At 39.5% G+C, this 61001-nt stretch overlaps 1 protein-coding gene across 1 annotated transcript; it reads right to left on the bottom strand.

Annotated features, from left to right (window-relative positions):
- Window positions 1-1280: 1280 nt before the first annotated feature.
- LOC145983255 (uncharacterized) lies at window positions 1281-51881 on the bottom strand (the record flags this gene model as incomplete). The annotated part of the gene is made up of 4 exons (XM_083116422.1): window positions 50550-51881; window positions 7993-8118; window positions 4475-4593; window positions 1281-1376 (listed from the first exon to the last, which is right to left on the bottom strand). Coding segments are annotated over exons 1-4 (679 nt in total), but the record flags the coding sequence as incomplete, so codon positions are not given.
- Between the last annotated feature and the right edge of the window lie 9120 nt (window positions 51882-61001).

Below are 61001 nucleotides of genomic sequence, written 5' to 3'. Positions count from 1 at the left end.
TTTGAGTGTGCTATTGATGTATAATAATAGCACTTACTAAACAATCTCACCAAATGTTTGGGAATATACAATGAGGTATTACTGTTTTGTGTTCTTCCTTGACATATACCAGTATTAAGAATTTCGTTCTGTTGGGTCTAATAGAACATGCAAAATTATTCGTGTTTCTTGGAAATAAGTACACACGAGGGTGTGTTTGAATATTAGGATTGGGTTCAAGTTTGTAATCTTGGAATTCAAATATCAGCCCAGAGAGATATGGGAATGCAGCGTGGTATTACAGATAGTTGTTCTAAATATCCATAGGGTACTCCTAAGTTTGGTAAACAGAAATAAATTAATCTTTTAGTTAATTGGCTATTTTCTGTTAGCACTTTGTTTCTATATATATATACAGTTGTGTTAAATAGCTTATTCTCTTTGTGGTTGGACTTTCCCTTGCAACAACACACTCCAATCAGCGCTACCAGCGTTTCGTGCGGGACACTCGAGCCATCTTGGAAAGGTTCAAGGTTAATGTAGTGGTAGTTTGAGATATAGTAGATCTGTTGTTGGGGCTCTCGTGACGTGAGTGCGTGCAGGTAACCCTCACCTCTGACGTACCGTCTCATGCCCTGTGGTATGTTTTGACAGTTTAGGTTCTATTTTTATCGAGGAATGAAAATAAAGCTACAGTGAAAGACTAAATAGAACTGTCTCAATCCATATACTTTCTTAATATTCTTTGCGAACAATCTATCTGACAGACGTAGCAATTCATAGTATGGCGCCAAGCCTAAGGCTTTTGGAGCTTGTAAGCAAAGAATTCCTTTATGACCGAAATTCGACTGTGTTAGCGTCAGTTCGTTGGCTGCTTGCTCACGTGCATGTTCTTGCAGACGGAAGTGCTTTAATTTTCTTAAACAGTGGCGGCGAATAGGGGATCGTGGGGGCAGTTGCCCCCCACTTCTTGCTTCTTTTGGCCCCGCACTATGCTAAACCTTATGTACCAAGGGAAAGCCAAAAGTGTTATAAATCTCCCCCTGTTTGTGACGCGCAGAATATGAAAGACTCAATACTGACAAACTGTCACAGTGTACAGTCAAGACGAACTTTTCTCAACAGTTTGATCCTTGAGGTTTCATTTCGATGATCGATCATTTTGGTTAATTATTATATGCACATTAAGGTTTAGAATAAAAGTAACGCTCACAAATGAGTAATCTTTCGTACTTTCTCTATTGACTTGTTTATATTTTGAAGGTACTGAGCTTTAATATCAACAATTAAAATGTACTTACCTTTCTCGCATTGCTTCCCAGTGAACCCTGGTTTACATGAGCACGTTTCCGGTTTCACACAGGAGCCTCCATTCTGGCAGGATTTCGTACACAGCGCTATAAAGAAGGAATAGACTTGTCAATTAACTTTCACTGGTTCCAATTGATCGTTAAATAAAATTAGTACCATCATCTTGTATGTACAGTGGGATTCACAAATATTGCTCGGCTCGGCATAACATTTTCATTATTTTTTTCTTGCATCCAAAGTATTTTTCATATATGAGGACGTGCTTTTTACGTATGCTGGCACTGGCGTACGTATGATTTTTTCGGGAGGGGCTTGAATTGCATAATTGGATCGCATATAGCCGCTTTCAGTGGTGCCAACTTATTTGGGTCCGATGGTCCCGAGCACACCAAATAATTTGTGATATTATTGCTATAGTATATTCACTTATTGAAATCAGCAAAAAAAAAACAAAAAAAAAACAACTTTAAAATAGTAAAGATTAGATTATTTATGTGCATTAATATGATACATGGAAGGAAGGATAAATAAGATTTTTAAAGTTACAAGAACCCAATGTTTTTCAAAGCGCGCCTGGCTGCTTTCTAGAGGCTGACGTACACAACATATTGCGTATATTTACAATTTTCACTCTCAAAAATGGATGGGAAAATTTTTAAAGGGGTTTGCATTTACTATTTTGATTTTTCCCGAGTTTTTCAATTTCTTTTATTTGTAAAAGTTGATTTTCTCAACATTTCGGAGAGGCTGTAGCCCCATCAGCCCCCTCTGCGTACACCAGTATGTACTGGTGCAGGGGTTGTCAGCAGCTTGTTTGGCGTTTTGTATAAATTCTTGAAACTCTCATTAGGCTTTAGTGATGATGTAGTGGTAACGTCTTGCAAACAAGGAGTCCCGGGTTCAATACCCGGTACAGGCGCACAGTGGCTCCCACTTTAACCTGTAGGTCCAGTCCCGGTTAGCCCATATGTGCATAAAGCGGAGTTAAAAACTTAAATTGAAACTCTCATAGCGTGAAAGTAAGAGAATAAACATTGTGATGGACAATTTGCTTAGTAGTACTTATGCATCCTACTCTACAGGTCCAAGTCACAGTTCTTTACCATTGTAGCAGGACTCGCTACTCGGATGGGTGTTTCTTTGTGAGAGTCATCAGTTAATTTATACGCTATTCATCCTTATCGTCGCGATTACTCAAAAGTGAGTGAAAATATGATAAATGCAAACCATACAGATGGCCCTGTCTTATGATGATTGTGTTCGCTTCATTTACCTTTAGGCATCCCAGAATATTGATTTACTATGTTTTCTCTGTTTGCGGAATCATTTGCAAACATATACATTGGCCATTTGCTTTTTCATCCAGTTTCGCATTGTATTAATCTATTTAGTTAACGTCATTAGCTTACGCAGGATTTTTTTTTTGGGGGGGTGGAATTGTAAAAGTTGATATTTCATAGCTGCTTGCTAAGTAGAGTCGTCATAAACAATACAATATTTTGCATTTACCGTTTTTATTCTAACTTACACTTTAAAAGTTGTTGAAATGCCAAAATTGTAATCAGATGTCATTTTAATGGAATTTTAAAGGGAATTTGCATTTAACACTTCGTTCCCATGGTGAAATCCTTGTAATCAATGCATCCTGGGTTCGATATCATGGGGAGGTTATGACCCCACTTTAAACTGTAGGTCCAGTCCCAATTAGCCTATCTGTGCATAAAAGCAGGATTGTTGAAGATTCAGGGATGGTAAATAAATTCATTTCTGATCCGGGAGACAAAATCAGAAAACATAAATGGGTTCTGGACTTTAAAGGACCTTTCTAACTTTAAAGTATTCCAATTCGTTCCCGGAACTTTTTTTTTTTTTTCGGATGAATTTAAATACGGCCAAGTTCGGTATTGAAATGAAACAATACGCAACTTGGACCATATTTAAATTGTACGAGAAAAAAGGTTCCGGTCCTGTTAGGGAACCTTTAACAACTCTGCATAAAAGTGGATTTAAAAAAAACTCATCCAAACCCAATGCGAAACATAGTTGGCAACTCTGTTGCACCACAGACTATTCCTGCCACTTAAGAAACGATTTAGCAAACGAGGGTTTAAGGGATTAGTTATATTTTCCAGTGTCGCCACCTACAGCCGTGGCAGGTCCTTGTATCCACCAGGTGGAGTTCTTGACAAACAGGGGGCGTAGCGAGCAAGTACAATCTTGATTCATGGTTGCCAGACGGAAGGAGCAATAACTGAATCACTTCATTGAAGGCAGTCGTGGCAGCTTAGGTTATCAACGAAATATAGTTGACGGTGACAAATATAAGGATTTACGAGGACGTTTGCAGTGATAAAAAATACGTGATGTCCCGGCATTGCAGATGTACTGAGTTCACACAAGGTCATTCAGATAAAAGACAAAGTAATGCATCTTGTACATAGTGGCGAGTGGGTTAGGCTTGGGAAAAGATTAATTCGACTTCAACCGCATGTGGTTTTATGATTGGTTTTAAAGACGTGATTCAGGCTGGACTGAATATAGATAGGATCGTAAAACTAGGTCTGAACGGAGGGGAAGCTGGAGTATGAAGACATGAGATGGAGGCGCAGATATGGGTTGGGAGTGAGTTGCCTTTGACGAATGTGCCTGTAGATGTCAACCTTGGAAGCTTTATGGACGACAGTGTTACTAACTATGAGTAAATTTTACCAGAATTATTATATTTTAGTTGTTTTGCCAGACGAAGGATGAATTACCTCCCCTTTCCAAAGCTTACGTCATGTTGTAGAGTGCGCTGTAGTAAAACGCCTCTACTTCTAACTACTTCATGGCTAGATCGTAATCTTTGTAATCACAACTTTAGAAGCTCATATGAAATAGAGGGGAAATCCATTTCTATTCTACCAACGCAGTACCAGAACAATCGCTCAAGGTATCTAACTATCATAAAACATACATTTCAGTTGAAAACACTTTCATGCTACGGCATTTATCGTGGGTACAACTTAGCCCTCCACCCACCCCTCCGAAACTATGCACCATATTTTAAAGCTATTATTGCCAAATTGTAATTCTCACGTCATACCTAAAACTCATGAGAGTTCAAAAGTGTATAATTGTTATGGCTTGCCTGCCGCAGTTCTTATTAAAGTCAGCAATGACGACAACAATGGGATGTATATACCTTTGTTGCATCCGTGGGCAGCTTTGTTGCCCTGAGACCAACCTGGGCAGCAGGCGTATGTGGTTTCGCGTGCATTCCTCATTTGGAGCACAGTTCGATAGGCGATCTCGTACACTACCCTGAAAAAATGAAAGGCATATGAATATCGCAAACACACTGGAGAACAGTACTCAATTAGCATATTCTGTTGGTAGCTGTCGAATATTTAGGCTCCGGAATTGATCGTTAAAATTTTATTCAATTGCAGAGTCATACACCAAACTAGTATATGCGATAAACTTTATATAAGATCTAAATTTATGTGTTTTATAGAACTATACAACAAATGAGAGTAGCATTAGTACAATGGGGATTTATTAATTATATTAATTGGATGTCACAAGTTTTGAAACGTAATCTTGTAATCTTGCTGACTCACACGCCCTTTGACTAATAATATCGTCTCCTGATTGATTGATTATTATTAGACCTCTGTTTTTTAGGTTATAAAAAGTGTGCTTCTTAAAATAGGCTCTAAAAATCCTAAAATAGGTTCTAAAAATTCTGAAATAGGTTCTAAAAATATTAAATTAGGCTCGAAAAAATCCTGAAGTAGGTTCCAAAAAACTTAAATGGTACAAAATTCCTGTAAATTACTTATTACATAGAATCGTTAAAAAAAATCACAAGAACCGTAAGAAATTTTAGTAGGCATACATAACAACCAAATGTTAATTTTCTAACCAAATTCTCATTTGTATGCATCATTTTCAAAATTATCCACAAATTATTGTATTACTATACTTGTGCCGTTAGCAAAAGTTACTTGTTGGTATGAAAAATTAATTACGTATGTATAATATGCTGCACAATATCAGGGTAGATAATTTGGAATACCTTGAATTCTGGTCTGGCAATTATGCGTGAAGTTTGGTAAAACATGAAAAAAAGGTACAAGCAGATGCTCTATTTTATCTTTATCTTTTACTTAACTTTCAACTGAAACATAGTCAGTTCTGCAAATTTGAATGCCGAAACGTTACTTCACAAGGCGTGAATGCCACAAAAGGACCGAACTGACGAGAAAGTGAGCAAGACCACACGGATCAGAAGTTTGCACTTGGGACTGTGCAGGCAGTAGACAGGATTGGGTGCCAAAACTGGAAGGGAGGGGGGTAAGGACAGTTTACTTTATCTTAGTAGACAAGGCTTAGCATTAAGGGTCCATGGTGCGGGGTCAAGAAGTAGGGGGAACAGCCCCCCCTAACCGCCGCCACTGTGTGCAGGTAACAGTGACGTCAGACATTTTGTTTTGTTTATAGCTTTGAGAAACAACATAACTTGAAACACGCCAATCATTGAATTGTTTCGTTACCAAAGCAAGTAAAAATACCTCTGAGAAACATAAAAATCCTGTAAAATCTAAAGGACATAAAAAAACACATAATAAAATATGTAATTTAGGCACATAAACCTACAATAGGTTATAAGAAGCAAAATAGGTTATTTTAGGCACTATAAAATTTCGTCGGTTGTTGCGTTTTTTAATGAAACTGTGATATAACTTGTTATTTCTTATTTACCTGCAAAGGAAAAATAGGTTAAAGACCTAAAATCCGACGTCTAATTATTATACTACGGGGACATCAGCACATAGGCTATTTTTGCACCGTAACTCAAGCCCGTTAACGAAAACAAAACTGGTGACATGCCTCTAACAAGAAAATATAATAGGCACATGTCTGCTAAAAACGCTCTTACTCAATTGTTAAAACTAATCCATTCATTACTTCCTTGACAAGAACTAACACTATACTATCTCTGAAGACTAAACATCTTCTTACCTAATTTGAAAGCTGATGCTGTAAAGAGGCACTCAGCACATAGGACAAACATAGGACAACAAAGGATTATCCTGGCCTCGTTGGACTACAAGGAGCAGTTACTGGCAGTGTTCGAATTGAAGAAAATGCAAAGGGACTTACGAGAACTACCGGTAGAGTCCAGCTGACTGCGCGAGTCTAGCCAGCGAGCCTACGAGCAGTGTACAGCGTGAGCAATAGATTTAGCTATAGGCGCAGAGTATAGATGACGTCAGCGGTTCACCTCTTGATTGGAGGAATCGGGAGTTATGACTCGCTCCCAAGGTGCAAGCGCAGAACGGCCAGAGCTGTTACGGAAATAATCTCACTTCTGCGCTTGAGTTACCATTTCGATAGAGGGCCGGGGTGGCAGTAGCCCTCCACTTTTTGCTGCTTTAGAAAAAGTAAAATGTCCTTGCGCCCTCCTTGATTTTTGCTGTCTTGACCGGACATAAAATAAAATGCATCTATAAAAGATTTAAACTGCAATGACTAATATTTTCACAAGTTCGAATTTATTTGATTTGATTTGCTTTATTTTACTTCGCCTTTTCTGCCACTTTCGGCTAATTTCCGAAGATGGGGATGAGTGATATGATGAAATTGATGAATGGACACTCACAAATAGCGATACCCAGGCCAGGATTCGAACTCGGGAGCCCTGGTGTCGTAGCACGATGTGCTAACCACTCTGCCACAGGGGCCGACAATTTCGAATTTATGATTCAAACAATGAATGACTGTCATGCCATCCCAAATAAAAATACGTAGAATACATTCAGAAGGGGAATTTCCTTTCCCTGGTAGGGAATGAAAATATAAATGTAGAGCCGGGAATGAAAAAATTAGAAGGGGGGAGGTAATTCCCTGCCCCCCCTCTTCAATTCGAACACTGGTTACTGGGATGTACTACGTGCAAGTGAGGTTGACTCTTTTCGGTGCCTTATCAGAAAGTCGTCCCTTACACCTCATATATCGTTTCGTCAAAATACATGTTATACAAATGCATTGACTAACGAATGCAAATGCAAATTCCAATTACAGTAAAACCTCGTTAATCCGGACTAATGGGGGGATAAGTTGACCGGTTTAACGAAAGTCCGGATTAACTGAAATAACCTAAAAGAACAGTAGAAAGTGCATTCATTAAAACTCCGTTTATAGCAACAAAACACGTTTACTATGGTGTATTTAAAGGGCATAGGCCTAAATACACTATACAGTACATAGTCTGCGGGAAACAGAATTTCATCAGTGGTTGGCTGTCTTTTCTTTGGGAAGTTCTCTTGTTGACTTCTAGCCACATTTTAAACATTGTATTCTGCTTTTTTTTATTAAGCGAAGTCCGGCTTATCGGGGTCTGGATTAACGAGATTTTACTGTATATGAAAACATCGAACATTCTGTTTCCAAAGTCAAGAAGATCCAAATAATAATAAAAAAAAATCTACTGGCTAGCCACTAAAAGTGGAAACCGTAGCCAAATTGTGATCCTGATGTACAGTCACGGACACTTCTGGGTTGTAACAATGGAATCGTTACAGCCCAGAAGTGTCAATCTGTCTAAGTGTGAACGAAATTAAGAAACTACGTAGTTATTAACGGAAACCCTTGTTGCCGCTTGGACATATGTTGCCGCTTGAATATGCCGTCACACTAAATTGAGATGTCACCTACCTGGCTGCCTTGCACAGCCGATTCCTCTCGCATATCTGAGTGTACGTCTTGTAGACAGGCTTGCAGAAGGTCTCCACTTTCTTTGCTGGGCGGCTGACCAGCTTCACTTGAGTACACACGTGTCGCCTGGAAGAAAAGTCCTACTGTATAAGTTTATAATGCGAGGGTAGTCATCTAGCTTCAACAATGTTGGCATGCATGATAAAGCTCTCTTCCAAGTGATTACATCATAGCATTGTTGTTTGTTCTTATAGGGCTAGCATTGTTGTTAGTTTGTAGGAAACACAATACTTTTATTGTACATTGTTATAAAGGATGAATCGTTTCTTCGATTTGTATCCACGATACAGTGTATAAAAGAAGCATTCGGAGATCTTTCCATAACATTTCACGGAGTAATTTATATGAGCGATCTGTATATCAATACTACGTTGTTTTTCCCCCATCAAATGCGCAAGTGAAATTTAGTTCAGAGTATCCTTGCCCGATGCTGGTACAATGGGATACAGTTACAGTATTGACCGACAACTTGTCCATCACTAATTTTTCTCTTGCAGATTATGTGTTTTAATGAATGGATTTTTATGCATGGTGCTGCGGATGTTGTCAGCAATTGTTTGGTGTTCTGTTTCAATTCTTGAAACTCTCATTGCTTAAAAAAAGAAAATAAACATGGTGATGGTAATTTGCTTGGTATGCTTGTAATACTGTACTTAAGAACCTAAGAGGTCGGTATTGCTGCTACAAGCATTTTCGTCTTCTTCTTCTTCTTCTTAAAGAACCAAACCCAACTACTATCCGTGCCAAAAATATTGAGCCCTCTGTTTACGTGCTTGTAAAATTGTACTCCGTGGGAGGAATAAAGTCAAATATACCTCACTGGAAAGCTACAAGTGTCTGCTTTTAGACAAAAGCAAGAAAAAGTTATTTTAGCTCTGTCTGTTCTCTATTAAAACAAAAATGTTCCTAAAAGTGTAATTTTTTCGTGTGTTTTATGTAAGTCGAATTCAATCGTGTGTAGCTTCTTGAAAACCAGTCGTAAAAATATGAAATTTCTTGTGATTGAAGCTTGTTTATGTGGAAATACCTCGGCCATATATAATGTTGCTATCATTTGTGGAACAGCCAATATTAATGTTTAATAACAGTGTTGCAATCTCGGTAATGGTCAGCCCAATGGCGATGCAAAGCATATCTAAATAATGAGCATGGAATAAAAATCAAATTTTTATGGCTTATCTTTTCATATTCTGCGAATTGAAAACGACAGACAGAATTGCTTCTCTTGGCAACCGGCTCGCGCGTTTTTCGCCTCGTTGCTACGACGAAGTGCGCTTTGTTGCCACACGCCGCCGGCAGACCTTTAAACTTTGCCTTGAGGCAGCAGCTTTGACACGGAAAGTAAGCAGAAAGTTTTGGTTACAAAGCGAATTGTTGTGCACAGAGAAGCATTGTTCAGATCCTGTAATTGACAAATGCAGGTTTTCTTTTATCACTCTTGTGTTCCTATAGCCTGAACTCGCACACATACATAAGATCCCTTACATGCTTTTTTTCTTGCTGTTTTCCTTTGTTATGAAGTTGCTGTTGCTGTACATCGCAAGCATGTTATTTTTATATACAGAGGAGACTGCGAAGCCAGCAGTCACGGGTTCGAATATTTGGTAAGATATTTCATTGCCTTCATCAAATCAAGCTCATCGGTGCACTTACTCTTTTTAAATGAGCGACATAAAATGATACGGAGTAAATGACGTTCGTATAAAGATTGGATAAAAGCTAGAAAATATAACAATAACTAAAGTATACAAAGAAAATGTATTTCATTCATAATATGAGAAATTGTTTATTCATTATTTTACACTGCCACAATGTTTTGGATCGGACCAACGGAACGCACTTCCAGCATTCTCGCAGCGCAGACCGTGTAGCTGCAGCGAAGCGGCAACACTGTGCAAGTCACCTGCAGCCCGCGGAGCCTGAGATTGGCCGCATCTCGCCATACGTCATCCGCGCGTTTACCATATTAGGAGTGGTCAATAATAATTAATATATTTGGTCACACTTGATATACACATGTTAAACTTCTGGATTTGGATCAAATATGTCATATAAACGGCTTTTTACAATTTAATTGAATTTGCAATTACACATTTCAAGATTGCACGTCTGCCTAAAATTTCAATTTTTGAAGCATCTAGTGAAGATCTGCATTTGACTTCTTCCACAGAGATGCAAAAACAATCCGTCCTCACGTACAAAAGATCTCAATATTATGTCAACTGTGGACTATGAACTGTATGATGTTAAGTTCCCCGTTCTTGCAAACTGAAAGAAAAAACTGCACTTTTTAGTGAATTTTTCATTATAATACGAAAATGCAACGAAGAATAATTTTGAGACGACGCTTATTAAAAAATAGATACTTGAAGCTTTCCAATGAGGTATATTTGACTTTTTTCCACCCACGGAGTACAATTTTACAAGCACGCAAACAGAGAGCTCAATATTTTTGTCACGGATAGTAGCCTAACCTAATCACCACAGATTATTTACTACCCCAAAAAGCTGCCAGCCACTGGGAATGCTTGGAAAGGTTGTAGCAGCAATCAGTACCCACTTTAAAATCAATAGGTAAATCGTCCATTGCTATCTTTCTTCCTTATTCTGTGTCTTGGAGGAGTGGAATTGTACAGTCAACGGCAAGGATAATGAGGCAAATTGTCCACCGCTTTTTCCATTATTTTTTATTCTACATCCTGTGTTGTTTTAAGGAATTAAACTATGTTGATTCGAAGCAGGCATTGTTCTCTGCTTATTGGCGTCCTTATTTCAATTCACTGTCATCCATCACATTGTGTAATTCAGACCGAATGAATATGGTGGTGGACAATTCGCCTACCGTTTCTTTCGCCGTTGAGTGTATGGGTGTACACTCACTCAACTTAGTACTCCGGCAGTTTGTTTCTTTATACAATTCAACCTACAATTGTATCAGTATACACTGTATAAAACACATCTTATTACTGACTTCGTTGACTGTACTTGTGTTGGAGCAGAGGTCGTACTCATGATTTTTTTTGTTTCAAGTCTTGAATCCCACGTTGTGGAAAGTGTTGGAATTAGTAGCACAACACTTTGTCTTCTTCTTCTATCTAACCAAACTTAACCTCACAATGTCTGTGCACACACTAATGACGTCACGTCACAGCCAATCGGATTGCGTAAAACTGTAGTGACAGCAATCACTACCAACAGAATGAGTGATCATGGTAGACAATTTGTCTATTATTATTTGTCGTTGTCTGTTCACTGGAAAAAAAGAATACTAACTCCACCTTGATACAAGAAACAGCAATTAATTTTGTCTTCCTTCTGAAAGATCCTGATCGATACGAGAAAGTTTCACAACATTACTGTTCCTCCGGTTCCTCCTACACAGAAGTGGAAGAGATCAATCTTGTCCAGTGATGTCCAGCTGAAGTCTTAAGTAGAAATCAAGGTTTCGAGAGGAAAAATCCTGGAAGAACTCCAGCTAAATGAAAACTAAGGTTCGGTTGAGGTGTGATGGATACCTGAATCCCAGTTCCTCGGCAGATACATTTTACTAAGTGGCCTACAACTAAGCACCCACGTTGCTCATCATTGTCCGCTTTAGGAGCCTGTGTGTGGTCCCGGAGTTGCTAAACGCTGTTAAAGGTGTTGTTTCTTGTAGTGAACATTACTCTTCTTGCTGAATGGTTGACCTCTTCACCTCCGGTGCAACTTGACTCTGAAATAACTTCCAGAAAAAGATAGACGTTTGTAACCGAAACAGTGTTGCCATATCACGAGAGTAAAAATTGCCTAGAGTTAGTGAAATATGTTTGAAACCGGGAGAACTTTATATTAACACTAACAATATTGCGATTTCAGTTTGTAATGCAGGTGAACTGAAGGGCTTCCACGTAGCTGAATGGTGGGCGTTGTCTCCTTTGGCATGAATAAGCGTTCCGCATTCGACGTGGGAACAACAAACTTTCAGTGTTGACTGAAATGTGTCATGTGGACAGTTGTGGAAACACTTGAAACGAATTAAAAGCGGCAGTGGGAGTCGGTGTGTTGACTATGCGTAATCTAAATTGTTTTGCAAATTGCAAGGGGCTGTTGCGTCACTAAAATTAGACATTTAACATATAAAGCTAAAACCTTTGTGGTATTTGTTGCCTAATTCTTTCTCATTAATTATAAGAAAGTTCCAAAAATACCAGTTACACGTTTTTCGTCATTTTGAAAAGAATGTCCACTGGATATCTTTTGGATATTTGTGTCGGAAGTTCTGGATATCCAATAGATATCCAGGAATGTCCAATTGACATCCACTGGATATCTGCTGGATATCCATTTGTCCGCATACGTGATATCCAAAAGATATCCAGAAAGGATATGTTTTGGACATTTTCGAATCACTTTTGGACACCAAGTGGGACGTAATCTGGACATTATGCTTTGATTTAGACTTTTTGTACGTACTTTGAATATTGTATGAACACGAAAAGTACAATTTTTGATCTCATCTGGATATATTTTGATATGAAAGGATGCATGCAACAGTCAACCACCAATGTTTGTTGTTAATTTTCTTGCTCCCCCTTAAAATAGGCACTAGTCAAGTTGGATAGTTCAATGAACTAACCGATCTGTAACTACGCACTGGTAATGAGCAGGCTGGAAAGTTCATATGATGAACTAACCGAAATCTGAGTACGTGTGTCAGTTTTTCTCCACCGGACAATAAACATTTTCGAGCAAGTCCTCATCTCGAGGAAGCTATCAACTCGCGGCAAGCCACGGCACCTAGCGACCTGTTGAGTGAGATGAGTCAAGGCAAAATTGATAATAAACCTTTTCCTGCTCCCACAAAAATAGGCAATAATTAGGCTGGAGAGTTCAATTAACTAACCAGTTTTTCTCCACCAGATCAGATCAGATCTTTATTTGACTATTTGTTTTGTGAAGTATCGCCTTTGTCAGGCCTGGCTTCTATTTCTTCCTGTGTCGAGTGAACTATTGACGTGTTGGTAGTATCTCTATATTCTTGCACTCCTGCCACTGTCGCTTGGAGTTTTCATCTGCGTTGATCAATTGTAGACGGGATCTATGCTCCCATCCTAGTGTTGGTCATGGGAGGGAGATTCACTTTTATTCACTGCATTACATTGTAGCTTAATGTTCACAAATCTTTCGAAGGGTATTAAAACACAATTTCTCATTATATTTATAATGAAATATACCATTATTTGTGTTACGAAAACTTAAGTGTCTTTTATACATTTTGCGAGTGCCATCTAGCGACTGCAGGTAACATCAACATCATAATGTATCCACATTTCACTTCATAACACCGTATTTCTGTTTTTATTTCATTTTGTCATTATTGTTTATGTCTAATGAGTATCTCTATTGTTATATTAAGTGAGGGTATCTATTGTTATATTTTTTTAAAAATGTACCCACCAACGCTAAGTACCACATAATTACTTCAAGCTTGCATCCAGCTTGCCATATCAAGCTTGCTATCGTAAGCTTTCCGCAAGCTTGTGTGCTTGGAGATTTGTGATGCTACGTATAAGCGAGCATTGGCCCGATTCTTGTATGCAGTGTATTGTAGCGTTTCTGATTCTAAGATTTTAAAAAGTTTCAATCGCTGATAGTAGCAAATAACAAGATGCTCACAAACAAGGAAAACAGTCACAATCTTCTGATTCACTCAGGCCTCAGGCGTAGAACACACGGACTGAAAATGATGTGTATAGCTACTGTCTATGCTAAATATATATAAGGAACCGGTTTTCCCGGTTGAGCTAAGTAGGATTTACTCGATTTTAGTCTCGATTGTATTGTAGCGTTTAGTAAGACTAAATCGAAATTTTCTGATTCTAAGAAGAAAAATATTAAATCATTAAACATAACAAGTAAATAAGTTTAGAAACGCTAATGATTCAATGCAATTATTGTTTCAATTTGCAAGATAAAGTATAAGAAAGTAAGCACAACAGGAATACTATGACAATTTTCTAGGGGTGTACGGGACAGAATTTTTTGGGTCGGGACGGGAATTTTTTTTAAATCCCGACATTCGGGTCGGGAAAGAATCGCAATTTCCCGACAATGTCGGCAAATTTTCGGAATGGGAAATGTTCAAAATTTCCCGAAGCTCTGGAAATCTCGGATTCTACACGTTATTTTCACTTTACGTGATTGTTTTCGCATTTCTGGTACATAAACGAACACTTTTCGATAAGCTCGAGACATTTACAATGCAGAAAACGTCGAGAATTAACGACTTTTAAAAATGACCATTCGGTATTTACAGACTGTTCGGGATCCCGAAAAGTCGGGAATTCATTTCCCGAAGTCGGGATTGGGACGGGACATTTTTTTTTCAAATCCCGGTCCAGACTTTTCGGGATCCCGGACACCCCTACCATTTTCTAATATTCGAAACATATCCTATTTATGTTCATTGTTGGATAACAAGTTCTGGATCAGTTCTAGACATGTATTAGATATCCAGAATTGTATGTATTTTGGATATCCAGTTTTAGACTAGATCTGGATATGTTTTGGATATCCAGAATTGGATGTGTTTTGGATATTCAGTTTTGGAAGAGATCTGGCGACGTATTGGATATTCGGAATTGGACAATGTTTCTTACAAGTTCTACACACGTTTAGGCTGTGTATTAGATATCAAGAATTTGTCGAGTTTTAGATGTCCAGTTCTGGATATCCTAAGACGTCTTGGATATCCAGAAATGGATATCTAATGGACATTCAATGGATATCCATAATATCCATGGATCTGATCTGGACATTGTGGATAACCAAATGGATAACCCTGGGAGATTTGTGCTGTATGGGGTCGGCCATGTTGGATTCCATCCACACCAATCAACAGAGACGATCCTCCCATTAGGTATACCGAGTGCTAGGTAAAGTTCCCCGTGTACATTTTTTTAGGTGATGTGATTCGCATTACGCTACAGCTGCTTTTACACCCCAGGGTTGCCCCAGGATACCCATTATTTGAGGCTTGGAGAACCGCAGAGCTGCTTTATGCAGACACAAGGTCTGATAAATTCCCACCTTAAATCAACCACCCCAGAAATCAAACCTGGGCCTCCCTCATGACTGTCAGACACCTTACCGACTAGACCATCGAGTGCGGCTACCTATATCGAGTTTGAAAAAAAATAAAGTTTCTCTTCGTGGGGCTATCTTTTATTTCAGAATTATGGAAATGATTGTTAGATATTTCGACACATTATTATTCAGTAGCAATAGGAAACATAAACAAAACTGTGATAGTGTGGCAGTGCCAACCTAACTAACGACAGATCCTGTTGGCTTATTCATTTCCTCCAATGTCTTCATGAAGCGTGTTCTCCGGTGCTGTAGCGGCTTCTGCCTATTCGCACATTCGCACGTGCACACCCAAATAAACCTGAAATGCAAATCATTATTATTATACTTATTTATTGAACTCTATCTCCTTCGAAACCTTGAGTTTTCCCACGCCGCTCCACCAAGAGAGATGGTGCAGAAGCCTGCGATCAGTGATATCAACCCGCGCAGACCAGGCCGCGATCGGGGCTGGAACACAATGGTAGTTTCGCTCCCTATGACGCTGTTGCAGCAGTCGCGTAGAGGACGCTGATTGGATGTTTTGGCTTGAGCGCCGTGCGAGGGGAGGTTGCATCATTTAGGAAGGCTGTGAACGCAGCGATTTGTGTACGAGCAAATGTAGTGTTGCAAACCCATTCCATTGGAGATCGTGTGACGCAGTCGATGCATCATCGCAAATTTAGGGATTTTTTTTATGAAACGGGTGTTTTAAGCATGCCTTTGCTTCGTGCAACTTGGTCAAAGTAAACGGCCTCTCTGGTGCAGTAGCCAAGTTTTCAACACGCGGGGAGGGAGCGAGCATCAAATAGTCAGCTGTCTTGCATTGTGTGTGTGTGGCTGTTACTGCGTTACAAAATTATTTAACGCTGTCAAAAGGTCGTTCCTGTTTCAGTGCAAAGTGTTTGATTTCATGATGAATAGGGAAACTGTACATAGCGAAAGCAGACTTAATATTTAACGTTATTGAATTTTTGGAGGGAAGTTAGCTACAAAGCCTGTAGCAACTGCAGTAATATATGGATACGGCGGAAGAGAAGGAAAATTCTGAAGTACGATTACGAAGCAGGGCAGAGCGAACTTAGTGAGTACTGTTATTGGTTTAACATTTATTATTATCTTGATTTCGCTTGATTTGCTTGGTTTGATCAGTCTGTCATTAGAAATAAACAACAGCTAGATAGATTACAACTGATTTCCTCCATGTGGTAGTTGGATCGGCTTTTTTGGTGTACGCCAATGTTATTATTCTCCTTGTTCATTAATATCAGCAGAGCGGGGGATAAAGTTTTTACGAAATATTTTGCAAATCGACAATAGTATCGATATTGTACATCGGTATTTCTATGTTCTTGAGTGATTTTGTCAGGTTATCGAATGCTGAATTACATACTGCACAATAACATTGCTCTTCTCGTGATTGGCTGGATGATTTCCGAAATATTTGAAATTTGTAAAAAAATCCGTGTTAAAAAATTCATGAAATACGTATAACTCTGTCATAGCCCCATTTTCAGTGAAAGGTGATCAAAACTTGGGTTGCCAATATATTAAGCTTCATTATGTACGCACAAACGGGTATGAGTATTTCACAGGGGTGGTATAACACTTCTGGACGATAGACTGAAGTGCACACCCATAGAGCCAGACCACGAGCCGCCACTGCCCCGGTGAGACTGCAATCTCAGTTACCAAGTGAACGCTGTTGGCGTAACGTCACCTGTTGTGCGGCAAGCGTAAATCTGCTTTTGTGTGTTTTCGTGTTACCATTAACTTTTTTCATAAAATGAATTTTTAGCTTTGCTTTCTTTTGTTGTTGTTGTTGTTGTTGTTGTTTGTTGTTCATCTTCCCTGCGGAAGAGACTTTGCGCGTGCAGAAGTTTTGGCAACATGCAGTGTATCCGACACTCATTTATTTCACCCGCCAGCAGCGTTCGGCTTCTTCAGACACGAAAGTAAACGATATCAGCCGAGTATAACTAAAACCGTCGCTGATTTGTTGCTTTCAAACCGTCAATATAGTAAAACTTCCCATAGCTTGCAACACTTTTTCTGAGTACCGAAAAGCCCCTATACCCTCGCACCTGTACCGTCCCACCCTCTGGCGGCTCGTCCCGGAAACTCACCTGGGCAGTTGCTTGAGAGTGGAATTATCAAAGCCTGTCATTAGGGGGGGGGGGGAGTAGTAAGCGTAAGGGCCATTTATTCCCTTGGAACAAATTGGGTATGATATCACACACTCTTTCGTTTTACCTGAGCCTTTGATACCGGTGTGATTTTCCACAGTTGTGTACCACCCACCCAAGCCAAGATTATCTTGCCACCCACGTGAGAAGAATGTATTATGGCAACCCTGTCAGGTAGATTTGATTTCACATTCATCTAAGCTGAATTTATTAAGCCATCTGTCAGGATTTATACATTTAATGCTTGCGGAACTTCAACTGTAGATTTGCATTGGAGATTTGTTTGTTCACCCTTTTAAAGCGCAATCATAGATTAGGCTACTATGAATGGAATACTCGAGGCCCTGGCCGTACAAAAAGACTCATTTAGTACGCTCCACCAGGCGGCAGGCCAGTCGATTAAAACGAGTCGAAATTGCTTAATACTAATGTCCAGTAGATACTTGAAATGGAAATCTAAGATTGGTTTCTGTATCGAATTGTACATTTATAGCAGCTATTTAAACTAAATAACAGGGATAAAAGCAATATATTACTTCGCTCGATGAATTATTAATGAATTCAAACCAGATTGGATGGCAGGTTCCCGTGAAGTGTCGTGGACGAAGCAGTGGACTGTGTATCCAAGCGAACATCACAAACTAGGTGAGGCAAATTAATATGAACTGAATTCAAGTGTACATTTTTAGATAGAAACTCACTTTGCAATTTGAGTTTAATAAATATATTAAAATTGTTTGTAGTCATTGATTTGCTTTTATGGTCTTACTGATGTAATTTTCACACAGTGTAAGAGATGGCCATTTCTGAAAACATCCAAATGTCGATCTCACTTCCTGCATTTTGCAGACTAACGAGCCTCTGGCGTTTGGACTCATAGCGCTCGCTCTGTGGGGATTCTATTGTACCTTGTTCATGTGTTTGTCTTTTCAACATTTTCATCCTTTATCACTTTTCATTCTCGTTTTCGCGATAAGCTAAAAGTGGAAGAAAATAAACCAAATCAACCAATTCAAAATTTACTATTAAAAACCACTTGACTGACTGTGACGAGGGTTTGTTATCCAAAAGCTATCTGAGGATATGCATTTATTTTTGTATGGTTATCATAAATGCTTCACGTTCGTGTTTTGTAAAAAAAATCATGACTGCCCATGTCCTCAGATATGCGCTAAGTCAGGGGTCCTAGATTCGATTCCCGGCGGAGGATCATTGTACAGTAGTTCGGACCCCATTTTAAACTGGAGTCACACTTATCGCACCCATATTGAAGACATTTCGTGTTCTAGCATAATTTCAGTATGCCCTCGTTGTTAGTTTAAGCTTGTTTTAGTTTTGTTAGTTATTTTAGTTCTCTTAGCAGACGTTTTAACTGTTAGAGAATCCCTTGCAGGGTGCGAAGTCCTAGGGGGGACGGGGGATTTCCGCCCCCACCAACTATTTTGGCCTCAAAAATCCCTCCGACCAAAAATTTTCGGAGGAAGAGTTTTTATTATAACAAACAAAAGATAAGCAATTACTTTTAATTTCAAATATACTTTACTAAGAATAATATCGAAAACGCACACAAATTAGTGTAGTTGTAAGTATTGAATGCATTCTCTCTCTCAAGAGATCATTAACAAATCTACATCAATACGCGCAATAAAATTAAAACAAGAATGCAAGAAAATAATAACAATGAAATCTATTTGATTTATCATAAAGCACAAACTAAACAAAAACTTGCACATAATAAAACCACTTGAACTATTTCATAATTTATTAACATCGTTAACCAGTTAGAAAAGGAATTAATTAGCTGCTTTGCAATATCTGATATGTATAAAAGTAACAAATTATTTTCCTTTATGTAATTAGTAATAGTAATAATAATAATATGTTTTTAATTGAGTAATTTATTTTTAACTTTTAATAACATTACAAATATGTATCGTATAATAAACACATATGTTTATGGGAGAGGGGGTTTGTAGATGAAGAACTTTCTCCCCCCCGACCAGTTTTCAATGATTTCACACCCTGATCCCTTGCCTCTCAATTTAAAAGTAGCCAGATTTGGAGATAAAGTGGTTGAGTTGCCAACACTGCTCGCTTAACACCATAGAAAGCAGCTGGGTGTTATCTCTCCGGAATAATAGTAAAAACAAATGTACTATTGTTCTCTCTAATGCGCTTTCCTTAACGGTAAAACCCGACGTGGACGCCATCCAGACATACGTGATATTGCGAACAGTCTTTCTTTTCGGAATAAGCTTTTGACAGAATGCTCTTTCGCATTCAGACCAGAATTTCTTTTGTTTCCCCCTTCAGCGACTCGTTTTTTGTTTCCGCTTGATTTCCGAAAACCCAATCAAGAAGATCGTTCGCAATGCAGAGCATGAGGCACTACGGTCATTACGAGGCTCTTGATTTGAGCCCTGGTCACGGAGTCCAGGCAAACAGATCAAGATAAGACGCTCTCCCCTGAATCTTCCAGGTCTCTTGTTTGGAATTCTTGAGGAGTTATTAATGCCCACAAGGATGGGACATAACGAAGCGAGAGCGAAGTGTCTTTAACCGACGCTCTTGAATGCGTTACCTGATCCACCTATACGTACGTAAGCATTTATATGTGCAAGGGGTTTATTTCCACGTTTATGTGTCTGTGTTAATGAGGTTCGGTACTATAAAATTGTCTTGTAGACATTCCACTCTTTGGACGTTGGGCAAGAAACTCAGAGTAAAAGCTGAATCACATGGGGCTGGATTTCATGGTGGATTCTCCAGTTGGACTTGGGCTAGTGGATCTCATTCATCGCACCCATATTGAAGACATTTCATGTTCTGACACTTTTGCGACATGCCTTCGTGGTTATGTTAAGCTTGTTAGGTTTCATTCTCTTAGCAAAAGTAATAACTTTTTGGCCAATCCTCGAAATACTGCATTGTACTTATGCTAAGAGAACCAAACATAACAAGCCTAACTGGCTTTGAGATGCACTGTGTTGTGTAGGCGGGAAGCTCAAATGCAAGCTAGTCCTTCAAGCCTGCTGCAGTGCACCTCCCCTCAGATAACTTTACACGCACAATACGCATGCACATTCATGTTGTCACCTTTCTGTGCCGTGGCTAGAATGAGAAGTCAACATGGAATTCAACTGTCCAACCTTATAAAATGTACCTGTATGTGATCAGGAGTGTACAATATTTAGTTAGGTTTAAAAAGATTCAAATTTAAATTTGCATATTGTATCTTTCACAAATATAGATAATAATTACAAATTGCAGTTGTGTGCGCAATAAATATAAAAATTGAATCATCAAAATTACATGAATTACGTTTAACTATGTAATAGCCTTTATTAGATTAATAACGGTCACGGTTCATTTTACAAGAAAAAGTAAATTGAATATCTTTGTTTTTGTTTCTTATCTATTAGATGGCGTTGTGAAGCTCACTTGATTAGTATTGCAGCCTTGAGATGGTTTTGTAAATAACAGTTGATATCTCATGCAATTTGAGCTGTATACAGTCTGCTCTATATTTTTATACGAATTTAAAGGCCTTCTTTTGACTCTAGTAATATTTTTTTTTTAGACTGTAGTTGAATGGCAGTGAATGTTAGACCGTCCTTTCTTCAGTCAAATTTAGCAGTACCGATAGGTTTATCTTGGAAATGGGCCAAACAATAAAATTGTTACTAAATCTTTGCAAAACAGACAACATTAATTTAATAGGATGCAGCGCCAGTATCTCTTTGCCAACTTTGTTTTCTTTTTGATCATTCAGCGCCCTGGGTTACCACTCCCATTCACCACTGACCCTCAGCAGAAAAAAATAACTCTGGGTGTAACTGACAAATACACTGACATTCTGAGTTTCCTTTCTGTTTGGTATACTACTTGGACCACCTTCCCTGTTCACAGAGCTCCCATTATGCTCCAAAGAAGGTCACAGAAAGAAACTTGTAACTGATTTTCCCTCCACACAAAACTCACTTTGATCGTCTGTTACACCCCTTAAAAGTGGAGAGACGGTTCCACCCTCAGAAAACACCTCGTGGTATCTTCCACCCTGAAACTAATTGTTGGGTTGTGTCCAAAAACCCTCCCCCTCTTTCACATCAAGCTGACTGGGCGTTGCCTTATACTATGAATCACACCCCACACCGTTGGAAATAAGTGGCCCACTGACTGTTCGAGCACTTAAGGAGTTGGGATTGACATATCATTTTCTTCTTATGTGCCTGCTTTTCATATGTTCTGTCATTTTGTTCTCTTTTGTTCGTTCTGACTTGTGCTACATCCAAAAGAGTGTCTGTGTGAGATTCTCTCAAATTAATCACTTTTTAAATTAACGACTCTGCTAACCAGTGGCGCAGGAACAGGAGAGGATACAGGGGTGCATTTTACGCTCTCAGTTTTTAGAATGGAGTATAGTACCCCCTCCCTCCCCCCAAAACCACCACTTCACGTTGTACCACCTGAAAATGTGTCTGATAAATGCAAATAGTTTGTAGAAGTACATTTTCGTAATATAAAACATGTTTGCCTACGTTACATCCAAAAGCATGCAATTTCCAATAGGAAATATTATTCAGTTTTTTTTTTTTAAAAAATCTCATATTTTCGACATACAAATTACAAGAAATTTCAATTTCCGAAACACACGAAGCTAGAGAGAACATTCTGGACTCATTTGAAAGCTAAAAGAAACGAAAAAAAAAAAAACAATGAACAGAGATGATAATCCTATGCTTCAATCTGATCCAAAGTTATACCAGTATTGTGAGAAAAGCAATTTTCCAAATGTGCATAGTGTTTTGCTACTGGGACCATACATATTTCGTAATTTTCTTAAAAATTCGATGGAGGATTGATATACTATCATTGTGCGGTCATTCACTAATTAATTTCCTTCTTGACTGCGAGAGGAGGAAACAAATGACTGTTCACTTTAGTTCGCAAGTTGGCCACGGTCTTTCTCTTCTTTGTTTTAGACGGAAGATTTCTTTTAACATTTTTGCTAGCATAAATGCTACGCAAATGCTTCCAAAAATCTTATAGCATTTTTTATAGCAAACAATACTTTACACGGAAGCATTTCATGTAACATTTCAGTTAGCGTTTGCGTGCAGAGACATCACGAAGCACCAGGAGTTCACGGTTTTAATTTGATAGCTAATAAATTTAAAGAGGAATACGTGTAATTTTAGAGAGGAAATGGTTATTGAATTAGATATCGTGTTCACAAACTACAACTTTACACATATATTTTTTGTTATATAAGTAACCATCAATCTCACCTATATATTGAAGTATTTCCATGGCCTAGTGCCACAATTGAAACAAACAGTGTATTAATTCATACGTGTACTTTATACGCTACAATGTATGTATTTAAGCAGCGCCACTGATGTGCACCTGAAACCATTTTGTAGGAAACTATTTCCCCTCTCGATTCAGTAGTTACTGACTTTTAAAAATGTGAAGTGATACATTGTTTACATCGCACTCGACCGCCATTACATCCTCACTAGTGACGTACACCTCTCTTCTGATTGGTTATGCTGCGCCAAATGTCAAGAAAATTACGACCGGTTCTATCTGTGAAATATGCCACGGAATGGTATCGAAATGCTGTTAGATTTATTTACTTTACACGGCAGAATATCGATCGAGCAGAAATGTTAAGAAAAATACCAAGGAAATGCTGTCGTCTCAAGCATGGCCTAAGAAATGTAACCGACAAATAACATTCTACCATGTAAGGAAAGAACACAAGAAAAACCCAACCATCCTTGAAAAGCAAAATTGGATTTACTTTTACGGCTTGCGCTCACGGGCAAACACTTAAAATGGAAAAGAAAGGAAGAAGAAGGGTTTTGCTACCGATTCATAGAAGCAGCACATGCGTGAGCCTGCAGCTGTAAATGTTTTAAACATTCGGAGTGGATTAACATACTAACACGCCACTGTGTTGTGGCGCATTCACCCGTTGCTGGTTTGGCATGCTAACTGGATCTCCTAGCAAGATAACATCGGAGATTTGGTAGCTGCTCACCCAATTGGTTATACAAGGGGCGTTGTTTGACACAGAAGCATATTGTTTTTTTCTTCTTCTTTCTACGACACCACCGGGTAAGCGTAGAAGTTCTTTTGAAAGCAGGCTATCTTTGCTTACCCTAATCAGTTTTTACCAGCATGTTCAAGGGCGCTTCGAGGTGGGAATTGGGTGGTGGGGTTTTAGCCCCATATAAATACTATTAACACGGTATGAAAATGAGTAATGTCATACATAAATTTCTACATATATACAGCGTGTTTCAAAAGTCACTCAATCCTAGGAGAGCCATTTGCACCAGATTTTCGGCATTATATAGCCCCTATTTTTTAAAAACTTCGCTTGCAAGTCCAATCAATAGAGGAAATTTTAGGATTTTTTTTCTTCAGAATGCTAAATTCTGGATAGTGAAAGGGATAACACTTGCAGAATAATACTTCACAATTTCGTGACTGGCACCACCTTAGTCTGGGATTTGGAGCCAATAGTGACATGTGCAAAAAAAAAAAGAAAATAGATTTAGGAGTAGTGATTTCTTGAGAGAATCGAGAATATGCCATTTCAGTGGCTTATATTCATGGTTAGCAACATTAGCGGTCAAAAATTTTGTCCACATGCAAACAAAGTATGTTCAAGTAATGAAATAAAATGGCATGAAAAATCATAATTTTGCCCTGAAAGTTTTCTTTCGACTGTAAGTTTTGTTGCTCCCGGCAACATTAATTATATTATGCTGATTAACAAGCTTCATCGTGCAATACCGGCACAGTTGGAATTGAGTCAAACTAAGGTATCCAAGTGCAACTGTAGTTTATGTTCCAGGGTAAAATTTATTACTTGTTATTTTTCGTGCGGTTGTGCGTCGACAAAATTCTGGGCTACTGGTGTTGCTAACCTAGAGTATCAGTCACTATAATTCCACCACAATTCTACTACAAGATCGTTATTTCTAAACCTGTTAAGTGTTACATATGACTCCTATTCGTCGAAAGTCAAAGATTGGCATTGTACCAGTCGCGAAACTGCATATTATGACCCTGCTATAGTTTCGTGCCCCCCCCCCAAATTAGCATTCTCGAAATAATTCAGCCTGACTTCAGACATTGATTAATGTTTAGGATTTCCTGCAGGGATTGAATTGGCAACCAAATAGCTTGGACGAGGCTTCATTATGAAGACAACCTTGTGTAAATACCTCTCGTAGTTTGCATGTTATAAACGATGAAAGTTAGGGCTACACGACTTTTGAAACATTCTGTACTATACATATTTATTGTGGATAGTAGAAGGTTTCGTTTTATCCTGACCACGCTCCTGAGTATAATTGTGATATGATCTGAAAAGCTAACGGGTTTGGCTACAAAATCCAAAATTAAGTGTATCGAATAGTAGCGCGACCAGGAATGTTCCTACCCATTTATATTAATGAAAAGTTTCAGGTCACTCCGTGAACTGAACCTGCATCGCGGATAGACGCACTATACCAACTGAACCGACAAGGCTCTTACAGAGTCCAAAAATCAAAGATCCAAGTAAAAAAATAAAATATTTATTTAAAAAAGGCTCTAGAGTAAATGAAAATAATTATTTTCCAAGGTTGTTTATAATAAAACAAAGAGCAATTAATATTGCATCCACAGTTCACCATAATCTGGCGAATTATCGTTCTAGAATTTCTCTTGCAATAAAAGTTGGACACTAGATTTTTCTTATTACTGGAATATGGTAATGAACACGTTTTGAAAAGAAAACTCGCACCGTTGAGTGCATAGACTACCACGTCTTCAACAGTGGCCTTCAGATATCACATCGTCTATCAGTTAGTCTAGTACTGCTGTACAACGATTAGATGAATGGCCGCTTGACTACGTACCGGTCAATTCAACTACAGATTGCCCGCATTTGAATATCGTTATGACTACCTACCCCGCGTCAATTCTAGGAGGCCAGCGAAATCACAGAACTCCGCGCCGCGATGAAATGGAGTCGTTATTTGATTGTATACACTAATACTTTCCTAGAGAAAGAAGAAATTATACGAACAGATAATTTAAGAGATGTATTCGAAGTCAAGATTTAGGTGGGGCGCGTTCCCCCGGCCATTTCCTAACTGAGCTGATTATAACGAACACTGATTGTGACACAAAGTACTTCTTTTTTGCTTCAGCAGCAATTTTTACGTGTAAGTAGCCTATTCGTAACTTTGCTCAGAGTCCAATTTTAACTTCACATAAAAACTCAACACACAGATCAACTTCTACTGCTTTTTTCATCTACTGTTCAAATCTCCAACCACTTACTTAAACACTACAACCACTTCAGTATAAGAAGCGTTGATCGAGATTACAATGAAACAAAGACATATTCTCTCTAGACCATCTGGCTTGATTATATAATTGCACGAAGATAGTCTTGCATGGCAATAATTTTGCTGTAAATCTTCGACTTGAAGATTGCACAGACTATTCTCGCTGGCTGTTTGCGTCGCGTCGGGTTAGATCTTTTTGATAACAGGTACCTCACAAGTAAAAACAAGCAAGGCGCCATTTTGTTCCCGTAATTGAGTAACGCCGAACGAGCAAGACACACAGAATCTCGACCACAGATCGTTATCTGTGACAGGGCAATAAATTCTTTCTAAAAGATAAAATATTGAGCGAATTAAGAAAAGAAATGTACACATTTGTATTGTAGTCACATCTGAACCGCCGTCCCTAACCCGGTCTTTGTCAAAGGACGTTTAATCACAGTTTTTTAGTTATTACACCCTCTCCTTTATCACTGAAGGAACTTTGGGTCCAAATTCATTAGAACGAACTATTTTTCTCTTGTGTTGTGCTCAGTTCACACTCATCAAACAGTGTGACCTTCTTCACTGAACAATCTTCATAAACCATTAACAGGTACAGATCACTGAGCCCACTTGTGGAATACAAAACTTGATTTGAAACTCCTTGATTATGGATTATGTTACGTTGTGGATAGAGGAAGCCTTTTCTAGCATTTAAAATTTGACAATTTGTAACATTATCAATGAGAATTCGTGCCACTCGTTGGCTGGTTCATCTGTCTTGGAGATTAAACACTCGCATCCTATCATATAGTTCACATACCGCGAGAACTACAAATATATAATTTAATATAATTTAACATTCCCGTTTCGGCTTCGAAGGAAAATCTCGATCTGGTCTCGAATTGAGTTTCGAAATATCGAGGCACAAGCAAGGGCGCTCGCAGGGTTGGGCCAGGTGGCACTGCCCCGCTGAGATTTCTAGAAAGAGTTAATGTAATTCGAATGCTGAAATTGTAGAGATAATTTATAAAACAACATATTTTTTGATGTGACTTACAGGAAGCAAGTTACAGCAATTATTATTATTATTATTTGAAGCAGGGTTTCATTTAAGTTTATAGTCTATTTTACACTGATTATCTAACTATAAAAAACAGCTTTTTGTCCTACATGAATTAATATGTTAAATATACAGTTATGCAAATTGTATGTAGGTACACAGAATATGGAAATTACAAATGTATGTAATTTTAAAAAAATAAGTAGAAGTAGTAGTTGTATTAATAATAATAATAATAATAGTTTATTTAAAGTACTGAGAACAGTTAAAAAAACTTGTACAGCACTATGTCACAAAGAGTAATATCAAAGGATTAACTCATAATGGTTTTTACAGCAAATCACATCCTATACCTAAATATAATATTTTAAGGGAAGTCATAGTTGAAGTTATCAATTAATATTTTTATAAATTCACCACCATTTTTCAATTTTACAGATAATGAAGTTCTTCCTGTTTCATATTTTGGAACGTTATATACTATTGTATTTATAAAGTATTCACTATCAATCCTACTTGACAAAATGTTTTGTATGAATACATTAATTTTATCTTTCCTTCTTGAGCTGAAGGTTGTTAAATTAAGTATATCCAACCACTCCATATAATTTTGTGATATGTAACTTTTCTTCATTTTCATACAAAGTAACCTAATAAATTATTTCTGAATTGATTCAATTTTCTCGGTGTGACTATTTTCTGCTACGTTCCATAATTCACTTCCATATTCCACTAATGGGCGATTCAAAACTATAAATAGAAATCTAAAAGTTTCCATTTTATTAAGGGAAGTCCAATTAAAAAATATAAACCTAAAACCTTTTTAGATTTTTTACAAACTTCAATTATATGTTCATCAAATAGCAATTTAGAATCTATAATTATGCCAAGATCCTTATGACTAGAACAAATAGAAATCTTATTAGATTTAATAACATATTGAGAAACTTTACAATTTGTTTTTCTCGAACATCTCAATAGTTTGTATTTAGCAAAATTAAGTTGCATACCATTTATGTCTCATAATAATAATAATAACCACAAAAATAATAGCAACAATAATAGCAGTAACAATAATAATAATAATAGTTTCTATGACTCTGCCACCCTGAGAAAAAAATCCTGCGGGTGCCCTTGGGCGCATGTCTTAAAGAAGGAAAAAAATTAAACAAAATACACGTATGTTCACATTGAACAGTATCTAACTTGTCAAATCAGACATAGCCTACGCCCTTGCTATGCCTGAATAAGTTTCGTGCTAGAGTTGTTTTGATATAAGCGAAATTTTCATTCGTATTTAAGGTTGAATTTACTGACATCTCCAACTAAACGAGACCAAGTCTCGGCCTCGTGTTGATTTTACAGACATTTGCCTCGTTTTCTTTACTTCAGTTCTGCTAACTAACGTGACGTCATATCCCATCAAGGAGTACCCTAATCGACCAACCTGTATGTATCTACCTTGATTACGCGGTGCTGCCATCTGTTATCGAAAACTTACCACAAAATTGCCTTTAGTACGGCCTTAAGTTCATAAGCCTCAACATTGCGGAAAACAATGAATTAACATGGTGCCTACAGTTATTCTTTGCGACAGACTGTAATCCTCTCCTCCATCGCGAGCTGCATAGTCCGAGATCGGTATCTTTCAACATCTATTTCACCACTTTCTGATTCATCCTCATCGTTGCGACTAACCTATCTGTACAACAGCGACGTAAAACAACAAATGTTAAAGGAACTGAAACAGTCCTTGAAATGAATTAATCCGTGCGTTTCTACTCTTTAGCTCTGTAGTTCGCATGTTTTCTGAGTGTACACAATCTTGGCGCAACAGTATTTCGTATTTCCTTGAATTCAATATTTCCTGAAGTCTGGCAGTAGGATGTCCCTCAACGCTCAGTTGCCTCCTTTATTTAAAATCACCCTGTGCAGTTGTTGTTATCTCTAGATCCTTGAAGCTTTCCCATTTTAATCATAGATTTCTTATTTTATCTTCATCAATCCATTCATTATACCCATGAGCGTTGGGAGGGGAAGTCGAACACCCCCCCTTTCTCTCCTGTAAATTGACATCATTCATTTCAAGTTACAAGAAAGCTGAAAGTTTTTGTATTCGAACGGAAAACCTAAGTAAAAACTACCTAAAATCGATGAAATTGAGCGTAAAACACAACAATCGGATTATATTAATGTATTTTACCATAAAAAATTAACCCATAGAATAAATGGTCCCACAGTTTTCAAAATTCCAAAAAAATAAAGTTTTATGGGAGACGTCAAACAGCATAAACTTTGTCTAAACTTTTCTTTTAAACTTTTTTTGAACGAAGTACATAAAAGTTAATAACAAAACAGAATAGCTGTGCATTTGAGTACACTAATGTGAAAAGTTAAGAATAATGTTAAACAGTCATCTGGTAAAGCAAGTTGAAAAGTATCTCCAATGATATAATAGTAAATATTATTATTATAAATTTGGGATAAAATTGGTTTATTTTTATTAAATTATAATATTTATTATTGTATAATCCTAACCATAATCTCCACATGTCAAGTTTTATCAATGACCTGACCCCTTACAAAAGGTTTTGGCGACGCCCATGATTATACCAGTAATTCCTTTGTTCCCATTCTTCCGGAATGTCTTAAGAGGCACATTTATCAAAAATAAGGCATTAGTAGAGGCAGCTATTTAAGGGAGAGCACTTATGATAATTGACTCATTAGACGCAACAAATTATCATGGAATAAATGTTCTTTAGCCAGACCCCCGCCCCCCACGCGTACACACGCATGCTTACAGCTAGGAAACTCCCGACAGCATTATCTCACAGACCAGCAAAAGAAGGAAGTTTGTTAAAAAAGTAAGCATGAAAGTCGAAGTGAAAAATGTCTCCTAGGCTCTCCCCCAAGGTTTTGGGCGGTGCTGCGTGCTTCAACTGACCTTCCAGCGGGTCACGCAACCTTGGTGCCCTCTGGCGGCAAAACGCCAAACTATTAGTTCCACCGGTGTTCCCATGTGATTTTTTTTTTACCTCAGCCTTCGAGGCCCAATGGTTTCAGGAGCCATAAACTCACAATTCCTTCTCCAAACCACCATATTTACCAGTGGTGCTACTTAAGGTAATAACAGAGGAGAGCTTGTCTGTTGTTTTGTCTGGACTCTCCTCCCTGCATTTCTAACTATTAACCGAACTCAAAATACAGGGTGACTTCAAAAGAATGCACCAAAAGCAAATTGTGATGTAAAAGCTCAAATAAAGGCGTGAGCTTAATTCTAATCGATAATAAACATTGCTTTGCATGTACTTTTTTAGTGCGGGCAACACGTTCCAGAAATATATGGTCAAGTTATCCCTTCCACAGCATAATATCTTCAGCAAAAGGTTTTCCAATGTAACATTTTGTCGATACATTCTGCATATCAAACTCTATCAGCACGGTTTTCCAATGTAACATTTTGTCGGTACATTCTGCATATCAAACTCTATCAGCACGGTTTTCCAATGTAACATTTTGTCGGTACATTCTGCATATCAAACTCTATCAGCACACCGACGATTATCTCCCTGATGCACTATGACCACTAGCGTACGCAGGCTATTTGTTTTTCGTGAGGAGCTGAAATTGAAAAGGTGGATAGTACTGTGGGATCCATGAGTCTTACCTTGCAAATTGTCCATGACTATTTTCATTAATTCTTCTCTTAGAGTGCCACACACGTAAATTTGCCGTTGCGTAGAAACGAATTTTCGTTTCGTCTCCCTCTCTCTTAGCATCATGTGTTCTACCCTGCTCGAAAACCTTCGCTATTGTTGCCACATTGTCATTCCATTCCTGGACACACTCGCGCAAACATCATTGAAAACAATTGAATAGCGCTCCAGCTCGCGGTTCCCACCGTTCGGTAGGGACGCTAATGTGGCAATATAGCACGGCGTAGTGCTTGCTTCTTTTATGCAGTGCATGTTCATTGGCTAGCTAGTAACTAGTGTTGCCAACTGTAATAATGAAGCACTATTTCTGTCACGGAAGGGGAAAAGGAAGGTAAAGTGGCGGTGAGTTTTGTTGGATTGGAAGCACCATATTTTTATTTTATACTAAGCATTTGACCGGTTTGACGTTGTGTGCGTGTATTGCGTGTGTGTATGTAAAAGTGTGTGTTTGCTAATGAACGTTAAATTCCATAATGCCTCCAGTTCTGTCGAAGTTGAAATAAAAAACCTTGCATAGCCAAGCTCGGGAAATTCTAAGCAACGTGCACGAGTTCATGAAGGAGGAAGCCAGTCATGGTGTTAGCATCCCAATAAAGCATTTTGGCAAGAGAGCAGCGAACAGCAGCAACAAATTGTTCATATTTCATAATTTTGGAATTATTCAAAATAAATAAATGATGTGGCTCCAACATCATTTCAACTCTGGCTCCTGCACGTGTTCTTGTAGAAATTGCATAGAGGAGGCTGTCATTTTTGCTGCTTAATGCGATACATATTGTTTTCTGTGTTAAAATTGCCATGCTTTGATGGGTGACCAAGTTCATAGCAGGGCCGGCGGAAGGGGAGGGCGAACCGTCCCATCGCCCATAGCGGCAAAATTTGAAGAGAAGAAAAAAATAAGCCTATTGAAAACTGTGATCGAGCGAGATATTCTTTTGCGCTGAATAGTATTGAAATAGCATAAGAAGTCTCATTATTTATTTTATATTTTGATGTTTTAGTTAGGAATATATTGATTTTCAATTTTCCGTTGCTGCGTAATGACCGGGGGGGGGGGGTCGAAATAGAGCGGCATCTGCCGCCACCTCCCAGGGAGGCAAAATGACTAGCGCCGACCCTGGTTCATAACAAAAGAAAAAGCCGCGCAGCTTATCGTCTAGTGGCAATATATATACTTATTATTGTTGTGGAAGCGGCATCCTTTGTAAATGTACAACAAAGGCAACCGACTGTCGCCGATCTCAGAGAGGAAATAATAATACTGCTTCAGGAGGAGTGTTATGGTGCAATTGTAGCGGTTTAACACGTTGGCATGTTATTATCTGCCGTTGCAGTTCCATACCAGTGTATACGGGTTTTGGGAGTGAAAAGTTAGAACGCCACCAGTGCATTAATGCAATGAAAAATAATATATATATTTTTTTATTTTGTTTGAAATCACTCAAATAAGGAATCGTATGAAGAAGTCTTCTTTGCAGCATTTTTGGTAATTTTACTTATGTGTTAGTTCATATTTTGCGAATTTTTAGTCCATATGTATGTAGCTACATACAAAGCCACTTGTTAGTACATATTAATCCTAGTCCTGGTATAATGCATGACGTTTAAAACTCAACGTTAGATAGACCTGAATTCTCTAATTTTATTGTTGTACGTAACAGCTGTGCATCGGCGCACTGCAGCGATTTTTCTATCTGCTCCATTAGCAACACTGCTTCTTTAGTTGTTTCGCGCATCGCACGGCAGAATTATCTGCGCTGGACTCTACATCCTATGTGTTTTTAAGCAATGGATTTTTATGTTTGCTGGTGCAGAAGTTGTCAACAGCGTGTTTTGAGTTTTCTTTTAATTCTTGAAGATCTCATTGTGTCAAATAAAGTGCACGAACATGGTTATGGACAATTTGCACGGTAATACTCATGGATCCAACTGTACGTAGCTACTTTCTATGGGGTCGGTATACATAACAAGATATTTCGTATATTTAGAACTTTCTACTCTCAAAAGTAGCCATCGGGGGTCATTTTAGGGGTGGGGTTTGCATTACCACTGCTTTCTTTTTTTCGAGTTCTTCATTGCTTTTATTTGAAAATGTTGATTTTCTCAAAATTTCGGAAAACTGTAGCCCCATCAGCCCCCATCTGCGTACGCCAGTGACTGTGACCACCCACCACATCGCCGAACGTCGGTCAGTCAAGGCAGATTTATGGTTATTGTAATTGCAAAGTTAATCCATTAGTGGCAACTGTGAACCTGTGTGTCGTGGTTGCACACATCCGGGACAAAAATGGCATTTTTTGACGGTTCGTAGAGTCGAAACAAGACGTCAAAGATATAAACCCTTAGAAAACTTGTTTTCCGTAATTACCTCAATAAGCTGCGCTGCGAAAGTTTGTGACGTGTGTGTGTGGGGGGGGGGGGTGTATTGCGAAACTCGAGACAAGAACGATACAGGCATTTACAACTCCAGACAAGTTACAAATGTCTGTCATCTAGTAAATGCAGCTTCGTGGTGAACGAGCCATTACTTCTGCACCCAGGGGTGCCCACAGGGGGGGATTATGGCGCAGGCTGCACCATCGAGATTTTTTGGGGGGATTTTTCCATTCAAATAATATAAAATTCAACATTTATATGTTTTTCTAAAATATATGTAAACATTTTACACCTTAAATGCACCATATTTCATATTTAATCCATTAGATGAAGAGAAGAAAGTGTTTAGGGTATTGTCGAAAGGAGGGGGGGGGGATATCCAACTGTTACATATTAGGCCTTAATTGATATGTGGGTTCTGCGGGGAGGTTGAATTAAACGTTGGGGGGGGGGCAGTATCTAGCTCTATATCTTAGATTATTGCGTGTATTTTAGTTAGACGGAAATTGAATCTTAAATTCAGGGAGATATCCAATTCTTGTGTAATACTATTGTCTTAGACTGTTGCGGAAATTCTGATGTGGAGACTGAGAATTATTTTTTTCGAGGATGCAATATCCACTCTTCAATATCAACAATAAGTCTAAAATTGGTATGGAAATTTTGGTGGTAGGATTGAGTATTACATTTCAAGGAGGAGACGGGAAGCTCTTGATAAAGTGTTAAATCTTAGATTGTCGAGAGGTTTCTGTAGTGGAGAGAGAGTTCTAACATTATATTTTGGAGACTGTATTTAGCAATATGGTATCCACACATTTTCGACTCCGAACTTGCCAAAAGAGAAGCTGGAAAAGACTAAATATCTCGGGATCCTAAGACAGTATTGACACGTCATTAAATTAATAGCTATTTTTGAAAGCCTGCAAAGAAGTGGATGTTCAAAATTTTCTCGCTCGCCTCGGATGCGTGTTTGGCACTTTGCTGAGATGAATGTGAAGTTTAGCTATAGTTGCATTACAAGATGAGCGATATTAATTATAACATCCTTCTTAAAATATAATGATTAATGTTGGTATACTGCTTAATAAAGCAGGTGCATCATTTGGAACAAAAATATATCAAATCCGCATTTCTAACTTTAACAAGGTAAATTTGCACTGAAGATAAAATACGGAATTATTGTTATTGGTTACTAAAATACTTATATTTACCAAAAGAAAACTGTGAAGAAGGGTGAGTTCTTTGAAAGAAGAACAGTATTTTATTATCGCCCTGAGCTTAAGAATTTCTAGCTAGGATTCTGTAATTTCTCGTGAAATAATAATTGAATCGGTCATACGGCTGGAGCATGTTATTTGGTTTGCCAAGGTTGAATTTTCTATCTTTATCTTAAGTTGTGTAAAAATTTGTGTAAAATACTCAAATTGTGAGTTTTATAAAACCACTCATAAACACTATTTATATGCAAATTTGCATAATTTAATTTATTACATTTAAATAATGAATGTGCTAACTAAGTTTCTTGAAAATCGAACAATTAAAAAATATGGACAGTTTTACATGGTATTTCATTCAAATAGACATCAATATTACGTATCCATCCAAACTATTTGGGGGGATTATGATGAACGATTTTAGGGGTCTTCAGTGAGGGGGAACCCTGTTTAGGGAGGAGGAGGAGATCAAGTATAATGTTCAGTAAAGCTAAGAAAAATGTTACTTTCGGTAGACACGCTGTCGTAATTAAATACTTTGTGGGGATTACGATATTGTTTCAGGGCGCGAATGATATGATTGGGGGGGATGCATGTCATGAAATTGGGGGGATGCGCCATTGGCCTTGGGGGGGGGGGGGATGGGCACCCTGTCTCCACCAACGTCATTGCCTGCGTCCATGAAATCATCTACTGGAACTTGAATAGCTAAAGAACCTCGTGCTTACCACACGAGAGGGCTACCTCTGCTGTCTCAACCGAAGAAAAAGTTGTTCTTCATATTCCGGAACATCATCATCCTCTCTAACCTGCCTTTTAAAGAAGTGGCAACAGATATGATAGACCGCCCAATTGAGCAGTAAACTTGGATCAGTGCCATCTGGCGTCGGGGTTCAAAACGCCTGACTGCACAGTAGGTCTTGGAACCCAAGGTCAATGAAGTACAGGTGGGTCTAGGCAAGAATCTCAAGTGTTCGGAAACTCTTTGGTGTTACTTCTCTTACATATTGACATATTTATTTTTCATTCAGCAAGAAACAAATGCAGTGTTTGTATGAATTACGTTTTCCCCGATGTTCTTTTCACAATTAATTATATGATTTCTTGTTCATGTATAATGGTCAACTGTCACTTTTCAACAACGTTCAAGTGAATCATTCATTTTTGACACTTTCTAAAAATGAACAGAAAGTGTTCATCATGATTAAGAGGAATGAAAGATAAATTGAACGGAAGATTATAAAATATTTCTAATTCAAACGCAGTTCAGTAATATAGGTTGAATTCTGCAAATCTACTGTAACTTCTGCAATGACAAGTATGATGAGTTTTTGATATTTCTCATACTGTGACTATATTACACGTAAACTTTCACAACTCTGAAGTACATCAAGGCGAAATGTTTCCGAGTAAGTTTTTACGTCTCTTCGATGTGTCCTTTCGACGTTTCGACTCTAAGATTCCCTAGTTATAAATTGAGTCACACTTCAATATATATATATATATATATATATTACGAATGGGACTAGAAGTAGATAATCGGTAAAGGCCGGTAATACCAGTAATTTACCAATCCGAAATTCCTATAAACAGCCTCTAATGCAAAATTATATATTTTTTACTAGGTGATTCAGAAGTGAAGATTCAAACTGTAAAGGTGAAAATTTCACACTATAAAGTCTGCTAATGTTGGTGCGTAAAATAATCGTTGCGAGAAAATGGTGAACGTATTCTTACGATCCGCTACTGACGTGTTGCTGATACTCATGCTCACCGTCCGCTGATGGTGTAGTGCAGGCATGTCAAACACGCGGCCCTCGATATATTTTTGTGCGGCCCCTTTGCTATTACCTATTTTTAAATAGTAGAGCCTTCAGATGTAGTTGCTAAAATATATGTGTTTTTATATAAGACGATGTGAAATTTCACACGTTTTCCTCTTGGACAGGATATACCCGTCGGTAGGTGAAAAAAGGTGTTCGTGTTGCTTTATTGGGGTGGTTGACGAATGTAGTGATTGCCAGTTGTTCAGAGTCCAAGGCTAAGTCGTCTGCCTGCGCAGTTTTCTCTCCGTAATCTAGAATGAGGTGAGGGTTGAAGGAAAAGGGGAACAAGCTGCCTTCGCCCGAAAAATTACTAAAGTAGCTCAAGAAAGCGAAGCTGCGGTACGCGCAAGCTACGCATTGTCGGAGTTGATAGCTAAACAGTCAAAACCTTTTGCCGAAGGCGAGTTTATTAAACGGTGCTTGGCAAAAGCTGCTGAAATAGTTAATCCCGCAAGTGTAAAAGCTTTTCAAGGCATTTCACTATCCCGCAACACGGTTGCTGAAAGAGTAACCAAACTGGCCTGTGATTTGAGAGATCAAATTAAAACAAAAGTGTAAAATTTCATTGCCTATTCCATCGCTTGTGATGAGAGTACAGACATCGGTGGTGTAGCTCACTTAGCTGTGTTTCTTCGTGCTTGTGATGAGGAGCTATTGGACATTGCACCGTTGCATGACACTACTACCGGTGAGGATATATTTATTGCTGTTCGTGAACTTTTGCGGAAGTATGATTTACCTCTGTCAAAGTTATCCTGTGTAGCTACGGATGGTGCCCCTTCAATGACGGGGAAAAAACAATGGTTTTGTGACAAAACTGCAAAACCAATTTCGTGAAACCTGTGATAAACACATGTTCCATCATGTGTATTGCATCATTCACCAAGAGGTCTCGTGTTCAAAAGTAATCAACATGGAAAGTGTGATGAAGCCTGTGAAAAAAGCTATCAACTTCATAAGATCTCGTGCTTTAAACCAGCGACAATTTTCTGATTTCTTAACAGATTTAGAAAGCGAATATTCTGGAGTGCCCTGCTACACAGAAGTGCGCTTGGCTATGGTTCTTGAAAGATTCTGTAACTTGAAAGATGAAATATGCCAATTTTTGCAAAGGAAAGAACAAGACACCAGCATTTTTTCGCAACCAACGTGGTTACAAGATCTTTCCTTTCTTGTTGATATAACGAAACACTTGTGAGATTTAAATTTGAAACTGCAAGGAAAAGATCAATTAATCACCAACATGAATGATCAAGTCAAAACATTCGAGCGTAAGTTATTGCTTTGGGAAAAACAGTTAAGAAACAGACTTGACGCACTTTCCAACTTGTTCTAAATACAGATCAAGTTCAAAGGACCCTGTTTTGTACAAAAAGTACGCCGAAAAAATTCAGGTTTTGAATACTGAATTCGGGAAAAGGTTCCACGATGTTCGTTCTTTCGAAGACAAGATCTCCCTGTTTTCAGCCCTGTTTACGACTGACGTAGAAAAAGATGCAGCACATTTGCAGATGGGAGTAATTGAAATTCAGTGCGACTCAACTTTGAAACAAAAGTACTTTTGTTTCAAAGTTGAGTACTTGCCTGCACGTTTTCCAGAAACCCGCAAATTTGCGTGTGAAATAATTTCAATGTTCGGTAGCACTTACCAGTGTGAAAAACTTTTCTCACTTGTGAAAGGAACAAGTCACCAACGAGATCCATATTTTCAGACGTTCATATTAGCTGTGTTCTGAAAGTAGCTGCTTTGAATAAGATGTCTCCTGATATTGATAAGTTGCTGGCAGAAAAAAGATGCCAGCTGTCAGGCAAGAAGCAATGATCAAGTTTCAATGAATGTTCAATATATTTTATTAAGTGTTATGTTAGTAATTCTTTTAAATAAAGTATTAAAGATAATTTAATTTTTTTCCTTGCGGCCCGCCCTATCTAACACTACTGACTATTTGGCCCAGTTCATATTTTGAGTTTGACATGCCTGGTGTAGTGGTATCGTCGTCGCCTTGCTTGGCGGAGGCACATAGTGTTTCGGATCCCACTTTAAACTGTAGGTCCAGTCCCGATTAGCTTTACTGTGCATAAAGTGGACTTTACACATAAAATCAACCAACTAAATCATCGTGCGCTGTTCTAAATTCTGTCCTTGCATCTGTACACAATATTATGCTCCGCTCAGCGTTGTGTTCATAATGCTTCAAACACCCCCGCCTCATTTCTTAATTGGTAACAGGCAACCTTCATCCAGTGCTTTTGCTCTACGACTGTGAAAAACAGACAGCTGCATATCCACAGATAGTCCCAGACACAAACATCCAAAGGATTAAAGTCTGGTAACAAGTGTGTGAGGAGAACCCAGTAGACTGAGCTTGGGTATAAGCAAATACGTCAGAGGTGGATCGCATCAATACACCGTCCTTCGTAATTTTCTCGCAAACTGTTCATTTCAACATGGGTCCGGACAGTTTGGCACCAAGAGAAGCGAGAGAGTCCCAGTGAAATGGGAGCAACGCGAAGTAAAATAAATCACAACTGAAGCTTCTCTTGATGTATACATTTCACCTTTAAAGTTTTGTATCATCACTTCTGAATCACCCTGTACATACATCGCCTCCAGAAACGTTCTTCGAATTGACGAAACAGCCTCCCTTGTGGCGTAGTGGCAACGTCGTCGCCTTGTAATCAAGGGGGTGCTAGGTTCAATATCCGGTGGAGGCACATTGGAGTGATTTGGACCTCACTTTAAACTGTAGGTCCAGATTTGATTATTTGTGCATAAAGTGGACTTCACACCAATAATACTCCAAAAACTCTAATTGACAGAAAGAGGGAAGAGGGGTTTTCATTAATTTTTGTCCCTTGTTTGAGATTTTTCAAATGTAATGGTGACCTAATAGGAATGAATGCAGACTTTTCTATTACATCAGCTTTCTCTATCCGTTATAATCCGTCGCGTTTCCTCCTTTTGGGTTAATCGCGACGATGATTACAAATGAAGATGAGATGAAATGGATGATGGGATACACACACAATGATACATTCATGACTTAACCAAGGTTCGAACCTGGTACCCCTGGCTTACGATGACTACTCCCCCAACTAGGCTGGTTATATTAATAGCAATTTCACAAAGAGTCTATTTTTATTAATATGTACAATTCTATGTAAGAATAACTTACACTTCTTTGTTTCCATACTTTTCCATGAAGACTTGTCACCAGGATTGTTAAAGGTCCAGAGATTTTAAATAAATTCAATTCCGGTCCAGGAGAGATAATGAGCAAGCGTAAATGGGTGCTGGACCGTAAATAACCTTTTTATCTGTAAATCCAGATCAATTTAAATGCGGTCCGGGGACCTTTTCTCCAGCTTAATTTAAATACGGTCCAGGAATTTTTTTCAGACAATTTTAATTCGGTCCAGGAACCTTTTTTCAATTAAACAAAACGCAACTTGGATCGAATTGTGCGAGAAAAAAGGTTTCCGTTCTGTTACGGAACCAAATAGAACCCATTACAATGTATGGATTTATGGATCCTTAACAATCCCAGGGTTGTTCATTTCCAGGAATTGTAAATAATTTTAATTCCCATCCGGAAGAGAAAATCAGCAAATGTAAATGGGTTCTAGGCCGTAAAGAACCTTTTTATACATAAAGTATTTCAATTCGGTCCAGGAACCTTTTTCCCAGGATGAATTTCAATACGGTCCAGGAACCTTTTTCCCAGGATGAATTTAAATACGGTCTAGGAACATTTTTCCCCGGATGAATTTCAATACGGTCCAGGAACCTTTTTCCCCGGATGAATTTAAATACGGTCCAGGAACCTTTTTCCCAGGATGAAATTCAATACGGTCCAGGAACCTTTTTCCCAGGATGAATTTCAATACGGTCCAGGAACCTTTTCCCCGGATGAATTTAAATACGGTCCAGGAACCTTTTTCCCCGGATGAATTTAAATACGGTCCAGGAACCTTTTTCCCAGGATGAAATTCAATACGGTCCAGGAACCTTTTTCCCAGGATGAATTTCAATACGGTCCAGGAACCTTTTCCCCGGATGAATTTAAATACGGTCCAGGAACCTTTTTCCCAGGATGAATTTAAATACGGTCCAGGAACCTTTTTCCCAGGATGAATTTAAATACGGTCCAGGAACCTTTTTCCCAGGATGAAATTCAATACGGTCCAGGAACCTTTTTCCCAGGATGAATTTCAATACGGTCCAGGAACCTTTTCCCCGGATGAATTTAAATACGGTCCAGGAACCTTTTTCCCCGGATGAATTTAAATACGGTCCAGGAACCTTTTTCCCAGGATGAAATTCAATACGGTCCAGGAACCTTTTTCCCAGGATGAATTTCAATACGGTCCAGGAACCTTTTCCCCGGATGAATTTAAATACGGTCCAGGAACATTTTTCCCCGGATGAATTTAAATACGGTCCAGGAACCTTTTTCCCAGGATGAATTTAAATACGGTCCAGGAACCTTTTTCCCAGGATGAAATTCAATACGGTCCAGGAACCTTTTTCCCAGGATGAATTTCAATACGGTCCAGGAACCTTTTCCCCGGATGAATTTAAATACGGTCCAGGAACCTTTTTCCCCGGATGAATTTAAATACGGTCCAGGAACCTTTTTCCCAGGATGAATTTAAATACGGTCCAGGAACCTTTTTCCCAGGATGAAATTCAATACGGTCCAGGAACCTTTTTCCCAGGATGAATTTCAATACGGTCCAGGAACCTTTTCCCCGGATGAATTTAAATACGGTCCAGGAACCTTTTTCCCCGGATGAATTTAAATACGGTCCAGGAACCTTTTTCCCAGGATGAAATTCAATACGGTCCAGGAACCTTTTTCCCAGGATGAATTTCAATACGGTCCAGGAACCTTTTCCCCGGATGAATTTAAATACGATCCAGGAACCTTTTTCCCCGGATGAATTTAAATACGGTCCAGGAACCTTTTTCCCAGGATGAATTTAAATACGGTCCAGGAACCTTTTTCCCCGGATGAAATTCAATACGGTCCAGGAACCTTTTTCCCAGGATGAATTTCAATACGGTCAAGGAACCTTTTCCCCGGATGAATTTAAATACGGTCCAGGAACCTTTTTCCCCGGATGAATTTAAATACGGTCCAGGAACCTTTTTCCCAGGATGAAAATCAATACGGTCCAGGAACCTTTTTCCCAGGATGAATTTCAATACGGTCCAGGAACCTTTTCCCCGGATGAATTTAAATACGGTCCAGGAACCTTTTTCCCCGGATGAATTTAAATACGGTCCAGGAACCTTTTTCCCAGGATGAATTTAAATACGGTCCAGGAACATTTTTCCCCGGATGAATTTCAATACGGTCCAGGAACCTTTTTCCCCGGATGAATTTAAATACGGTCCAGGAACCTTTTTCCCAGGATGAAATTCAATACGGTCCAGGAACCTTTTTCCCAGGATGAAATTCAATACGGTCCAGGAACCTTTTTCCCCGGATGAATTTAAATACGGTCCAGGAACCTTTTTCCCAGGATGAATTTAAATACGGTCCAGGAACCTTTTTCCCAGGATGATTTTAAATACGGTCCAGGAACCTTTTTCCCAGGATGAAATTCAATACGGTCCAGGAACCTTTTTCCCCGGATGAATTTAAATACGGTCCAGGAACCTTTTTCCCAGGATGAATTTAAATACGGTCCAGGAACCTTTTTCCCAGGATGAAATTCAATACGGTCCAGGAACCTTTTTCCCAGGATGAATTTAAATACGGTCCAGGAACCTTTTTCCCCGGATGAATTTAAATACGGTCCAGGAACATTTTTCCCCGGATGAATTTCAATACGGTCCAGGAACCTTTTTCCCCGGATGAATTTAAATACGGTCCAGGAACCTTTTTCCCAGGATGAATTTAAATACGGTCCAGGAACCTTTTTCCCAGGATGAAATTCAATACGGTCCAGGAACCTTTTTCCCAGGATGAATTTCAATACGGTGCAGGAACCTTTTCCCCGGATGAATTTAAATACGGTCCAGGAACCTTTTTCCCCGGATGAATTTAAATACGGTCCAGGAACCTTTTTCCCAGGATGAAATTCAATACGGTCCAGGAACCTTTTTCCCAGGACGAATTTCAATACGGTCCAGGAACCTTTTCCCCGGATGAATTTAAATACGGTCCAGGAACCTTTTTCCCCGGATGAATTTAAATACGGTCCAGGAACCTTTTTCACAGGATGAATTTAAATACGGTCCAGGAACCTTTTTCCCAGGATGAAATTCAATACGGTCCAGGAACCTTTTCCCCAGGATGAATTTCAATACGGTCCAGGAACCTTTTCCCCGGATGAATTTAAATACGGTCCAGGAACCTTTTTCCCCGGATGAATTTAAATACGGTCCAGGAACCTTTTTCCCCGGATGAATTTAAATACGGTCCAGGAACCTTTTTCCCAGGATGAAATTCAATACGGTCCAGGAACCTTTTTCCCAGGATGAATTTCAATACGGTCCAGGAACCTTTTCCCCGGATGAATTTAAATACGGTCCAGGAACCTTTTTCCCCGGATGAATTTAAATACGGTCCAGGAACCTTTTTCCCAGGATGAAATTCAATACGGTCCAGGAACCTTTTTCCCAGGATGAATTTCAATACGGTCCAGGAACCTTTTCCCCGGATGAATTTAAATACGGTCCAGGAACCTTTTTCCCCGGATGAATTTAAATACGGTCCAGGAACCTTTTTCCCAGGATGAATTTAAATACGGTCCAGGAACCTTTTTCCCAGGATGAAATTCAATACGGTCCAGGAACCTTTTTCCCAGGATGAATTTCAATACGGTCCAGGAACCTTTTCCCCGGATGAATTTAAATACGGTCCAGGAACCTTTTCCCCGGATGAATTTAAATACGGTCAAGGAACCTTTTTCCCAGGATGAAATTCAATACGGTCCAGGAACCTTTTTCCCAGGATGAATTTCAATACGGTCCAGGAACCTTTTCCCAGGATGAATTTAAATACGGTCCAGGAACCTTTTTCCCGGATGAATTTAAATACGGTCCAGGAACCTTTTTCCCAGGATGAATTTAAATACGGTCCAGGAACATTTTTCCCCGGATGAATTTCAATACGGTCCAGGAACCTTTTTCCCCGGATGAATTTAAATACGGTCCAGGAACCTTTTTCCCAGGATGAAATTCAATACGGTCCAGGAACCTTTTTCCCAGGATGAATTTCAATACGGTCCAGGAACCTTTTCCCCGGATGAATTTAAATACGGTCCAGGAACCTTTTTCCCCGGATGAATTTAAATACGGTCCAGGAACCTTTTTCCCCGGATGAATTTAAATACGGTCCAGGAACCTTTTTCCCCGGATGAATTTAAATACGGTCCAGGAACCTTTTTCCCCGGATGAATTTAAATACGGTCCAGGAACCTTTTTCCCCGGATGAATTTAAATACGGTCCAGGAACCTTTTTCCCCGGATGAAATTAAATACGGTCCAGGAACCTTTTCCCCGGATGAAATTAAATACGGTCCAGGAACCTTTTTCCCCGGATGAAATTAAATACGGTCCAGGAACCTTTTTCCCCGGATGAATTTAAATACGGTCCAGGAACCTTTTTCCCCGGATGAATTTAAATACGGTCCAGGAACCTTTTTCCCCGGATGAAATTAAATACGGTCCAGGAACCTTTTTCCCCGGATGAAATTAAATACGGTCCAGAAACCCTTTTCCCCGGATGAATTTAAATACGGTCCAGGAACCTTTTTCCCCGGATGAAATTAAATACGGTCCAGGAACCTTTTTCCCCGGATGAAATTAAATACGGTCCAGGAACCTTTTTCCCCGGATGAAATTAAATACGGTCCAGGAACCTTTTTCCCCGGATGAAATTAAATACGGTCCAGGAACCTTTTTCGCCGGATGAATTTAAATACGGTCCAGGAACCTTTTTCCCCGGATGAAATTAAATACGGTCCAGGAACCTTTTTCCCCGGATGAATTTAAATACGGTCCAGGAACCTTTTTTCCCGGATGAAATTAAATACGGTCCAGGAACCTTTTTCCCCGGATGAAATTAAATACGGTCCAGGAACCTTTTTCCCCGGATGAAATTAAATACGGTCCAGGAACCTTTTTCCTCGGATGAATTTAAATACGGTCCAGGAACCTTTTTCCTCGGATGAAATTAAATACGGTCCAGGAACCTTTTTCCTCGGATGAATTTAAATACGGTCCAGGAACCTTTTTCCTCGGATGAATTTAAATACGGTCCAGGAACCTTTTTCCTCGGATGAATTTAAATACGGTCCAGGAACCTTTTTCCCCGGATGAAATTAAATACGGTCCAGGAACCTTTTTCCCCGGATGAAATTAAATACGGTCCAGGAACCTTTTTCCCCGGATGAATTTAAATACGGTCCAGGAACCTTTTTCCTCGGATGAAATTAAATAAGGTCCAGGAACCTTTTTCCTCGGATGAAATTAAATACGGTCCAGGAACCTTTTTCCTCGGATGAAATTAAATACGGTCCAGGAACCTTTTTCCTCGGATGAAATTAAATACGGTCCAGGAACCTTTTTCCTCGGATGAAATTAAATACGGTCCAGGAACCTTTTTCCTCGGATGAAATTAAATACGGTCCAGGAACCTTTTTCCTCGGATGAAATTAAATACGGTCCAGGAACCTTTTTCCTCGGATGAATTTAAATACGGTCCAGGAACCTTTTTCCCCGGATGAAATTAAATACGGTCCAGGAACCTTTTTCCCCGGATGAATTTAAATACGGTCCAGGAACCTTTTTCCTCGGATGAATTTAAATACGGTCCAGGAACCTTTTTTCCGGAAGAATTTTAATTCGGTCCAGGAACTTTTTTCCCGCATCAATTTAAATTCGGCCCAGGAACCTTTTTTCAATGAAACAATACGCAACTTGGACCGAATTTAAATTGTGCAAGAAAAAAGGTTTCGGTCCTGAAGCGGAACCCAATAGAATTTATGAGTTTCCGGACCTTTCACAACCCTGCTTGTCACCTGATAGTTCAATCATCATATAAATCGAGAACCTTAGCACATTAACTTTAAGATCGCTCCTCTTGTTTGCTCTTATTGACTTCCCTTTACATATCAAGCTTGAGGCACTGCAACATAATGCTGTTCAAGGGATATTCTCGTGAAGTTCACACTTGAACAATTCATTTTATAAATGTAGCACTTAAAGTGCTTTTTCTTAGCATGGACTTGGAACATTCGACTCCACAAATGGCGTTTCCCTGCCTTGTACGCATTTCCCAAACACCCGCTCCACCTGGTGTGTGTGAGACCTGTGTACCGCAAATAAAGCACGTTTGTTTTGCACTCATCGTCCCCTCGCAATGCAAGAAGAAAAAACGACAAAGAAGGAGTGCTCGGTGCAGCAGGAATTCTGTGTAACTTGATCTGCAGCTCCTATTACGCTCGAAGGATAAACTGCCTGAAGGTCTTACTTTACTCTGGTGCATTCCTCGAGTACAGGATGCATCAAAAGTAACGACCACATTTATTTGGTCACATCCAATCACGAAATCGCCTTTTGTCTATACATCGAATCTCGAAAGTATGCAAAAGTTTTACATTGGGATAGGAGTGTAAATATCAAATTGGGCATTCTTGCAGGTTTTTAGGCTGGTGTTGAAGGAAATTTCGATGAGTGTGTGGATAAATCATTGTAGTCGGTGATGCGTTAGTGTTAGTTTTGCTTATTTGCACTGGCGTAGGCAGAGTGTTGGAATTATAAAGGTACATCAGCTGCCTTTCAGAGGGGTGGCATACACAATAAGATACTTCGCACAATTAGAACTTTCCACTCTCAAAAATGAGAATTGGGTGTCGTTTTAAGGGGAACTTGCATTTACGACTCTGTTTTTTTCCCCGAGTTCATCACTTGTTTTCTTTGAAAATGTTGATTATTTCAATATTTCGGAAGGGGCTGTAGCCCTCCCCCCCTCTGCGCACGCCAATGCTTATTGTACTGTTGGTTACCCTAAACGAATATATTGGAGGGGCCGAAGGAAGTAAATTCGTTAAAGAGGTTCACCTCGAGTGATCTCAGTAAGAATGGTTAGCCACTGGTTTGAACCCGTCAGCTTCCGAAAGCGAGGCCCATTACTGGAGGTACTTGCTCAACTCGTTAATATCAGTGCCAATAACAATGATATTATTACAGTCGTATTTGTATTTTGGTTATTTAACGGCGGTTTTCTGCAACTTTTGGCCAATGGCGACCGTGAGGATGAGCGATGACATGATGGAATTGACGAAGGGACGCTCCCAAAGAACACTCATGTCGGGATCTGAACCCGCGATCTATGGTGAGGTGATCAAAAGTCGGCCACCGAGCCGGCAATGTTACCATCCTCGTCATCAATTGCAATGTGGCATTGTGCTCGGACACAGAATCCTAGTCTCCAGACTACTCTATTCATAGCCTCCATTTCATTATCTTCTACTTCCCATCAAGTAATCAGGTTGCCCCCTTCCTGCTACAGGGTGTTTGAGAAGTTCCCGTACCTCTACGTTGTATTACATAGAACACCTGTTCATATTTATTCATTACAACATTGTCTATTTATATTATAACATACTTGTTGCGAACAAAATCTACAAGAAGTGATGATAACAACAATATAAAAAATAAAAAATTAAATTATGGCGATTCAGCCCATATCTGCACACTTAACCCTGCTGTAGTGTTCAAATTTTGCTTACATTTGTAGTGTTCGGGTCAATATGACCCGAGTGACATATTTCTTATTTCTTTAAAGAAATATGGCAACATTTGCTTTTCGTAGCTTTTATTTTGATTTTTTTATTTTTGTTTCCTAATTTTATTAGTAATAATAATACATTTATAAAAGTTCATATAACGACTTCGGGTCATATTGACCCGAACACACCATTCAGTGATAATAATAAAATAATATTTATATATATTTTCTTTTGAATAACCAAGCAACCCACTATAAACATAAAGTCACGGGAATACAGCTTTGTGCAAAAATTAATACAATATTATATACACATAAAATATAGTTTCGGGTCAATATGACCCGAACACAACAGCAGGGTTAAACTTTGTAATAATATTAAACACCTACAGCCATGAACGCCCTAGAGCTTGTAATCAACAGGTTGAATAGTTCACCATAAATTGCCCTGTGAGTATGAAACGAATGTAAAGTTGAAGATTAAAGAATACTGCCCAATTTTCAACACACTAGGAATATGATAGGCTACATACAAGATAACAGGGACATCTCATTTGCCGTCCTCAGTATTCGTTCCTTCTGTTCCAAGCAGGTTCTGTTCCATTCCCCCACCTTTCATTTATCGTATTAAAATGTGTCTTCTCTTTCAATATTTCAAGTACTCGTTCACTTCGAATCCTATGGATTCACTTTTCATTTCCACTCTTCCAAATCCTCATCAAAACGCTTCCATTCGATAACGTTCGTTATGTAGCTCAAATTATTGACCTACACATACACTGCTATATATCATGTTTTGAAACACACCATCTGGATTAACGAATGTCTATGTTGAAGACACAAACTTATTCTAATTAACGGCGAAGCAATTTTCCGCAGTTCTGATCAGTTTCAAAATTGTATGCATGGTATTGATTAACCTCTGCGGATTTTAACTGCCAAACTTTTCCTCACGAGATACGTAGCAGCCTCATTCTCGTTAGTTAAAGTATCGGTTATCGAAATGCTGATGAAACTAGCGTTGAATTGTTGAATGCACTCTTCTTGAAGCATCGAACGATATGCAATTCCAAGAGTAGGTCAGCAAGTGATATACGTTCCCGAGAATGCTTTGTAATAGAGATAAGATTTTTGAATCTGCACAGTGAAGCAACTGCACAAGCTGTTTTGTACGTGTGATACTGCGATATTCCGTCTTAGTATCATGTTGTTTTATTTTTATTTCACAATGCTTTTGTGTCGTATTCAACGTTTGCGCCCTCTCTTTTATGGCACCATTTGTGACATTAACAAAAAATATATCTTCCAAGTCAAAACCTGGCTACACTGCATAGTTAGTTGTCTTGTTCTTCCTAAAAGAAGAAAAAGTATAATTTCAAAATGTATGCATTTCTTGGTTAAGTATGTATGACAAGCTTGCTGTTATTGTGACAAAATGAAAGTTGAGAAGTTCGCAGAGTTAAGGAGCCTCCGAAGATAAACTTTATATCTATACATGCTTGTATAATTTCTCAAAGACGTCAGTGTGATGTCAGTGTCCATTCGGTCCGGTAACGATAAACAAAACAAAGACACGGATAAACAGCACCATGGAGTTTTGATTTGATTTTTGTTACTCAGCATCGTTTTTCTGCCGATTTCGGCTTATCGCTACGACGAGGATGACTGATGATTTGATGAAATTGATGAACGGACACTCACAAAGAGCACCCACGCACAGGTCGGAATTCGAACCAGGGAGCTTGCACCGTAACGCGCTAACCACTCAGCCACGGAGGTCGGTCGGCCCCATGTAGTTCTCAACTAGTGAAAGCACCGAAGAGTGGGCACTTCCTTCCCCTCTCGTGGTTCCCAGTTTTTGAAAACAAAATGGCTATCAATATATAATGGGTATCATGATCAACATATACAATATTCTGCATTAACTTTCGGCTTCTGAGATTTAGTGTGTAAGCTTCCAATCCCACTCCGCCCTCTTATTTTTTCTGGCGTCTCTACTGAGCAGAAGGGGCCAATGAGTACCCAACCAGAAAGAAGTGCTGGCATTTTCTCATCGGCAGATCTTCAGTTAGTACTCCTAAGAGAGAATTATTGTGAAACAACTTCAAGTTGCTTTACCAAGAATAGACGACGTATGAAAGTTTGATGGGCCTTTACTGTACAACCACGCCCTGCAAGATTTCAGGATAAATCATTGAACTCTCATTGTTTTCAGCGAGGGGAGAGAAGATCGTTCCCAAGTTCAAGAACGAAGAGATGATCACACATGAACATGTCATTTCTGTGTGATCCCATACCGATAAACGCATTGTTTTTTCTTCCACGTTTGAAATGGCCGCTCAGCCGTTCTATGACACAAATGCATTCTTCCACGCGTACTACTTCACAGATTTCGATTTGAAGCAGGGAAGTGATATTTTCTCTCAGGTTCTACATTCCAAAAATCTTTCCCAACCTTGAAAAGAAAGTTTTTCCCTCTGAGATTATACACGGAAAGAAAAAGTTTGTCTGGGCTAGCCAGAAAGTAGATTCAGGTAACCAAATATTCATTTAAATACTCGACAAACAAATGTACCAAATGATTTTCGGTTATCGTACAGATTTGTTTAAAGTTACCAAAAAATTTGGTCAAAATTATTTGTTAATTAAAACAAATTATCGTTATTTATATATATTTTTTAGTATTTTAGAACATAATTTTGACAACAGAAGCCGTAATTCTACTACAGGCATATCTAAATGTGGTTCAAAACATGAATTTGTATCTATAACTAATAGTACTTAAATATCGTAATATCATTACTGCAGTCCTGTATATTCTGTGAATGTGAAGTGCGATATGCAATTGGTAACGTTCTATAATATAATGTACAGTTTACTAAAGATCAATAATTTACTCAATCATCGAACAAAAGAAAATATAGTATTCGTACATTCTAGACCTACGTAGCCACAAAATTACACATTTGCAGCTGTTGCCCTTGTATTGAAACTAGGGTTTTACGGAACAAGATAATTTTGGTCCAGACTGGACAAGACTTAAAAAAATCCCGGTACTTCAGAAGAAAAAAAAATCGAGATTTTCAGAAGAAATCTAGAGTTCTACCACAGATAAAGGTATACCCTTATCTGTGGTTCTAAACACGATTTCCCACTGAAGCGGCCTGAGTAGCCGAGCGTGTTGGTTGAACGACGTAAGAAATCGCTACCGAAGGTTCCAGGTTCAAACCCTCGGCCTGGATGTTTCTTTGCGAGTGTTCTTCAATAATTTCACCCAATCATCGTTCGTCCTCAACGTCGTGATCAGCCGAAAATGGCAGAAAAGCGAGACAAATGCCAAAACTACGCAGTTTGGAAATCATTAATAGGATTTTATTTTTCTATTTCGTTGATTTTACATCGATTTCAGTCCCTTCGGTTAATTGCAACGATAAGAATAGCTGACGAACAGATGAAATGAATGATTGAACAAGCACAATGATACATCCATGCCTCGTGCAGGGTTCGAATCTAGGATTGATTGATTTAGTTTATTTTACTTCGCGTTTTGTGCCTCTTGGCTAAATGGGGATGAGTGATGAAATGATGAAATTGATGAATGGACATTCACAAACAACCAAGCCCGACCGGGATTCGAACCCGGGACCCTTGGCGCCGCAGCGCGATGTGCTAACCACTTGGCTACAGGGTCGGGCTCGAATCTAGGACTTTTGGCTTCTATCGTCTTATGACAAACACTCCGCCACGGAGGCAATCCCGAATTGGAAACACATTTCCCAACAGTTGAAATCGGGACAGAAATTTCGGAATTCAGAATGCCCCTAATTGGGAAAAAACAACAACTTTAATTTAATTAATATATTGAAATGAACACCTCTCAAATATTGAAAACTAAACAAAGTAGTAATAAGAACAAACTACTCACCCACTTTGGTGTCTAGTGTACGGTTTCATCTCTGCCTTGTTCTCTTCTTTTTTCGGTGGGGGAGTAGTGGCCGAAGTTGTCAACACTTTCGATGTTGTTGACGTCACAGTACCCTCTTCATCCCTTAAATGACTGTACGCAGGAGATACTGGATTGGTACCCCTGACGTAGGTCGAAGAAGATCCATAGTTTCTGAGATCATTTTGAGCCGGGTAGTGCCTCTTTTCGTAAGTTCTTTGCGATCTGTATGATCTTGGATTGTAAGTGTTGTAGTGACGTCTTGTGTGCACGACACAGAAAAGCATTGCTACAAACAATGTTGCACGCGGAATTCCCATATTTATGTTTACCCTGAATGTTACATGATCCGTATCATTTTCCTCTCGGTATTTTGGACGTGACTTTAGTATCACCCTGTATTTCAACTCGAACACGGGATTTGTTTTTCAAACTCGTGCCACTTTTAACATTAGGTTTCCATTAAATTACCTATTCGCAATTAGACGAAACACTGTATAACACACAGAATAAACTCAAGGAAAACACGCAAACAGAACATGTTTCTGCAGCAGAACAAAAAATAACTCCTCAACTCAGCAGAAAATTACACCCTTCTCTTCTTGTTGCAGGTCGTTGTTTGTTTGCCTCCTCCATCCAAAGGTCAACGCTTGTTTATCAAGTTTGTCGATCTTCTTCACGCCGAATTCTTTCTACAACTTTTTCCACCTCTTCTCTTCCTTCTCCGCTTGTGGTGCGTCTTTAAAATTCTTACCGAAAACTTGCTTAGCACGTGCGATGCGCAGTCAATTCGAGTGACAAATTACAGACGATTTTACGTGCTGTGTTCCTCACCGTACAATCGGCGCCATGGTGCAAGGTAATTATCACGATATCGCCCACCTCATTCTTTTAACCTTAGGGTAAAATTAACCGACGACCGGCCGTCATATAACCGTTAATTTCTGGCTAAAGTGCCTGCTGTGTATCAAGCATTAAAGGCAAGTTCGGGGAGAAGAAAAAGAAGAATTCACAGGCTACTTTTCTTCTTTCTTTCCTGAGCTTCAACTTGATTTAACTTGAGCTCTGCGTTGGTGTAACAAATCGTGAAGGCACAGAATTGTGTTACAGAAACTTATGTCTCTTTTCTTTCGTTTCGTAAGATCTAAATTATTAGATTGATTTTGTACGATCAGCGCTGAAAATGTTGAAATGCGCTGCAGTAAAGCACTGACACTTTTTCGTAGATGAAGAAAAATCCACGCACTTAACGCACTTGCTCACACATACACGCGCACATATTCACATACTTGCAAGTTGCTCGCGCCGACGATAACCGCCTGATGCCGCGAGTGTCGAGCAAGCGACTGTTGATTGTTTAGAATCCTTCTCACGGCCACGTGCTTTTCCCAAGCAGACGATATGTTGGCCCTCTGAAAACAGCCAATTGTGGTCCACGGTAGAAAGATTGCCATGTTTCCGCACCTGAGGGCACCACTGTCGTTACGAACTGAAGCAGCACGAAGATGAAATCCCACTTTTTCTTTCGATGAATTGAATGTCATCTCGAAATTCACGTAGCTTTCTTTCCATGTTCAGATGCCATGTCAGTGGTTTACGGCGAATGAATGGGCGACGTAAAATCTGTTTGTAGGTCGCTCAGAATTGAGGAAACGTGCTTGGAAACAATACTTCACAAGACAGAAGTTGGAATTGCTTTTAAATATCGAAAGTAACATACAGCTCGAGTCTCGTCTTGTTCGAGAATAATAAATTTGAATATCAATATAAACATTTCACCTGAATCACAATTTCTTTAGTATGCGATGCCGAGAGAGTCCTGTGGCTGTCTGTTTATATGTTACCGTGGCGCAGGAACGTTTTTGATTTGGTGGAACGATACAAAGTTCAGCCTCTATGTATGTGTGTGTGTGTGTGTGTATGGGGCTGATCTAAAATATACTGGCTAATGTTACATAACATATGGATTTTGTTTATTCGAGAGTATGATGTGTATTATACGCATAAACATGGGACATTGTATTTTAAAATAGATCACATAAATTTCAATTTTTAAAATAAAATTTGCATTTTACTGTCAATAAAAAAGCGGTATTCAAAAAATAATTTTGATTCTTCCAACTGTTATGGCTGTTTTGAAGCTAGTTTTTGACAGATTTTAAAAGCATGTACAATTCAGGAACTGATAAGCTCTAAGCCTCATTCCGTCATTTTGAACAGTTTTTATTTCCCAATGAAGTTTTCCGAGGGCACGGATCACCTTCACGCTGGTTTTCATTGTTTTGAATATTGAGATAATGTAGACAAAATATATTTTTTTGCTTTATAGTTACTTAAACGAGATTCTTTGAACAGCAGCATCTTGCGACTGTCAAATTATTTGAAGGGGTACAATGGGTAATATTCGGATCAACACATTTAGAGAGTACTGTACCCTTGCAAAGTCGCAAAATGTACCCCTGTACCCGCCCGTTCCTGTGCCACTGATATGCTGAACTTCAGACATCTCAAACTACAACACATTCTCAAGCTAACGCCACCAAGCTATTTTTTAACGAGTTTGGACGTGCTTGACGATAAAAAAGAGAAAAAAGGAACCAACATCACGAACTTGTGGAATCATGGCCTCCTAAGATAAACAAACCTATAAATCATGCCAATTTGATATGTTGCACTTACCAAAAAGACGACAGAGGGGAAAATGAAGCAAAGCACAATGAAAAGAGTGATGTAGCATGAATGCTCTGAGGTCATAGGTTCGTACCCTGGGTAAACGAATGAATTAATGATGTATTTTACTTCGTGTTTCTGCCACTTTTGGATGTAGACCATGAGGAAGAGAAGTGAATGTACATGGGGAAAATAGTTCAAATTTTCACCACCAGGTGGAAATGTGGCGCTGAAATAACCAGAAATCGAACATGTAAATTATTTTTAGTTTGTCAGTCAGTACAGCAGTGCTCAATATGCGCACCGTCAACGTCAATTACCCTTTGGAAATGTAAGACAGGTTGATTCGGTAGTAGGGTGTTGTTCACTGCACTAAATTTCAGCGCTATATTTTCACCTGGTGGTGAAAATTTGAACTAATTTGTTTTTCGTCAATATTCACTTCCGCATGGTTTTCATAACCATTATACCAAGAATCAGCGCAATCCGATGCTTTCAACAGCTCCAGAGGACTCTGAGTAGGATTATAACCACTCAGTGGCGTGCCCAAGGGGGTTTGGTGGGGTCATAAGTCATAACCCTCCCACCCCGTGGGCTGATCATTCATAAAAAAGAAGAACATCAAAGACAGGAAAAGATCGCAAAATGAACACATGCTTCCAAAAATATATATACAAAGCCCCCAGCTCTCTTTCGAAAATCCTGAGCACGTTAGAGTAATCACCCGATATATGGACGACACAACATATCGCTGTTTTGCTAAATGTTATTTCTTTACTGCATATGTTCTTTATTCAAACATTGTTCAGGCGTCTGCGAAGATTTTCCGTACGTTTCTCGCTTCGTTCAGTGGTAGGAAGCTTATTTTTAGCTCTGTCCATGGACCATGCGGCAAGTGCGCCATCTGTGCTATTTCGCCATCGTGGGCAATTACACGCACCGTGCTCCGAGGAATGCAGCTGTGTGAGTGCTCTCTGCTGTGTTCTGAATCCGAAATCATCCGGCTCGGGACGTTCACTGCTGCTTCCCTGCGTGCAGAACTTGAATCTCCAGACTTGGGTCCATCCACGTGCACTTCCCAGACAGTCTCTCAGAAAATATACTATTCTTTTTTTCTCTTTCTATGCACGGCAATAACTCCGTGCGAACAGGTGGAAGAACAAAGGTCGATCTATCAGGCCTAGCGAGCTCCCATTAGTTTACCAGAAGTGACGTCAATGTGTTAGGAACTGAGGTCACATATGAACAAATAGGTTTTTATTCTGGGAGTTGTTTGCTAGGATATTGGAAGCTAAAATAGTGTACACGTTTTGTTATGTGTAAGTGTTTGTTTAAAAAGAAGTGTCTAATGTAACTTTGTACAGTCAGCCGCAGAGATAACAATAGGCAAATTGTCAATCGCTATTTTCGTTCTCTTCCCTAAATTATATGTTTTTTTTAGGGAATGGAATTGCATTTATGTTCGACCAGAGGTTGTCCTCAGCTTATTGGTGCTTTTTGCTGTAATAATTCTTGGACCCTACCTTGTGGGAAACAGAATAAATTAACATGGTTATGGACAATTTGCTATTATATTTGCCGTTGGCTGTACATCTGAATTAATACATACAGTGTTTTTGCATTGAAAGAGGTGAAAAAGCAAGCAAAGCATGGAAAAGTAGTTTGTTGGATTCGGTTGAAAAATTGGGTATAATATTTACAGTAGAACAATAACTCTTTTGAAACACTTACTGTTTTCAGTTGATGAACTGTACTGTTAATGTTTTCTACTGTTCTTGGTTGCTTTCAACTTTTCTCCGGGGGACATCAATCTTAACGAGGGGATGCCATAGGCATCAAATTATAATACAAATAAAATAACAGCCGGAACCTGTGGCCGAGTGGTTAGCATATCGCGCTGCGAAGCCAAGGGCCCCGGGTTCGAATCCCGCTCGGACTTGGTTGTTTGTGAATGTCCATTCATCAATTTCATCATTTCATCGCTCATCCCCATCTTCGCAAATTAGCCAAGAGGCACAAAACGCGAAGTAAAATAAACTAAATCAATCAAATAAAATAAAATAATACTAATATTTTAAAATGGTCCCTTACATCTGATAACGTATCATTTTAAGAATGAGATTATGAGACTCAATAAAATAATAATGTAGCTTGCAATAATTGACACTTAGAGCAAACTAAGACGTCTAGGCTTTCTACGTCGTTAATGAAACTTTCTGTGGGTTTCTCGGCCCCTCAATTGACAATATCATACAAGCTTCAAGTTTATCCATGTCCATTCTATTTCTTAATTTAGTAGTTAACAAAACGGACGATAATTTCAAGGCGTTCGTTATTTTGACTTTTAATTGTAAAAAGGACTGAATCAGAACTTATTACAACGAAAAAAAAAAAAACGTAAAGTACAGTGGTATCCATGTATTACCGTGCAAATTGTCCATCGCCATGTTCGTGCACTTTATTTAACCCAATAAGAGCTTCAAGAATTAAAAGAAAACTCAAAACAAGCTGTTGAGAAATTTTTGCAACAGCCGTATCATGCCGAAGGCATGACTCGAATCCGGGACCCCGGGCCACTCATAAATGTAGGTGTTCATTTACATCTCCAGCACTCTTCGCTCAGCGAGCAACAGTTCGCACGAATTTGCTATGATTTTCACTGACTGATGCATTTTTTTTCTGCTTCGTTTCAGACTCGCGATCATGGGATCGACCCCCCTATTTTTTTATGTCCCTTCTCTTCCTGTTTGTCTCCCCCTCGCTTTCGGCTCTGCATACTTCCGAGGATAGTGACCTCTTCTTCGAATCCCTCGGTCTTTATTACGAAAAACAGGCACTAATGGTCCGCACGTACGAACACGTCTTTACGACAGTCAATGTACACCTCGATATAAATATCCGCACTCAAAACCCTCAGAATTGTTCTCGCTGGACTCAGATTCAAAACAACTCGCGGGAAAAGATCGAATCTTACCTGCATGATGTCTCGCAGTATTTTCCATGTAGATTCACCGTCGGAGATTTTCGGCCGAACTGCGGAGTGCCCTTGTCGAATGGATCAGTACATTCTAGGGAAAAACGTTCAATTATTTTTAACCTTTTAAACTTGTTCACCGTCGGCCTGGGTGTTTTAAATTCATTTTCAATCCACCATCTTCAAGCCTCCGACACTGGCGGACAATCAACACGCGATTGCCGAGGAAATAAAATTCATGAAAAAGATTCAAGTCAAAGCCTTTAGTAAAGTACATGACATTTTGCTAATTTTGAAACGTTCCGTTCTGGAACTACAAGACGAACTTATTAACAAATTTTGTGATATATGTACAGAGGAAAAACATATTTTGGCAATGATGCAGGCTTCTCAGCTGTTCGAGCGCCTCGACTTCTTAATTATGGAATTGTCTTTAAATAAATTATCATACCATATTCTTACCCCGACTTGGCTTCGCATTTTTATTCAAGGGCACCCCCAATTTAAAACCACACTGTACACCACTGATGTTGGGTTGTTTTACGCCCTGACCAATGTCTACTTGATCACATATGACGTCGATACGAATTCCTTTCATCTCTTACTAGAGACCCCCTTGCTCCCCTTGGATGCGATTTCTCCGGTGTACCGTGTAATTAATCTGGGATCCTATCAGCAGGGCCACTGGTCCCGTGTTCGAATCCCGGAATTGACATACAGGGTGATGCAGAATGGCGCGCCCCGTTTTGTGGAAATTATCGCCAGTGCATGTAAATTTACTAACTTCCTTTACGTGTGCTACCATACGGAACTATCTATAGACCCCCACGTCACGTGTTTGCAAAATTTTGTGGATATCAATTCAACCGAAGGATGTGCCATGGAGATCAAGTCTCACTCTGGCCCCGAACTCCGTAAAACCTGGTCACGCCACGGCATACTTGTTGCCGGTATTGGTAAATTCATTTCCTCCCAGCTACTTAACGGTAAAATCCATACACGTCGCACTATTGAAGTACTTCCCGGTCGCACTGTTTTCTTGAATTACAGTCAATTTGACCAACTCATTTTTGACGATGAAATTATGCACACTCGCCCTATGGCCGACGCGTACATAGAACCTCGACCTGTTAAAATGTTTACGGACGAGTCTGTTAACTTTACGGGCCTCGTTTTTCCGGACTGGACTGACATGACGCTGGCGCTACAGCAGTTGAATAATTCCCTCAATCGCGATATTCCACTCCATGACGTTTTAGTTTCCAACCTCCCAGTTACAGTTTTTATTTTAATTTTTTGGAATGCAGCGTTAACAGGATATTTCCTGTATTTCTGTTATCGAACCCGGAACCAACCGGTTTCTTCCGACTAAATTCCGTAGTAACCATCTACGTGCAAGACGCGATACATGTTTTGCGTTTCGCTTACAGTTTTTAGGTTTTAAACCCTATTTATATTTATAAAGTTTATAGACCCCCCCCTCATGACTGAACAGGTATCACCTCTTTTGTTTTTACTAACTTCTCTCTCCTACACGCTAACCTATGTTCGTGCCACCTCGCAACCCACTGAGGCCCGGTTTTATTCATGGACTTTCACGGGCGGATCCGGCGCCCCATGAAGGATGGGATTCCAGACTTCCAGAGTGCTCCAGGAGGCTGTGACCTCCCCTTACGTCACGGCCAGAAGACTATCCAGGACTACTACAAAAGAGGCCTCCCCTCTTACAGGACAAAAGTGCATCGTTCAACCCCCTCCAGGGCTCATCATGCTAAGCGTCGTGTCCCTGGGCCGCAATCGTCGGAACTTGTCCAGAATTAGCAAGCCCCAGTTGTTGTTCGTGCCTGCACTCACCAGGACCCCCGAATGGATTCCCCCGTTCCAGAACAGTAGCAGCCAGATGACCCCGCCCCCCAAGTGTCATCAGTTCGTCCCAGGAACGTCCCAGGTGTGTGGCTAACACCTTCCCACAGTGGCTTGTAACCAGATATCACCAGCGGCCCCACCACTACTCTTCAGGTTCCCGAGCCAAGGAGGACCCAGCGCCATCGGAACCCCCCCCTCCTGAGTCCTTAATTTCGTGACCAGCAACGCCCAGTGTCCCCGCATCAGTTCACCAATGTGCTAACGTCACACTTCAGGATTCACGTTGCCGCCGCTGTCCGCCTGTCCACTCCAGGATCCCCCCCCCTCCCCCGGTCGAGTGTTCACCATTTGGACCCAGTGGCCATCTCCGCACCACATCTCTCCTCCAAGTGCGTCGTACAGTGCTCCACTTCGACCCCAGCGGACAGCACCTACTTTTGCAGTCAACAGTGATACCCCCCCCCCCCACTTTTCCAGATTGCCAAGATTCTTCATACATGTTCTTGGGTTCGACACCTGATCCAGGCTTGCCCAACATACATCGCGCGCGTTCGTGTGTTCGGGTCTCCTCATCGACCTTCGACCTGCATACGGCTACTTCTTGGTGGACCTCCTTACGCTCACTCATGCGTTCCCTCACGCCGTATACCGAAATCTGTGAAAATGGACGCTCTGCCAGTGCCGTTTTCGAGTGTCTGTTCCTCCTGGACTCCCCCTGTACGCGAGCCAGAACTTTCTTCCAGGAATAGCCTTTCGGTGACGTTTTTCGGACTCATTGGATAACCTTGTTTCCAGTTTCCGGTATATCTCATCTGTGCGTGTGTCGCGTCGCGTATACAAATGCGTGCGTCCCCGTCGATTCGTGTGCTCCGTGTGTTCCTGGTTAGACTCTCGTCGCCGGATCTTCAAGAACATTTCGCCGATCTCCGTTAGCAATGGACGCTCGCCATCGCGATTGCTAATGGGGTATCCTTCAGCTACATCAAGAACGCTACCTAAGTGTCTTTTTTTCTGTTTCCCTCTGGCCAACCAACATTTCGGCCAGGACTATATGTCAAAAACACAAACTCGAAGTGTCATATTGGGAATCAGTTTTTTTTCAGACCGGCAGAAAGACTTAAATTATTTTCTACCTCAATTTCTGCCACTACTGTTATTATTATTATTTTTTCTCAAATTATGTGTATTAATTAAACAGACAATAGTTTGGGGGCGGAACGCCCCATGTATATATATCATATCGCAATTTGGATGTTTGTACTTGTGAACCCTTCAGGTTGATCCTGCTGTATATATTGCATGGCAATTTTTTTTCTTGGGTGCTGCTTCCCAAGTTTTTTTTAATAACTTATATAAACAGTTGAAAGTGTATAAACATACTCCGCGTTTCCTGACCTATATGCAATGGAACTGACCTTGCCCAGGAAGCAAAGATACATTTTCTTCTCTCTTACGTGTGCTACAGTATTTGCGTGTGCTCCGTGTGTACAGTGATAAACACCGCTACGGTGACGCCATGAGAAATGGCGAGTCAGCATCAGCTGAAACCGCATAGTACGCGTGCCATCAATGTTGTTTATAATCCAGCATGTTAAGGTCTTTAAGTGCATGATTTTTGGTTGTGTGTAGAATTTATTTTTCCTTACACCCACCCTTGTATAATAGTATTTTTTTTTTTGGGTTGGTGTAAATAAATTATCTTCTAGAGTTGACTGGTATGGCCGGGCTCGCGTTATAAAAAATTAACTTCCCTGCGTGAACCTAATTTTTTGCCCCAGGCAGGTGTGTCGTATCATGCCGAAGGCATGACTCGAATCCGGGACCCCGGGCGCCATAGTCCGATAGTCTAATCATTTCATAAAAAGGGCCCGAGTATGAAAGAAGCTGGAAAGAGCTTCTTTCAAGCAAATGCCACCTGCGATCTTCAGCGGATGTAAAAATCCGCTGATACGAATTCTTCCGGAATCGCAGGAAAGATACTGCAAACACAGCCTTACGCTGAAAGCACCGTTATTGAGAGACGCGGTCTCTCAACGACCGAAGTTCGAATTTCGTTTAAATAGCTTGAGTCGGTATCTGAAATCTATCGCGTGCACAGTTAGTGCCTCGGAATTATACAAGTTGTTGAACTAAGAAAGTTATGGCGTGAATAGTTGTTACCGAACGTTACAAAAGGAGTTACAGCGAGGAGTAGCACAATATCGGAAAGGAGTTTTATTTCAGGAGAGTTTCATCAACGAACCAGCGAGTCGATCGTCACTTCGAGATCTACAGGTAACGAACGTTCCTCTATCCTTGTCTTTCATTTTCTCACACCCTTGCCAGACCAGTCAATTGTAGTGTTTAAAGTTAATCGTGAGTGTAGTTCTTATTTCACGGGCCTAGCCCCCTTGCTTGGTTAAGTGTAGACGTAGCTTTTCAGAGTTATACACCTCTTACGATACACCTCTCGCAGCCAAATAACTTCGAATATCAGGCTTCACATAGCCTATCTACGATCCCTTAATTTAAAACGATCGGGTCTTTGTACGCAGCATACATAAAAATACATCGCTTAGAAACACACAGGATGTAAGAGCATGGACAATTTGCCGAGCAATACTAATGGATCTCACTGTACAGTGCTATGAAGAAATTTTACAGCTATTCTTAGCTATTGCCCGAATGCTCTGTTATTTTGCTGATATTTTCGGGAGGGAATTTTTAATTTCAGATGGGGGGGTGTTAACCCCGAGCCACCCCCTGAATTCATCACTGGATGGGACTTGATACACTGGCCATGTCACCCAATGTAATGTCGCTTGGCAGGCTGTTGTGCCACAGAGTTTAATTTTTTTATTCATTTTCTGTGCACGTACACCAAGATTCAGTAATGGACGACGTTCTCTTGCACCCCTTTTAAAAAAAGTAAATCCTTTACAATC

The sequence above is a fragment of the Lepisma saccharinum genome, unplaced genomic scaffold (assembly GCF_977018435.1).
Source record: "Lepisma saccharinum unplaced genomic scaffold, izLepSacc3.1 HAP1_SCAFFOLD_703, whole genome shotgun sequence".
Taxonomy (NCBI): Eukaryota; Metazoa; Arthropoda; class Insecta; order Zygentoma; family Lepismatidae; genus Lepisma; species Lepisma saccharinum.
This window is presented reverse-complemented; position numbering and strand designations above follow the sequence as displayed.